The sequence below is a fragment of the Mustela erminea genome, chromosome 16, assembly GCF_009829155.1.
Source record: "Mustela erminea isolate mMusErm1 chromosome 16, mMusErm1.Pri, whole genome shotgun sequence".
NCBI classification, from domain to species: domain Eukaryota; kingdom Metazoa; phylum Chordata; class Mammalia; order Carnivora; family Mustelidae; genus Mustela; species Mustela erminea.
This window is the reverse complement of record NC_045629.1, coordinates 76,802,917-76,872,844: the sequence shown is the minus strand read 5'-3', so window position 1 is coordinate 76,872,844 and position 69,928 is coordinate 76,802,917. Positions and strand designations below refer to the sequence as shown.

The window sequence follows — 69,928 nt, the reverse complement described above, 5'->3', positions numbered from 1 at the left end:
TCCTGATCTAGAACAATGTACGGGGGCACAGCCCCTGGGTGCTGGCTGCGAAGTGGATGACGGGAGAGGGAACCGCAGGGGGCGAGGGTTTCCGGCATCTCTCCGGGACTGGGGCAAGTTGGCACGTGTGAAGCCAGGAGGGGGTCCTCCGCTCTGGAGCTCATCTGGCTGCAGGCTCCCCAGATTCCAGACTGGCCTTCCCACTCAGCGCTGCCTTTGGGAGAAGCTACAAAATCTGTTCGCCTGCGGAATGGTGCTGTCTGCTGGAGGCAGCCACGCTGCCTGGTGGTTAAGGGCTCTCTCCTGTGGGGGAGCCTCCTGAGTCCTGGCTGGGCCTCGTCCAGGCCAGGTGACCTTGGATGAGTTCTTCACTTCTTTGTGTTTCCAAGTCTCATCTGAAAAACTGGGATGATTACGACTTCTTTGGCCCTCGTTAAAGATCAGTATTTTGGGAGCGATCCACAGTCCATGGGGAGAGTGCCTACCATGCTGCCCGCCTTAGGGAGGTCCTGGGGATCCCAGGGGACTGGACTGTGCATATGACACAGAGCAGGAGAGGCGACAGCAGAGCCCATCTCTGCCCCCCGTGGCGTGCCTCTTTTAAGTCTTTGCATGCACCCTTCGGTCCATTAAAATGTGGCTTTTTTAAGTCTTTGCGTGAACGCTCGGGTCCATTAAAATGTGGCTTTGGTTCAGCCTGGCTATGCCTGCTTTACGGGGGACACAGAGAGGGGAAGACCTTTGCCCAGTGGTCCCAGCCAAGATTTGACAGAGCAGAATCAGACTCCGGTGGTTGTGACTGACGTGTGCTGGGACAGAGGTGTCCCCAGGGGATGGGGTCTGTCCCTCCTCTGGCTAGTGTGGGTCTAGACGCCCAGTCTCTGCCTCTGTGGTGTTAGGAAGAACCAGCAAGCCCTCAGCTCCTCCTTCTGGCCCTGTCAGAGGCAGGAGGCCCCTGGAGCAAGGGGAGGGGGGTGGGCAGGGCTGTGGCGGAAGAGTGGGGGGCAGGGCGCAGACCCATCTGTTTGGAATTAGACAGACATTGAGCACAGTTGGCCAGAAACCGGCTCTCTTGGGCCAGAAAGCAGTGTGGAAACATTCTGCCAAATGTCTAAGCAGAGCCAGCTCTCCTCCTGGGAGTCCATGCTGATCTCTTTGCTCTAACGCCCGTTTGCCCGGCACCTTATCTGTGCTGGATGGGGCAGGGGCGTTGGGGGGGACCTCCAGTTCACAGATGAAACCTGATCTCCTAGGGGCTGACCGGAGAGACCCGCAGCGGCCGAGTGACTCTCTGACGTGGATTGGAACCCAGACTTTTGGATGCCAGCACATGGCTCTGGGGCCAGCTGTGCTCTGGGGTAGAGCGCTGCAGATCTGGAGGCCTGAGTCCCACTCCCTGCTACGTCCCTGACCAGCTGTGTGGCCTCGGGCAAGTGGATGACCTCTCTGAGCTGGACCTTCAGCCCTGATGTATATGATACAAGACATTGTGTTACCTTCCCACCGGGAGGGGTAGGAGGAGATAGAACCACAGTGAGCCTGGGCCACAGCTTTCTGAGTCCAGAAAGGACTTGTCTATGTTCCTGAGTGACATTGCCACCATCCCACAGACTTTCCAGGAGGGGAGTGTGGGCCTGGTGAGGCCTGGGGGTCCAGGACAGTCTTTCCAAGCCGTCATTCCTGGGAGCCATTTGTATTTTTTTTCCAATTTACATGTTTTGCTGGGTCTGCACGGTTACACAATCCTTACCTGCGGTCCCTGTTGGTCTTCTTTATTGCTCCCTATCTTCCTCCTTTCCAGAGGCCTAAGCCTCTGGAAGTGACATTCCCAGTCCTGGGAGACTCTCTCGTTACATACAGCCCCGGAGAGATCACTAGGTCAAGGTTCTGGGGAGACGTCAACCCAGCCAGCCCAGCACTGGGCCGCAAGAGAAAATTTTAAAGGTGCCATTACTGGTTTAGGGTTTTTTGTTTGTTTTTTTTTTTAGATTTTATTTATTTATTTGACAGAGAGAAATCACAAGTAGATGGAGAGGCAGGCAGAGAGAGAGAGAGAGAGGGAAGCAGGCTCCCTGCTGAGCAGAGAGCCCGATGCGGGACTCGATCCCAGGACCCTGAGATCATGACCTGAGCCGAAGGCAGCGGCTTAACCCACTGAGCCACCCAGGCGCCCTGTTTTGTTTTTAATTGTCTTATTTGACTACCATGAAAGTGACCATGACCTCTGAAGAAAATCCTGAAAACAGAGAAAAAGTATAATGACCAGGAGGAAACAAAACAGAGCAAAAAAACCCCAAAAAACAAAACAAAACAAAACAAAAATCGTCCCGGAAAGTACTGATTTTAGCATTTTAGAGTATTTCCTTTCTCTGCATTTTTGATTCCTGTATTGTTAAGACTGTAGTTTTGATTCTGGTATTGTTTCTTTGGTTTGTTTTTTTTCCAATTTAACAGTACAGCAGATGTTTCCCCGTGTTATCTTAAATTCTTCAAGGGCTTACTAACGATGGAGACTTCTTCGTCATAGAGCGGCTGCTTGAACACACCTCGCTGTTCTTAATACCTTCTTTAAGGTGGGGCACCCTGCAGCTCTCTTGCATCTTGCTATTCAAAATAACACGGTGATAAACCTCTTCGGCCACAAAACCGTGGGGCAAGCCATTTCCTGGAGTAGGGATTCCTGGAGGGGGCTTGCAGAGTGGAAGCAAAGTTACTGTTTGAGGCCTTTGATGCCCCACACGAATGTCCTTTAGTTCTAGAAGGCTGTAGCCCCGCACAGCCGGCCTCCTCTGCGGGGGGGGGGGGGGGGGGGGGTGTCTCTTGTTGCCCCTGAAGGGGGATCAGAATCCAAGAGCTCCCAGGGAAGGTTCCAGGTGGGCCAGGCTCAACCTCTTTTCTCGAAGCCACACTGGGCGTCTAGGCGCGTCATGGTAGTCTAGGTTAAGGTCCTCCTGAAGCTGCGACAACTGGTAACCGTTGGAACGCAGAAGCGTCAGGACATGGAAGGTTCTGTGATCCTGGCACTGGCTTGCCCTAGGGGCTCCCCGTAGGATATGCCGGGCATGGCATGCACACCTCTGCTGCCGGCTCCTTCAAGGCCCTCCTCTCCACTCTTCATCACGGGCCTCTGCACCTCTCACCGAGAACACGGTTCGTGCTTTGCTGATTCCCTGGAGCACCTCGGACCGCAGCAGCTTCATCCGCGTGACTCCCTGCCTCGGCCTCCCGCGGGGCGGGTTACCGGGCGCGCGGCAGGTGTTCAAGGCAGACATGCTGAATGAATGAATGCTGAGTGGGGGCAAATAGAAAGAGCTTCTCGCAGGTTTCAAAGCAGGATTGCTGGCAGAAACGATTCTTGCCTGCATTCCTTTCCCGAGTTCTTCATCTGTGCTGGTCTCTAATCCCGGACTCCTCCCGGGCCGTCCTGCTAATCAGCCCGTTTCCTGACTCCTCGCACCTTGACATTATAACAGAAACAGTTCCCTCATTTTTTAAAAAAAATTAATATGAGCCGGGATTTTTCTTCCCCTCGCACATATAAGAACATTCTGGAAGGCGCTCCGTACTTTCCTTGATAACTTTGGATGGCTCTGGTGTTCGCCTTGGAGTAGTGTTGGTGGGGCATGGAGCCTGCCTATATGTCTCTTGCCCCAGTACTTCCGGTGGTTCCTCGTATGGCTGACAAGTCTACTTTGCCATTAGCACAGCGTGAGGTTCTGGGACTACACGTACCCCGGACACTTGGCATCATGGTGCCTGCGAATTTGTGCCAGGCTTATCGGGGTCAAGGGATGCCTCCTCCTGTTTGCATGTGCATTTCTTGGATTGTTAAGGAGGCCCCGGACTTCTGTGCCTGTCCTGCCCTCCCCAACCCCAGGCTCACTCCCTCTTCTGCTTATCCTTCAAGAGAAAGGTAGGCATTTGCCCCTTCAGCAGGCTCTGGTCCCAGGCCTCTCCAGGATCAAAGTCTGCCCCAGCATCCTACGGGCTGTGCAACTTCCTCCAAGGGCCTTAACCTCTCTGAGCCTTAGAGTCCTCCCTTGCAAACGGTATGAGAAACAGCACCTCCTGGGAGAGTTCTCTGGAGAATTAGGGAAGATTATTTACACGCTGTTTACTCAGCCCCTCTTACGGCTGAGTGCCAGTAGCTGTGGGGTCCCGGAGCCCTTGCGATCCTGCGTTGTCATTACCTGCTTCCTCTCCTGGCCTCCGCAGCCTGGGAGGACGCCCGGGTGGGGGTGCTTTTGCCACGTCTTGTATTTTCAGTTCCCAGCAGTGCTGGGCCAACAGCAAGACAGTAATGATGGGTTGGTCTAGATGCCATTTTAAAGTCCCTTCCAACCCTGAAATTGTACGATCAGGAAATTGCCTGGGGAAAAAGCCCCCCTTCCTTAGGTTTCTCCATGGGGCTAGATTACACACTGCAGGTCATTATGGAGGGCGGTGCAAGCTCAGTGTGGCCTGGTGGCTGCTCAGTACCCCCCAGGAGCTATCATCTTTCCGCTGACCGGATCGGAACCCTGGCAAAGACAGGGCCTCTCCCTTCACAGAGCCATGAGAGGCAGCCCTCCACTCCCTACCCCAGGGGATGGCAGGGCGGCCTCTAATGGCGTGTGAATATCAGGAAAGTCATGGAAAGCCAGAGCAGAGGGGGCCCTTAGAATATCCAGTCCAGGGGTCACCGTTTCCTGGATCTACAGGGGCCTTGCAGGGAGTGCAGATGTGATAAAGAGGCCAGGGTCAACACTAGGGAATAGTGGGGTCTGCAGCAGACCGGCAGACTGACCAGGTCCTGACCAAAGGATATGGCTATTGCCTAGCCCCGGGGGAATGTGAGCCCTGGGTTCCTGGATTATCTGTTCCTCTAGCAAAGGAAGCCAGAGGTTCAGATTTTCATGTGAAGGTTTTCTGATTTTAAAAGTGTTATCTAATTCAGAGTTTTGGCACAGACAAAACAGGCCCATGAGGCAGGAGTTTCAACCCCCTCTGATTTAACACCAGCTTAGACAGATGGGGAAACCAAGGCTAAGAATTCGGAACTTGTCAAGGGTCCCCCAGGGACTGGTGACCCGAAGTTCTTTGTGGCTTAGTATAGCATGTTGTCCACCATCCTGAGGGCCTCGTTGGTGCCTTTCTTCAAAGTAGGAACTAAAACCCAGAGAGGGTTAGGGCCTTTCTCTAAGTCACACATCTTTGTAATGACAGAGTTGGGAGGTGGGCTGGGGCTTCTGAGCCCTCCTGCATGGGATTGCCCAGCTACTGTGCTGCCAGAAGTGACCCTGGAATGGTTTCAGCAAAAGCCTGGCTGGGTGCTTGGCACAGGGTACATTCTGAGTGGCAGCCAGTCCACAGGAAGTGGCTGGCCCACCCGTGGCCAGTAATGGCAAGGCCCCCTGCTGCCGGGAGGACAGCTTGTGGGCAGTCTGTAGGCTCGCTGACCTAATAAATCTCAGCCCGATGGTGCAGAGAACACCTTTGGCCTCTTGCCAGAGGGTCCCGCCTACTGAGTGCCTGGAGTCTGATTGAAGGACGTGTCCTTACCCTTGAACCAGCGTTCTTAAAAGAGACTGCTTGTGACATCTCAGACAGAGTGGGGGATGTTTATTCTCCCTTGTGGTCAACCTCGTGGCCTAGGAAAATGAACCTGGGCTTGAAATTACGAGAGTCTGAGCTGTTCCAGTTCATGATGTCCTAGCCGTGACACTGGCTGGCCATTTTAGTAATTGTGCTGCTAGCCTTCACAGAGCTATTTATTGTGAGGGTGTATTCCGGCAGATGGATCCAGATTGCCAAAGAAAATGTTAGAGAAACGGGAATTACTTTTGGCCTTAAACTCCACTTGAACTAAAGCAGGAATGATGGGGAGGGGTCAGCATTCAGCAGGTGCAAAGGCCCTGAGGCAGGAACGAGCTTGGAGAATTCAAGACCAGATATGGAGTTAGTAGGATGAGAACAGAGAGAACAAGAGAGAATGTGGGAGGCAAAGCAGAAAGAGGTGGCCCAGGGAGGCAAAGCAGGGTGCGGTCTCTGGAGGGTGGGCCAGCTGGCTGGTGGTGTCTTGTGGGAAGGTTTTGTTCCCCAAGAGGGTGGAGGAAGAACTCACCGCCAGAGGCATATATTTCTACTAAGGCCTGCTGGGCAGGAGAACAGAGAGTTCCAGAAAATGGAGACGACAGTAGGGTGAGGGAGCGGATTACCCTGAAATGCATGGGGTCTGCTCTGTACGCCATGCTGATGACATGATAGACAGCCAGGGTATGTGGCTCTGGGGTACTCTGAGCTTCCTGGTGACCCCGAAACCACAGCAGAGCACACCCATTCCCCTTGGCCTGGGAACATGCTACATCTGGTGGGAGAGAGGCAGAAGGACGAACTATGGGTCGGTCGGTCCTGTGGTTCCTTCTTCAACCCCTGAGATTCCAATAGGGAAGAAATGACATCTCTTTGTCCTGTGTATCACTTCGATTATCAGTGACCTGGAGCCACTCTTTATAGCTAGTTGGTGACTTGCATTTCTTCTCAGTTGATTTGCCTTTTTTGTTGTTAACCATTTTTAGAAATTAAGTGTGTGTGTGTCCTTATTTTATAAGTGCTCTTTATATATTGTGGCTACTAGGTGCCTAGCATGCTGCAAATCTGCTTCTTAGTTCACCTTGATTTTTCACTGTCGCTCAGGATAGTTGATCCCATCCAGCTGGCGTCAGACACCTGTTTCCTTGAGGGTTGGTCGTGGATACTTACGGCTCTGAGAGCCATAGCCTTTGTGTCGCAGCTACTTGCCTGTCATCGTAGCCCAAAAGCCACTGCAGGCAGTATGGAAATAAATGTGCACGACTCTGTTCCAGTAAAACTTTATTTACAAAAATCGGGGGCCGGACTCGAGTTTCCCAGCTCCTGCTTTAGGAAAGTTGGCGCTTCTAATGTGTTCTGTCTTTTCCTTTATGTAAATACAGAATTTTATGCTCAAAAGAGGACTTTCCCACCCCAAGATTAAGTGGGAAAGGGGGGGGGAAGCTAGAATAAGAAAAAAGTACTCAAAAGTAGCGTGAGCAAAATGCCCCCACGAGTGATTAATTCTGCCAGTTGGTTCTAGACGGGGCATCCTGGACGTGCCGCCACCGCCGCCCTGCACCTTGGTAGGTCCCAAGTCCCCTGCAGGAGAAGTGAGAGAGGGCGCTGCTGCAGGGAGAGGCACAGGACTGGGTCAAGGCCAGAGGCATCGGGACGCCGAACATGGTGGCCCAGAGTAGAGGGTGGCATTCCAGAGGGGTTTCCTCTGCACCGTGCCCTCCTCTCTGACCTGTGTTCTCACTGCTGACCTTGAAAGCTGTGTTCTCAGGAAACACTTGAAAGACCTGTGCAGTCAACCAGCTAGTCCCGGGCAGCCCCCATGGGACCCTAAACAAGGACCCCCAACTTCCATGGAACCACCTTTGCCTCCCACTTTGCCCCCTCCCCCTGCCCTCCCACCTCAGCTCTGGACCCTTGCATGGACCGGGCTGTCAGCTTAATGTTAAAGAGTCGCATGTGAATTTTGTACCAAGCCAGAGGAGACTGACTGACCCCTCGGGCCTCTTCTGATCCCTTCTCGCAGGTGTTCTCATACCCATTGCGGCGTGTAGGATGCAGCTTGTCTGTCAAAAAATTTAATTAAAAACTCATAAACCCCACCTGGTGTTGCAAAGGGCAAGCGGGGAGATGGCTTTCCTTCTCTGGGTCTGCGCGCCCACTGGCTTTTCTCCTACTTCCCTTCTGCTTCCCTCCCACCCCCTTGGCTTGCTTAGCCTCAAGGTCCCCTGCAGATGCGAGACTTGGGCTGAGTCTCCAAGGACACACAGACAGACCCTTCCCCTTTCTGAACCTCAGTGGGTGCTCCCTAAGAGTTCATGTGGTCCCGTGGAATGCTCAAGGTCTGGAGACCAAGGGAAGGGAGATGAACGGACGGTGTGTGTCACTCCCAGCCTCAGCCCCAGAACCTGACAATCTGGATTCAGGCACTGACTCTGCTACCTTCTGGCTGTGTGACCTTGGACCGGCGACTTCCCCTCTCTGCGCTTGCCTAGGTGTGGGGTGCCACTAGGCCCCTAATGCGGGGTTGTTTGCGGGATGAGATGGCTTAGTCCACATCAGGGGTTTGTAACAGTGCACGTGTGCCTGGTTAGTGAATAGCAGCTGTTGGATGCGACCTACTGGGCACATAGTAGCTGTTCACTAAAGACAGTCACCCTTCTGTATTATCAGATGTGCCGGGACGTTTCCATCATATTCATCTTTGCTACCTCCCCAAGGATTTCCGATCCCCTGCGCATCCACCTCCGCGTACCCCCAGATAACCTTGCTTCTCTGTCCTTAGCAGGCTTTGGCTCGATGAGAATTTCCAGACTGTGTCTGCTGATCTTTTAAAACCCCCGAGATGAGTATTTACTGCCAGAGTGGGCAAGGATATCACAAGGATTTAATTCGGGCATGGGATAATCATGCTGGAGACCGAAGGAGGGAGAATGACAAGGTTTTCCTTCCTTGCCCTCTATCCGCTCTGGCCACAAGCCCCTCTGTCGATCACTTAAAATCCTGCTCGAAAAGGTCACTGGTTATTATGGAAGAATAGCCCAGCGTAAGGACTTAGGGAGAAAGAGCCAAAGGCCGGCCTCCTCACAGTCCTTCTCCATTCCCTGTGTTCCCTCATAAGGGTTTCACCCTGTGTCCCCAAGCTGCTCCCAGCCACAGTGGCCACCCCGGGGGGAGGAGGACCCTCCATCCCCATGCCCTGGGCCCAGGCAGGTGACGCTGTCAGTGGTGCTGAGACCAGACACCTGTGCCCTGTGTGCCAAGTTCCAGAGCTGCCTTCACTCCCTCTCTCATGGCCGCGGGCGCGCCCATTTTCCAGAGGAGGAGACTGAGGCTCCTGACACTCTCAGCACTGGTTTCAGGTTGCCTGGTGAGCACGTGGCAGGAGGTCCAGCGAGCTGCCTCCTGAGAGCCTTGGCCCCTCCAAAAGCCCACCCTCTGCCTCAGCTCCTCTCTGACGACCTCCCGCCGATCTGCCCAACCCCTCCTGCAGCTGGGTCTCATTTGATGTGGGATGAAATGAAGGACGATGAAATATTTATCGGCCTCGTGTCTGATGGGCGCCTTCCCGGGAAAGCATAGAGAAGCCAGCAGTTTGGAACATGGAGCTGGTGCTCAAAAGGCCACTCTTCGGTTCATTCGTGAAGCTTGATCTCTGGTATTGGTATTGAAAACCCGATGTGAGATGTGGTCTTGACCTGGGAGCTCGGGTGGGAACAGGCGTGTCGCCTGGCTTCCCAAGGATGGAGCCAACCCCGGGGAAGTGACTGGGAAAGGGAATCCAGAAGAGTCACCTTGGCCCATTTGACGACCCACTTGTCTCTGCCCTTTGATCTCGCTCTGCCTCTCCCCTTGGGCTGAACTCTGCTTCCCTCACCCCTGCCTTTGTATGGGTGACTCATTTGGTGGTTTGGCTGAGAGGTCACGCCAGGGTCGCCTCCAAACAGGGCTATCGTCCGCAGTCTCCCTGCCCACTTTTTTCTCTGCAGAAGTGTTCGCCGTGCTCTGCTGTTTGATTTGATGCATGAGCTTCAAGAGGAGGGGACCTTGGCCTGTTAGTGAGTGTTCACCATTGTATCACCAGAATCTAAATAGGGCCTGGCACGTTCTGGGCCCCAAGGAGTTCTTGTTAAATGACTGGTGGTCCCTGGCCGCTCACTCATGTAGAGCCAAGGGTTTGGGCCAGGGGGTTGCTGAAGACATGCCTTGCTCTTGAAGAGTTCTCTGCACTTGAGAGCATTCCTGAGGACTTCTCTAACTGGCAGTCCCTGCGCAGACCAGCCCCACGCAGGGATCTCTGTTCCTGGCTAGCAGAGCCTGAGGCAGGCATTTGGTGTGTGTGGATTACTAAGGAGGTGCTCCAGAAGAATGGGGCGGGAGTGAGGGAGACAGGGTGGGCAGGGGGAGGAGAGAAGCTAAGCAGAGATGTGCCTCCAGCTATAGTCAACCCTCAGCGGACTCCATGGGTCCCCAGAGCACAAAGCGTGCCCGTGACAAGGCTGGCTTCACAGGGAGGCAAAGGATGCCAGCGTCATGTAATCCCAGGCACCTCAGTCATTCCGGGGGGGCTGGGCGCCAGGCTGTGGGCTCCTTCCCGGCAAGGTGGCTCCAGTCTAGCCAGGGCAGTCCTCTGGAGCCAAAAGTCACAGCAGCTAAGGGGGAATGGCCATCCAGGCTGGGTACCCACAGCATCTCTGTTCTACAGGGACCCAGAGCCTTCCAAGTAGCCTGACCCCAGCTAAGAAAATGAAAACCTGAAACCTGCCTCTCCAGGTGAAGGTCCGTAGGTCACTGGGAGTAATCTGCTACCTAAGGAAAGCCCAGCACTTCTTGATTACCAATGCCTGCCCCTCCGAGCCACTCAGGTTTCCTGCTCATCCTCTGGGCCAGCCTTCCTTTCCGGAGAGGAGAAAAAGGAATGGAGCTGCTTCCCTTCGCTTCCCTACCGTGTGCCAGCAACTGTTCTGGGAGCTTTGCACGTGTTACCTCACTTAACCCTCTCAATAACCCTGTGAGGTGGGTCTCATGATGCCGGCGTCTGCAAGGTGTCAGCTCTGGCTCTCCAGGTTCAACGCCTTGCCCAGGGCCTCACGACTCGTAGGCGGCAGGGGGAGAATCTCACCCATGTCTTCTGTCCCAAAGCCTGTGATCTTCCTTCTCTCCACGCTGTCTCTGTGAGCTTGGGTAGCGGGAGACGAGGCATCCCTCTGCCTATGGTCTTCGAAGGCTCCCACTTGCCTTTGGGGTAAGGCCGAACCTCTAGGCCCGGCTTCCTACTGTGCCCCTCTGTGTTTTGCTCCCTTCCTGTTCCGTAGCATCCCTGATGATGCCCGCCACCCTCCCTGCGGTGTGAAGGGGGGAATTAGCATTTGCTCGGGGCCTAAAAATGTTAGCTTTTGTTTGGGGAGCCCTTCCCCCAGGGCCAGACTAGATATACTTTGTATGGGTTATTGTGGAATCCTCATAAGAACCCACAAGGTCAGCCGTTTTCCTGTTCTTAGAGATGAGGAAGAGGAACTTGAAGAGGAAGTAACTTGCTCACATTCTCGGAGCCAGTACGTGTTAGGAGGAAGGATGGAACCCACACCCTGTGCTCATATCTCCTAGGTCAGGTCTTGCCAAGAGAACCTCCCCAGTGAGGGGAATGGTCCCTATCTGTACTGTCCAAACCCGTAGCCACCAACCACCTAAAGCCTTTAAGTGCTAGAAATTTGGTTGATACAACTGAGGAGCTGTATTTTACATTGTATTTAATTTTAATCAAAAGTTGTCACATGTGGCCAGTGGCCCTGCAGCACTGAGGAAATCTTCAGGTGCTACTCTACTTGCTAGCTGGGAGAGTGGTCATGAGGCTAGCTAGCAGTTAGCCTGACGGCAGATGCTGGCAGAAAACATGAGTTTCCTGGGTCAGAGACAAAGGACTTGCCTGCGCTTCATGTTTGCATCATTTCGACTTGTAGCCCATGTCCCGTGGCTTTGCTTCACATCTGAGGGACTGTGGTCTTTTATAATGGACCACAAGCAGACCTCCCCAGCTTTTCCCTGGAGGGAGACATTATGATCTTGGATGGTAAGCAGATCTGAATTCTGTTCCGGGGGACCCACTACCTCTACTTTCCGCTCTCTCTACATCTTGGAGTTGGCCTCAGTTTTCCCCCGTTTTTCAGATGAATAAACCGAAGCTTCCTTCAGTTATGCTCCCTGAAAGTTGAAATTGTGAACTGTTCTACCTGTCACTCAGTGTCAGTTCTGCCCCATACCCTGCAAAATAAAAATGAAAACAAAAACTTGAGACCTTTGTCCTCTTGGATCCTTTTCACAACTTCACCCTCCAAGACTCTGAAATTCTTCTTCTCTTCTGCCTTATCATCTTCTTCCCATATTTCTAGAGCCGGCACAGGGTCACCTTCTCCCTGAAGCCCTCCCTGTTCGGCATGGTTTGTTTCTTCTCTAAAATAGAGCCTCCAGACTCATTTTCCCGACTGGCAGCTCTGGAAGGCAGAGCCTTACCTTTGTGCTGAATTTCCTCACACAGTACCTGTTGGAAGGTTTGGGAAAAAGTGGACCAATAAACAGGGAACCCCCAAATCTTGCAACCACTAACACTGACTTTGTGCCCTGAACTGTATTCACACAGCACATTACCCCACGGCCCACTCCAGGAGCCAGGGGGTGTGACTAGGACTGAGTTTCCCAGAAAGAGAAGGGGGTGTTTTGAAGTGACCCAAAGGAAAGCTTGTTGAATTGTGGAGTTTTGGTAAATCTACCCACAAAGATAGTGAAACTTGACCTTTGCCTTCCTAGGTAGCCTGAAGAATGAGTCTCATTTCATCATCAATGAGCAAGAGGCAGTGGAATGTTGCCTGAGTTGGTCTTGGGAGATCAAGGTTCTAGTCCAAGTTCTGATGATAACCAGCTGTGTGACCTTGGGGAAGACACTCCCCTTTCCAGGCCTCAGTTTCTCATCTGTGAAGTGGGACAGGAATGGGAGAAGGGGAACCAGCCCCTCAAGGTACCTTCTTCCCACCCTTCTTTGTAGACTGTGCTTCCACAGCTCTGGGCCTACGGAAGCCCATCTTCCCCTACACAAGAACCAAGTGCCTCCCGCCTCCTCGCCCATCCTACTTCCTGCTGCCTCCCCGAGCAGGACTAGCCTCTGGGCCTCCTCCTGTAAAATGTGGACCTCCACACTGACTGGCCGAGGGAACACTAGCTATAAGATGGGCTGAAAAAGGAGCACTTGATTTGAACCCTTACAGCTTCAACACATCACATCATCATCCTAGGTGGCAACCATGGGCATAGTAGGCCTTTACTATGTTAGGCACCATGCTGAGAACTTCCTATCACCTCTCGTGGAATCCTTGCAAGAACCCAGAATGCAGTGCTGTTACGATTCCTATTTTCACAGATGAAGAAACCGAGGCCCAGAGAAATGAAAGCCATGGGGAGCTGGTGAAGGACAGAGCCGGTTCTGGAAGTCAGATCTCCTGAGCACCTACTCCATTCTTATAGACAGAATGTGGGCTGGTTGGTTGGTTGTTTGGAGATAGGATCATTACAAAATGAGCCCTACTTGTGTCCACTCTGCTGCATAACAAACAATCCCCAAATCTTGGTGACTTACCACAAATGTGTAATTCTTTTTTGTATGATAAGTAAACTGTGGGCCAAGTGCAGTAAATTGTGGGCCAAGTGCAGGCCAATGATGTGCCTTGAGTCATCTCTAAGGCCCAGGCTAAGGGAATCATTATCTAGGACATCATCACACACTTACTCCAGAGCTGAAAAATCCCCATTAAAAAACCCCCACATAATCAAATTTAAATCTTCTGCTTAGAGATGGTACACATTGTACCTGTTCACATCCTGCTGGGCAAAGAAAGAGACAGGAGGGCCAAAGCCAACATCCATGGAGCAGGGAGGGATAGCTCTCTCACAGTGAAAGGGAGGGGTCAGGGAGGGGGAAACTACATGGTTGCATAATGCAGTCAGCCATCAAGTGTTGGGTTCTGCAGCCAGATGCATGGGTCTGACCCCCTGGGTCTACCACTTAGGAACTGCTTGGCCTTCAGGAAGGTATGTCTCCTCCTGGTGGCTCAGTCTCTTCATCTGTAAAATGAGGATGGTAATTACAGCACTGCGTCAGTCTTCTGGGGCTTCCATCCCAAAGTTCTACAGCTGGGTGACTTAAAAAACAGAAGCTTATTTACTCCCAGTCCTGGAAGGCAGAAGTCCAAGGTCAAGGTGCTCCAAGGTCCAGGTGTCTCCTGAGACTTCTCTTCCTGGCTTGCGGACCGCTACCTTCCCACTGTGTCCTTGCTGGCCTTTCTTGCATGGGTGCGCTCTGAGTGCTCTTCTGTATCTCTTCTCTTTCTTACAAGGCTGCCAGTCTGTGGGCTTAGGACCCCCCCCCTTATGACTTCATATAACCTCAGTTACCTCCCCATGGGCCCTGTCTCCAAATGCAGTGATGTTGGGGAGTAGGGCTTCACAAGGAGATGCTGAACAGAAGCTAGGCTGCTCTTAGTGCTTGGTTGTAGCTTGTCTCACATTAGACTTGAGTATTTCCCTACAGTGGTGATTCCTCAAAACATTTATCTCTAAGTCTTTGGCACCTACCCCTTGGTGCAGACCAGGTGCTCAGAAAGTATGTTTTTGGAATCCCAAAGCAAAGCAGGAGGCAGTTAAGGGGGGCCAACCGGGTTTGGGGAGCCCTGGACATTGCTAACCTGCTGTGACTTTAGTCACATCACCAGGGTCCATCAGTTCAGGACAAGTATTTTGCAATGGCAAGATTTCATTCTCTGTTTGGCTGAAGAGTATTCCCTAGTGTGTATGCACCGCATCTTTCTCCAATCTTCTATTGAGGGACCCTTGGGCTGCTCCCATAATTTGGCTATTGTAAATAACGCTGTACGGAGTAATGTAGAGAATTGTTGATCACTACATTGTACACCTGAAACTGATAAAACACTGGGTGGTAACTACACTGAAATTAAAAAAAGAAGAAAGAAAGAAAGAAAGAAAAAGGAAGGAAGGAAGGAAGGAAGGAAGGAAGGAAGGAAGGAAGGAAGGAGAAAAGAAAAAGGCCAAAAATTGTGCCAGCAAAATCTCAGATTTCACTTCCTCAGGGCCTTACATGCTGATGCCAAGGTAATTGGGCAATATTGAGAACCAAAATCGACTCCAAGAGATCTTTTTACAAAGATGCTATATGGAAGTCCGAAGTGGAAGTGATTCTCCAAACCCCCTCCCACATGTACTGTCTCCACCAGTAAAGCACCGTGATGACCCCACCTGACACGGCTGGGTGTGGGTGGGTATCAGGAGAACTCACTCCTACTGCCTTGTGTCTGGGAAAGGTTCTGGGTCTTGCTCATGAGTCTGGGTGTTCAGCTCAAATGGCCACTCAGAGAGAACAATCAGGCTCAGAGCCAGTGGTGGGATTCGGTGGTGACCCTCCAAACTCCATATTTGTTTCTTTTTCCCAATCACATCTGGCCTTGCTTAGGAAGGGATGTGCCTGAGGGTGTTTGTTTAGCAAAGGGATCCACCAGCTAAGGAGAAAACGATTGGGGACATAGGGACAGCCTGCCTTTCGTAGTCACCGCCTGATGTGGTTCATCTCAGGTCAACAGTGTCCGGAGTGGTGGCACCATGTACACATTCTGGGCCTCCTCCCAGCTCACTGCTAGTTAATTATTGGCACAATGAATAATTCAGTGCATTTGGACTCTCACAGGCTCAAGTTCCTCATCTGGGCAATGGGACCAAAATGACACTTTCCATAAGATGTGTCATATCTGGGCTGGAGTAGATGATGACAATGGTGGTGGTGATGATGGTGACGATATGATGATGTTGGTGATATGATGATAGTGATGGTGTTTGGTGATGATGGTGATGATATGGTATGGTATGGATATGATAATGTTGGTTGAGATGGTGAGGATGATGGTGATGGTAATGACGGTGATGGCAGTGATGATGGTGTTGATGGTGAGGATGATGAGGATGATGATGGTGATGATGATGGTGATGGAGATGATGACGACAATGATGCTGATGGTGGTGGTGATGATGATGGTGGTGATGATATGATGATAGTGATGGTGGTGTGGTGCTTATGGTGACAATACGGTGATGATGTTGATAGAGACAGCGAGGATGATGGTGTTGGTGAGGATGATGATGATGATGATGAAGACAGTGATGATGATGATGGAGATGATGATGATGGTGATGGTGATGAAGATGAAGATGATGACGGAGATGGTGGTGGTGGTAGTGATGGTGACGATAGTTGCTTAGCCCTTAGAGAGCGCTTACTATCTGCCAGGCATTCCTTAAACACTTCACATATGTTGACTTTAATTGCCTCAGCAACCTGGGAACTAGACATTATCATCCTCCCCACCTTACAGATGACGAGACTGAGGCACACAGAAGATGCACAGCCAGGAGTGACATGCTGGTGGTTTCCCAGCCATGGCTGCGATGGCCTTGAGGCTCAGCCCATGTTAGTAACACAGGACTATGTCGCCCTTCATGCTCCCATGCAGGCAGGGGGAGAGAGGGTGCCTGCAACCCATGCTGCTTATTCTGGAAAGTTATTACTTTAATTAATTAAACTACTTTATACTTCTCAAAAATTTCTCCTTTTATGTTGTTCCCATGGAGATTCGGAGGCAGGCCATCCCGTCCTGAGCACTGCGTCCCTCCTGCTGGCTGGGGTGGCCTCTATGTAATATTAGCACCCATGGGCCTCTGGGTCATCCATTATTGACGTGCAGAGGTCAGCAAGCTCAGGTCCTCGGGCGCAGGTACGCTCAGGTGAGAGGGAGGGAAAGAAGCCCAGGTGGTCTTGACTATTCAGAAATTTCTTTTCTTTCTGCCTTGGCAGCACACATGCTAAAATTGGAATGCTACAGAAACTTCTCTGCATCCCCACTCCCAGGGGGAAAGCATTTTGCATGCCTCACAGGTGATAAGAGCCAAGACAGCAAGCGACTGAAGCTCTACAAGCTGGGGGTTGTTATTCATGCCACGGGCAGACGGGGGGCATTTTCATCCATCCTTATTACTGTTTAGAAAGCACCCCCCCAGCATCTAGGGGAAAAAAAGGTAAAACAATAACAACACCTCCCTAATTCTCAGATTCACGTAAACTCTCCCTTCGCAAAATGCCCAGCTGTCTGATTCCTGCCAGTTAGAATGTTCTAGAATCAGACTCTTGCCCCACCTCTGTGTGATATGGGACTCACCACTAGCCCTGTTGCAAGTGCACCTGAAGAGTCCTCTGTCCTCTGCCGTTGGGGCAGAATGGCTTCCAGCCCCGGCGCTCTGCTGCTCGCTGCTCCTGAGGCCCAACCAGGACCCTCTGCGTGAGCCTCAGTTTCCTCCCCGGTCTGACAGGAGGCTGGAACTGCCTTGGGCTGGCCATGAAAGGCTGTGGGGGTAGAGTGGCTAATCCTGCCAGGCACATGAGGGATCCCGGAAAGAGCGCACCCCCACCCCCGTATGGGTCTCGGGCAGGAAGTGGTCTCAGAGATCAGGAGGTCCGAGGCTTTCACTTCAGGGTTTGGAGCACAGAGCCTTGCCACTCGCTCCTCTGACTCTGACCCAGCACTCTGAAGGTGACTATTGTTCTCTCCCCTCAGCAGGGTCAGACAGGGCTCTGCCCTCATAAGAGTATTTCATGTGTACATGGCTGGCACTCTCTAGGGAGATCTTCATGCCTTCCCGCTGTCATAAGTCTGAGTATTCTTTTTTTCCTATTTTTCAGATAAAGAAACGGGGTCTCAGAGAGGTTAAGGAATTCCCCCGAGGTGGCACAGCTGGTAAGTGGCAAAGCTGGGATTCAAACCCTGCTCTCTGTGACTTGACTTCAGAATCTGTGCTCTTAACTGCCTGCTCTTTCTGCCTTGAACTGTGTTGAAATGGTTGTCCCCCCACCACACAAGTGGGGGAGACCTGTGACCTGGGTTTTGTATCTCTCGCTATGCCTCCTGCGGTATCCAGGACACAGTAGGCTCTCCAGACATCCAGGATTTTTCGAAGGCAGTCCTTTCTAATCCCAGGCGGTGGGGCAGTGTTCAGGGGATGGGACATTCCTCTCATCTTCAGAAAGTTCTGCTTAACCAAGTGCCTTCCCTTTTTGCCACATTCAAACACATCAACAGGTCGCCAACACGTACGGCACGAGAAATGCATTCTGTGCCTGATTATAAAGCCTGTCTCCTGTCGTGCAGGCAGACCGTACGGACAGATTATTTTGACAGTGGACGTGTCTTTGTGATTCAGAAAGTAGGACACTTGACTTCTCAGTGGGAAGAGGGGAGGGAAGGTGGCGGAGGTGGAGTCCAACGTGGGCCTGACGCCAGCCCGGGCCCCCAGCACCCTCCTCCCACATGCCCTTGGTGGCCTGCCGGGGGCTAACCCACTCCCGCAGCCTCTTCTGCAACCTCACCGCGGCTCGGACCAGCCCTGTTTTCTCCTGGTCCCCCTGCTTCTCCTGCCCCCTCCCTCCCGTCCTGAGAGTGCCAATCGCCACTTCCTCGTCCTTGAAACCCACTCGGTTGTTTTCACAAGTTTTCCTAGAACCTGTTTGTGAAAACGCTTTGAGAACGAACAAGCCCCATTTAGTAACATGACCGCAGATTAACTGCCTGATTAGGCCTCTGGAGCTCTCAGAGAGCACTCGGGGCGGGGGCGGAGTGGGTGTGACTTGGCTTTGCAAACTAGCTTCCGGGGTGGTGAGACCCAGCGACGGCCTCGGGGATCTCCCCCACCACCTTGCCAGGAAAAGCGGTTGAAGTAGCAAGTTTCTGCTTGGGGAAGACTCGAGTTTCAAGAAAATTTGAAATCCGCTAGCTAAAAAAATGTCCTCATCCTGAAGTCTGGAGAGCTGGTTCTAGGCATGGCTCTACCACGTGACACTGTGTGAATTTAAAAAAGAAAAAAATATATTTTCTATTTTATTTTGTATTATTATTTTATTTTATTGCATGCATGCATATTTTTATTTCTCTAATTTTTTTTTTTTTTTTTTTTTTTTTTGCTAAGTGTGTTCCCATTTCTGGGCCTCAGTTTGTCCATCTGTACAGTGGGGATGCTTGGCTGTGGTTTCCCAGCCAGAGCGGCAGTGAGGTTTTGATGATACTCACACAGATGCTCCTGTTCCTGAGTTGACAAAGAAAAGCCATCAGGACAGGGAACTGAGAAGGGGGTGGTATTTGATAAAACACCCCCATCCTCCGTGGGTACTCTGGTCGGGACAGACCCGGAGCCACACACACACACACCTGTGGGACACTGAGCCCCTCCATCCCCATGGCTGGCATTCCCCCCTTCTCTGGAAGTCACTGCGAGGCTCCAGACTGTCTGGGAACCAGGCCCGTGCGCCCCACCCAGCACAGCCAGGTGTCCCCGTCCCACGCCGTGTGCCCCACATCCTGCCTCGGCCACAGAGGACCTACTCCCCGGGGCAGGACCCATGCCTGCGTGCCGCAGCTCTCGACAGATGCACAGAGGCACAGTGTGGTTTTATGGTATTTTTGGTTTTGTTGTTTTTTCAAAAGCCAACGGAAGTCTGTAGGCTGAGCTCAGCCTTCCCTTCTTAAGGGTGGCTGATCTGCCCAGTTGGAGACAAAGAGGCCCCCAAGACAAGGGTCGGGGTTGAGAGGGCACCTGCCCCGAGCTGCATGCTGCCCTGGGCCATCCGTGGGCAGGGCTGCCTTGAGGTTCTCAGTGGCGCATCCCATTTCTCGTATGAGGACGCCGAGACCCCACAATGATCAAGGACCATCTCCTTCCACCTCTCCCTATGCACAAACCCACAGGAATCTCTGCTTTCTGAGCTCTGAGCACTTTCACCCTACCTCTGGCTCGCACATACTGTAGGAGCCCACTGTTGTCCCCTGCATGGGAGACGCAGCAGGCAGGGTCATAGGTGACATTTCTGCCCTCCTGGTGCAGGGAGACAAAGCCAGAAAGAAGGAATTCTGTATACAATGAAGTGTCATCTTGTGACTAAGTCTGTGATGGGAAGTGTAGTCGAACCTGGGGGCAGTGACAGGTATGCTATTTTAGGGTGATCAGGGAAGGTCCCTCCAAGGAGCGTTTTGGGCAGAACCATAAATATGGCCAGGGAGCAAACGGCGTGGATTCTAGGGTAAGAACATTCTACACAGGAGAGAACAGCATGTGCAAAGGCCCTGGGACCAACAAAGCTACCAGCCTCGATTATCTTCTCCATCTGCCTCCCTCCACGTGTCTGCAGGGGTGAGGCGGGTGGTTGTGGCTGTGTAGTGAGAAAAATCGAATGGAACTGAACGGGGCAGAAGGAAGGTGTGTATCTAATAGGAAACTACTTGTCTTGTTCCTTAATCATTGCACTGTCCACTCTTGGGTGACATTTGAAATAGTTCCATACTTCCAATTGTTCCTTGCTTTGTATTTTTTCTCAAACCACATGTTTGAGCCAGACTCCGTTCCACTACTTCAGGCTTGTTTTTCTAAGCCGGACAGGAGCCTGGATTTCAAAACAACAGACATAGAGCAAGAAATTGTGCTGGGGCTATACCACAGACCTCAATCTGATCTCAGGAGAGGGAAGTCCCATCAGGCAGAGCCTGGGGTGGGGGTGGGGCTAGGGCAAGGGCCAAGGCAGGCATATGGGTGTCCCGGCAGGGCCATTAGTGGGCTGTGATCTCCGGCCGACTCATCCTGCCTAGGGGTTACTTCTGCTGTGATCTGTGAGGATACTGACCCCTGTCTGGCACCTGCTGGAACAGCTCATGGACCAGGTGTGCTGGAAGGAACGTATTTGGAGAGTTAGGGACTCCTGGTTCTAGTCGTAGAGCCAACACAGAACTCATACACAGTTTTGGGCAAGTCACGTCCCCTCCCTGAGCCTTAGTTTCCCCACCTGAAAAAGGAAGCAGAGAAACATGGTCCTCCCTATGTTCCTATGTGATCCTGAAACACCGCAAGCCTTTGCCTCTGAGGCAGGCGGCAGCCAGGCGTTGAGATAGAGCTTTCCAGCAGCTCCCCTTTGATAATGTAGGCCTGGGGCTCTCAGCAGAGGGATGCCCAATGCCAGAGGCATGACCTTGGCGGTCCAGCCTCAGGCATTCAGTTAAGAAATTCAAGCAGCCGTCACCTCTCCCTGATCTGGGCTCTGTGGCTGTGGCACCAGAAATTCATTTCCAGGAGCAGAGGAATGTCTCTCTTTGCTTGGGGCCCAGAAGGACTTATTAAGTGTTCCATTAACTGAATCTCATTCAGCTGGAAAAAGAATAATCAGAAAGCTGTTCTGCCTGGTTACTGGCCTGGGAACCCCTTGAAAGTTTCCCAGAAGGCATGCTCCAAAAAGCTCCCATACATAAGACAGCCCAGGCCTTCCTGCAATCTCCCCGAGGAGCAGGCAGCGTGGGGGTCGACCAGCAAGCCCATCGTGAGTCAGCATCATTGGTGCATCCCTCTGTCCATCTACCCATTAAGCAGGCCCCCATGTGGGTACAGTACCAGAGAACTTGAACTAAATGAGACACAGCCTATGCTCTCAGTAACAAGTCAGGCTCTGCCTGTCCACCTTCCTGGTTTGGTCGAACTCCAGAGAGTTCATGGCTGAGCTGACTATCAAGGTCACAAAAACATAAACATTCAGAAATGTTCTTCTCTCTGTGTTAATCTGTCTTCTGTAGTGTCTGCCCCAAATGCATTGGCTTGGCTTTCTTCAATCACATCAAATTCTCTTTTGCTTCCTTCCTTCCAGTACATTCTCATCTCACAAGGATTAGGTGGGGGAGGAAGGGGAGGAATCCAGGGGAGCGTTCCTGGGCAGGTGGCACTTGAGACACACAGTCCACCTGCTGGGGGACCTGTGGGCCAGAAAAATCGCTCCATCAGCAAGGGCATTATCCTGATGAGAAAATACAGCGTTTTGTAGCAGACAATAAGTGAGCCATCTTTTGGTCCCAGAAAGACATTACCTCATGTTTTACAGTCATTTGCTGCAGGCGCAATGCTGAAGAATGATCCAGATAAAGGACTGGTGGGGCCTTGCATGCTTAGCCTGCCCAGTAAGACACCTGAGAGTGCCAGAGACACGTAGAGTAGCGCTCTTAACAATAGGGTGGTATTGAAAATGCCAGGATTTGAATCCTAGGTCTGTCACCTACTAATCGTGAGATGAGGTAAATTTGCAATTGCTCAATGTCTTTTAGCCTCAGTTTTGTTACCTGTGAAATGGGATAGTGCCTACCTTTCAGATGATTATTCAAGATTATATAAGATCGCTGTTCTAGGAACACGGTGGGGAACAGAGTCTGCGTTCAAGGAACCTAGTTGTATGGAAAATCTTCTCAGCTGTTCCTAAGTATATCATGTTGGAAAACAGCTGGGTGAAATGCAGAGTGTGACAAACATCATGATTCAGGGTGCAGACAGTGCAGGGATAGTCTCTCCGAGGAGTTGACTTGGGACCCAGCATCCTAAGTGATGGCTAGTCTCCAGCCTGCCCACAGGTCCTGTGCTTGTCGTCTTGCGGAGGACACGTGGCTGGTGAGTAGAGTGACCAAAGAAAAGGCGTGGAGAGTGGAGTCAAAGTAGGCAAGGACCAGGTCTAGAAGGATCTTGCAGGGCTGTGTCAAGAGCCTTGGATTTCATTTCCGGCATGAAGGGAACTGCTGGAGACTTTTGGGTAGTGGGAGGCATGCTTGGAGAGGACCATGGAGGGGCTGGAAAGCTACGGTCCTGACTGAGTTTATCCTGTTCCCCTCTTGCTGACTGAGAAGCTAGCCTGTTGGTGTGTCACGGATCCTGGCAGGTGCCGTGAGGCTCTGGGATGCCGGCAAGGGCTGTTGTGAAGAGCAGGTTGTGGCGGAGATCTCATGCCCGGAGCTAGGGCTCTGAGTTACCCCTTCTAAATCTGGGGGAAGATGACAACTCAGTCAACATTCGCAAATTCAGAGCTCTGGAAACAGGAAGGGAGTGAAGGTTTTGGGGGCCGGCCCCAGGTCATGGCTTATCGGGAGGCCCTCATCTCTCTATGTCTACCTGTCACACGGAGAAAATTTGCATCCAGGCAGAGCTGTGAACCTCGTAAATACAAGTTGAGCCTGAAGGAAGTGCACTTATTATCTGCATTAGCCAGAATATTTTACTTGAGGCAAATTATGCTGAGAGACTGAGCTGGTCTTTGGCAATAATTTAACACAGGTTCGCTGCAGGAATGATAATTTATAATAGTAATATTTCACAAGGCAGCAGTCTATAGGATAATGTCTCTTAATAAGCCATTAAATAGATAACATGCTCCAAACCAATGATCGATTACACTGTTGTTCCAGGCAGAGTGAAGTCCAGATTTAGTTGAGGTGTACCGTTCTGTGAGCCGGGGGTCTATGGAGTCAGTCCCTCCAAGCAAAAGCTGCTGGCTTGGGTCCCTCGATGCTAGCGGGCCACAGGACTGGCGTTGACAGGCAAGTGGGGTGCCCCTGAAGGTTAGTTCCCCTGGCGGTGGAAAGGCTCACCAAGGCAGGAACATGGGCCCTTCTCCCAAGACCGCTGAGTGGTTTAACAGCACTGCCAACAGGAAATGGCCTGGCCAAGGCAGGAGCAAGTGTCCCACGGTTTCCGGAGAGCGATTCAGGGCAGCAAAGAGAAGCCTCACCCAGAGCAAACACTCCGTGAGTCCTCCCAATTCTTGGTATTTAAAGTTCAAATGTCCACTGTGTCACAGCTGCCACTCTACGTGTCCTTATCGCCACGTCCCCGGTAACGTGGCCACCAGCCCCCGGGCCCCCGAGTGCTCATGGAAACAGATGTTTGTGGCGATACCCTGACACATCCTGATGTAGCTTCCTCTGGAAGTAGCTCACCCTGAGATCAGAGCAACTTTGCTGAAGTCTTAAAGAAGTGCAGTTGAAATTCTAACAAACCAACACACAGCGAAGAGGAAGCAAGCTCAGCCCGATCGATGGTCATTGTTCTAGGTTTTTGTTTTCTATTTTTTTTTAAAGATTTTATTTATTTGACAGAGAGAAAGATCACAAGTAGACAGAGAGGTAGGCAAAGAGAGAGGGGGAAGCAGGATCCCTGCTGAGCAGACAGCCTGATGCGGGGCTCGATCCCAGGACCCTGAGATCATGACCTGAGCCGAAGGCAGAGGCCTAACCCACTGAGCCACCCAGGCGCCCCTGTTCTAGGTTTTTGATTATTCTTTTTCTTGGCAGAACATAGCAATGTTTGATATGTAGCTCTGGTGCACACACACACATAGACACAGACACACACAGACAGACAGACAGACACTCACACCCTGACCGCCCGCCAGTGTCTTCCTGGTGAAAGATGCTGTTGGTCACTCACTAAGGCAGGGAAGGAGATGGTGTGAAGGGGCAGGACCCCAGAAGTCCAAAGAAAGGAGCAGAAGGAAGCATGTGGGATGCCCTTTCTCGGGATCTGGTTCCTCATCCCAGCCCGTGCTGTATATCTAGAGGGAGCAGTGGCTTATCTCGGTCACCCTCCCACACAAGCCCGTGTGCTCCCTGCATTGGCCCAGGACACACAAAGACAAGGAAGTCTTCGTGGAGTCCCTCAGCAGGCAAAATAGTCTTTCCTTTGCCATGACTTCAGCACCACCCAAATCAGGGGAACCCCCCCCTTTTTTTCTGTGGGCAGAGGTGGGGTCAGTCTGTGCAGATGCGGTCCTGACCCCTGACCACATTACCTGCCTCGCATATTGTGTGGATGTCTTCCGACTCTGAATTTAGCACAGCTCAATCTACACACATAAGAAGATTTGCGGATTTAAATTCCTTTTGTGCGGCTCAAAATATGAAAATATATCCACTGCTTCTCATATGACCCTAATCCTGCTTAATCACGTTTCTCAGACGTGCTTCCCCAAAGTGCCCGCTCTGAACCTCACTCACTCTTTGTGCTGCGGGGAATCTCTGTTTTCCCTTCCAGCGAGCATGAAGTACCCGGCTAAGGAGAGGAGGACTGTCGAGCCCAAGAAAGGGGCTCTCTCCAGCTGTCAGCGCCGCCTGGGTCTGGGGGACCTAGGCAGACAGATGGTCAAGTCAGCACAGGAAGGAGTGGGGAAACTGATCCTGATGGAGATGGGCTTCCCAAGGCACGAGGATGGAGACAGGGCTGGTCTCAGGCTTCAGGGGCTGCATGTGCACCCCGTCCAGTCTGGCTTCTTGATGCTGGTTGCATCACTACTGTGTGCTGCTCACAAACCATCAGCAGTGGCTCCCCGGTGCCCTTAGCCCAAAGCCCACGTTCTTAAAGACTCCGAGAGCTGGCCCCACCCACTCAGGGCACCCTGATTTCCCTAACTGTGCCAGGCGTCCCCATCAGCACAGCCACCACGACCCTGCATTTTACGGAGCTCTCTGCTCTGCTCTACCCTCTCCACCCCACTTAGTCTCCACAAACACCTCCTCCACGGAGCCTTCCATCTTCCTTCCAAGTTGCTGGGGCTCTTAGCCAGTGTTCACGCCTTGGAGGTGCATGTGACTTGGGAGAAGGCAGGTCCGTGTGTGAACTGTCATGTGCTGGATCCTGGAGCTGGCCCAGTCTGGCTTCCTTCGAGGCGAGGAGAGACACATCACTGGGGTGTGCAGGGCAGTACAGGTGTCCTCACAGGTGAGAGGTAAGGGCCAGGTAAGAGATGCCTAGATGAGGGGCCAGCCAGAGCAGCACTGAAGAGCAGACTCGGGAATCAGCCCAGCCCTTCCTAGCCCTGTGACCCTGAGAAAGTATCCTGAGACCGTGGGCCTCAGCTTTCCCATCTATAAAATGGGACTGATCGGTACCACCTTCCTCATAAGACCTGCGACCGCCTCTCTCACGCCCTGGCTAGTGCCTAAGAAGTTGTGTCGTCTCAGAGCCCAAAGACCTCCCCACTGCACAGCAGAGGGACGGGTACCTGTCCCAAAGATCCTCTGGGCCCCTTCCAGGAACCCAGCACAAAAACGTGCCAGATACTGAACTGCCAGATGGGCAGACTGTGTGTGGGGAAGATGGGGAGGCGGTTGAGGCTGCCAAGCCATTATCGAGATAAGGAGGAGACCCCGCCAGTGTTGGAGATGTTCTGTGGGCTTTTGTCTGCTGACAGAACCATGAGGATTCTCTCTGACAGCTCCATACTGAAGCCGAGCAGGAGTCAGAGGGCCGGCGAATGGCAGAGGCGGGTGAGTCAGTGACAGGGAGGGGCTGCACGGTGGCTGGGGGTCAGGCGGCAGCCAGCACTGGGGGCAGCCGTGGGCTGTAGGGGCCTGGCCCTGTGGCTTGCCCACACCAGCTGCTGCTTCCTGTGGGAGGCGGGGCCGGGAAGTGGCTCAGGTTTTTACCAGGGAGCCTGGGGCCCGGCCTGTTAGAGGGCCCCCTAGTGGGGCCTGGAATGTGGGGAGCCGGGAGCCTGGAGCCTGAAGAGAGCCCAGGAGGAGCCCCTGGCTCTGGGGCTGGCACGGGCCATTTCAGTGGGAGACCTCCTGATGGGTGAGTTCCTGGGCAGCGGGGCTGGGAAGTTTCCAGAATGATCAGCTACCCAAGGCGGGAGAGGAGCCAGGGCTCTGGGCGTCCAGCTGGCCCAAACCAGCTCTTCGCCAGAATCCTCTGAGGCTGCCAGGGCCGTTCCTCGAGGTGCGGGGCAGGGCCCTGGGGCCACCGGTGCTGCCCAGCAGGACGCACATGGTGTTGGGGGTGGTGGTGGGCGCTGGTGGCAGCTTGTGAAAGGGCTGTTTATAAGGATGTAGTTGGGCAGAGAAGCCACGGGGACTGGACCATCCCTAGGGATGGAGACTGTGGAATGTTTTGAGCTCTAGGGCTAAGGAGGCAAGAGGATGAGATCAGAGATGTTGCTGAGACCCCGAGACAGAGCCAGTGTAGGCGGGGAGCGGCCAGAGCCCCCAGCGTCTGCCCCCTTTCTCTCCAGCCTCCCACCTGTGTTCCCACGGGCCAGACCCACAGGAAGCCTGGCAGAGTGGGAGCCTGTGCAGGCCCTAAGGCCAGCCCCTGGGCACGGAGCAAGGTGGGACAGGCGGAGGGAATACCAGATGCCCAGCTCCCCGCCTAGCCCCCCGGAAGACTTGGGTGCACCCATTCAGCAGCCCCGACAGGCAGGGGAAGCAGGGATGACACGAGGAGGTGCCATCTCCTCAGGCCTGACTTTGCGTCCTACCAGTGTGGCTTGGGCAAGCCTCGACCTCCCTGAGCCTAATCTGGAAACATCACTGTGTCAAACCCCGCTGGGGCTGCCTGAGGCTCCCAGGATGTGGCCCCAGCTCGCCTGCCAGCTCCATCTTGCATCGCTCCCTCGGGCGTTCTGCTTGGCTTGGTCTCTCTTTCAGTTCCTTCAGACTCACCTGCTGTTTCCTGCAGACCTCTTGCCCCTGAAGCTTCCCCAGCCCAGAGGCTCTTGTCTTCTCTGCCTAGTTACCCGTCTGCCATGCAGGCCTCAGGCCATTACCACTTCCTAGGGATACCTGCTAGCTGCACCTGATGCCCACTTCTCTGTAATGCTGAAGATGGTTGTACCAGTCAGGATTCTCTAGGGAGAAAGTTCCCATAGAGTACAGGTATACACATGTTTCAGGAACTGGCTTATGTTTTGTGGAACGGGCAACTTCAAAATCCATAGGGCAGGACAGCAGGCTGTAGACTCAGGCAGGATTTGATTTCTCTGTTACAGTTTTGAGAGAAAATTCTTTCTCCGGGAAGCCTTGGTTTTTGCCCTTACGCCGTCAACTGATTAGATGGGGCCCACTCACATTTTGGCAGATCATCTCTTCCACTTAAAGTCAGCTGATTATAAGTGGCCACCAGATCTATTAAATGCCTTCACAGCCGCACCTAAACTAGTGTTGGACCAAACAACAGGGCACCATGGCCTTGCTGAGTCGACGCATAGAACTGATCCATCGCGGCCTTTCTCAAGTCTTCGCGTGATTCCTTAATAATCTCAGCCTCGGCCCCACTCTGTAAGGTTAGGTTTCAGGAGGGCCCAGCAGTGGACAGAGCGGCTGCTGCCTGGCTGTGCCCTGCAATGGTTGGGTGAGAGAACCATGGGGAGAGACAGGATCTGCGGGGGGAGTGGCGGGGCACGGATCAGAGTGACGTGTCTGTCTGGGGCACGGTAACCGTGTGTGGTGAGTGCTTCGCTTTGCACAGGCTGCGCCTTCCTGCTGCACCCCCCCACCCCCCCGTGGACACACCTGCATTTTAGTTCCTCAAATGTACGGTGACACCAGGGCAAGGTGAAATTGCCCCAACATCCGTGTTGATGTCAGCTATCTTTGACTGAAGGTCAGGATCACTCTAGACACTTTCCTAGATCCATAAACCCTTAGCATTGATCCCGAAACATGTTATATATTCCATATTCTGGATAACGCTTTTATAATGTGGGGGCTGCCTATTGTAGTCCGTTTGGAAACTGACCGTCAGCGCTAACCACATTGTATGCATTCGGTTTTTTCTCTGAATAGAGTCTGGGGTAAGCAGGGGCTGGCCTCGCTGTCCCATTGTACGGAGGACGAACTGAGGCCCAGAGATGTGGACTGGCCTAACGTCCTGAGGTGGCGCTGTGTCCCTGTAGGACCAGAGGGTTGCTGCTCCAGGGAGGAGGCTGTCCATCCCCTGGGTGGCACAGGGAGGAGAGAGGCCTCAGGGTCAGCACAGCTGCTGGCTGCATTAATTAGAGACCTGGTTTTTACTCTGGAAGGAGAGAAGCAGCCACTCCCCACTCTACAGTGTCGGGGAGCCTGTCATTCCTATTCACCTCTGCATGTCCGGGGCCCCCTCTCAGGCATCCCCTCAGTGTGACCAGGCTCCTCTCAGGTGATGTTTTGTGCCAGCTACAGGGTCCGGTTGCAGCGCGGCTGTTCCTTTCTGGCCCCGGGGAAGAGTAAGACATTGAGGGTGTCCAGGTCTGGGCTGGGCCGTGGGGATCCGGCTGCGAGCTTTGGGGCTAACTTGGAGCGGGTGGAGCTGAGCTGGAGTGAGCGCACTGGGAGAGAACCAGACAAGCAAGGAGGGCTCACGCTCACCCCATTGGGACTGCCCTGTGGGGCCCCTCACCTCGCTTGAGGTTCAGATGCCAGGCTCAGGGCAGGGCAGACCCCTGGATACCCCCCACTGGGCTCGGCCTCACCTGCCACCCCTCTTCATCACTTACCAGTGGAGGGTTTTGGGCAGGGAACTTGACCACTGGGACCTCTGTTCCCGCCTCCAAAAGATGGAGGTGATTCCCGGTTCCAGCACCATGACTGTTGTGGGCTCCGGGCTCTGATCCACTGTCCTGCTTAGAATAGGGTCCACCAGCGAGAACCCCTCCTTGCTGTTAAAAGATCACCTCTTGCCCTATGGCCCCTTCAGAGGCAAGGGCGGTGTTTACCTCCTATTTATAGATGAGGGACTCGAAGCTTAGGCGGCCCAGGTTTCATCCCTGGGGTCACACTGCCAGGGGCTCAGGGACTTCGGACTTTCCTGCAAGGCCTCACCCCTGGCAGAAGCAGCTGGACCAGCTCTCAGACCTCGCCACCTTGGCCTCTGCTGGTTCTTGCTCTGTTTCAGCTTAGTTGGAGGCACCTTCCAAGCTCCTTCCTGGGGAAGTGTAGAAACTGCCCGGCTAGGGGCAGCTGTGTGACCAGAGAGGTTCCATCGCTGAGAACAGGCATGTACTTGGACTCCGGGGCCTGGTTCCCCTCTCAACTCTGGCGCCTTATCTCTGGGTCATCGGAGGAGTCACTTCCCCTCTCTGAGCTCAGCTTCCACATCTGTTAGCAAAAATGGGACAGAAGCGTAGGGGTGGGCGTGTCAGTGCTCCGTGTAGGACACTGAACCCACGGCGCTAATAACACCCAAAATTCAGGGAGCACTCAGGGAGTGCCATGCACCTCTCTGTGCCACTGACCTACCTTGACTCGTGTTTTTTCTCGATCCAACCCTGGGAAGTAGGTATCATACTTATCCCCAGGCTATGGATAAGAAACTGAAATAGAAACTTGTAGCAAAAGGATTAGATTCCGGGGATCCGGTGCTTGCAAATTTATTGGAAAGGTAACAAGAGGGGAGTTCTTGTCCCATGGCTCCAGGCCGAGGTCCAGAGGCCAGGAAACTACGGGAAGCCAGCCCGGGGGTGAGGGAGGCAGGTGCTTCTCGGTCCAGGGCTCAGACCACGAAGCAGTCTCCACCGCTGTGGGGGGGGGGGGGACGGCCCTGCGTCCCTTTTTTTTTTTTCTTTAATATATTTTTTATTTATTTTCGGCATAACAGTATTCATTGTTTTTTGCACCACACCCAGTGCTCCATGCAATCCGTGCCCTCTATAATACCCACCACCTGGTACCCCGACCTCCAACCCTCCACCCCTTCAAAACCCTCAGATTGTTTTTCAGAGTCCATAGTCTCTCATGGCTCACCTCCCCTTCCAATTTCCCCCAACTCCCTTCTCCTCTCTAACTCCCCATGTCCTCCATGCTATTTGTTATGCTCCACAAATAAGTGAAACCATATGATAATTGACTCTGCTTGACTTATTTCACTCCGCATAATCTCTTCCAACCCGTCCATGTTGCTACAAAAGTTGGGTATTCATCCTTTCTGATGGAGGCATAATACTCCATAGTGTATATGGACCACATCTTCCTTATCCATTCGTCCGTTGAAGGGCATCTTGGTTCTTTCCACAGTTTGGCGACCGTGGCCATTGCTGCTATAAACATTAGGGTAGAGATGGCCCTTCTTTTCACTCCATCTGTATCTTTGGGGTAAATACCCAGGAGTGCAATGGCAGGGTCATAGGGAAGTTCTATTTTTAATTTCTTGAGGAATCTCCACACTGTCTTTTGCCTGCCCAGCGATTACTGGCCAAATCGCAGCGGTATCCAGAGCCCTACAGGCAGGGGAAGCTGGGAAATGTGGTTTGCAGACTTTCAGGCCCTGCAGTAGGGGAGAGGACCCAGAGGAGGGAGGGAAGAGTCCTCACACCCCCAGACTGTATCCAGCCTAACGGGCCTTGTAAGCTGCAAGAAACGGGACGTCCCAGTGCGCCCCATGCAGACACGGTAGGCACTCTGAGCTACAACCTTTGCACAGAGAACTTGGGCCACATGGACTGCAACAGTACTCTGCTAGCCTCTAGCCCCTTCATTGCTTTGGGGCCCCTTCCCTGCAGGTTCTGAGAGGTCATGGCCAGTAGAACGGCAGGTGGTCCCTCAACGGATGGAAACCACTCATGCGGCAAGTTGGGATGGTCATTGTCTTAACGCCCCTTGGTGCTGTCGTGCCTGATTTCATTTGTTCTTTTAAATAACCCTGCCAGGAAGGCAAACCAGGGCTTCTGCTGGATTTTTTCTTTTTTTTTTTTTTCTCTCTCTCTCTCCCCCCCCCCCCCCCAAATGAGGGCCTGGGCCTGGGGGAGGGTTGAGAATTTACATTTATAACCAACCCTGTGCTGAAGACTGGCTGGTCGCTTCTGTGCACGTCCTTTCAATCTACCGGGACCCTCAGGGATGGGCGCTTTTCATCCTACTTCTTGAATTCAGAAACTGATATCGGAGCGACGGAGTGCCTTTCCCAAGAGCCCACAGCTGGGAATGGACAGAATCAGGATTTGAACCCTGGTCTGTCTGTGCCATTTTCTCTTCCGTCAGCTGTTGACCATGACCCGATAGCAGGTGCCTCACGGAACCGGACTAGGCAGATGCCACATGTCCAGAGAAGAGGTCGGGGCTGGGTAGCCGTGCAGGAAAGAATGGCTCTTCTTTGACAGAAGGCTTGAGGCCCTTCCAGTCAGTTCTTATCCCATGCCACCCTGGGCCACCATGTGAAGCAGTCAGGGCACCCAAAGCCAGGACAGAGGGGATCCCGTTTTCAAGAACCGGAAGACTCCTAGATGCCGGATCCTGAGCACACGATGAGCAGCGTTGAGCTGGGAACTCATCCTCGCTGCGTGTCCTGAAGCTGGTGTGTGTGGACGCCGTGTGAAAGCAGATGGAGCCGGGGCGGGGGCGGGGAGGTCATGGCAGACGAGCGAGGCTGCAGCTGCCACCCTCTGCCTGTGGATTTGCCGCCCTCTTTCCCTCCAGCTGCTCGCTCGGCCGCTATGAGGCCATTTGTTTGGCACCTGTGGGGCTTCTCTGGGCCTGCCCTCTTTTCCAGATTTTCTGAGCTCCCCCCACACCCAGGACTCCCGGTGCACCGGAAAGACCCTGTGGCCTCCATGTCCAGCGGTGGCAGAGGCCTATAGACCATTCCTCCCTCCAAGAACCAAAAAAATGGAATGAGCTAGAAACCCAGCTCATGAAGAGGACAGCTACAGCAGCCAGGCGCTGAGAGGCGAAGATCCCCGAGAGGAAGGAGATGAGTGGGGGGAGCCTGGTACTCCAGCTCCCTCCCTGCGGGAGGGCTGTGCCGGCTCAGAAAAGGCTCCAGAAGCAAGTGGAAACAGCAGCAGCAGCTCCGTGTTGGGCCATCTCACAAACTGGGAGTAAAACAAATTAAATTCAATTAAAAATAGAACTCAGGACCGCCGGGTCAGCCTAAACCTAAGCGACCAAGAGCCTGGAGCAAAGGGAACCTCAGAGAAAAGAAGAAATACTCTGCATCCCTTCTTCCTTCCAAGCATCTGTCAGTAGTTCAGCTGCCTGGGACCAGAGCCTGAGAGACCAAGCTGCAAAGAGCAGCTGAGCGACTAAAAGGCTAGACCCAGCTTTGGATAACCTCGCGGGGCAGGGGAGATCAGAGGTGAGAGCACGCAAGGAAGACAGGCCTTGGTAGACATCCCAGATAGCCTTTGAGAAGGGCCGTAGTCTGTAAGTGGGGGTAAACCAGAAACAAGTGGGGGTAAACCGGAAATAACCAGTCGCTGTGAAAACTGAAACATGGCCCCAAGGCACCTGCTCACCACCTGGAACAAAGTCCCATGTCCCTGCTCCACCTGCTGACCAGGAGAAAGCACCTTCCTCTCTGAATAAGGACAGCCTGCTCGGGAATCTCTGGACTTTTGGCACACAGTATGCACCATTGCCAGTCATGCCACGGGACGGAACCAAATGACCAAAGGGAGGTAAAGAGAGAAAGCAGACAACAGAAATAGACCCACATGTTCCCCAGATGTCACAAGGTGCAGACAGAGTCTTTGAAATAACTGGAGTGCATAATTGCAGGAAGAGGGACAAGGTGGGGAATTTTACCTGAAAAGAACAGAGCTTATAAAAATTTTCCTCAGATGGAAATTCTAGAAGTGAGCAATACAGTAACCAAAATTAACAACACCCTAATTCAAACAACAGAAGAGGATGTGAACAAGGTAGGGTCCATCTCAAGAAACTGGAAAGATTGCCCAAAGGAATGACAGGGAGACAATGAAGATGAGAGCAGGTATTAATGAATTACAGGGTTGGCTGTGGCTACACAGAAAGATCCGGGAAGAGGTAGAAGGCTGGGTCAAAGTGCTGGCTCCGCCACCGTCTCACTGTGTGACCTGAGACAAGTCACTTGCCTTCTCTGTGCTTCCATTTCCAATGTCAGGGAAGTAAACATGATTATCCATTTTGCCCAGTTGATGTGAAGATCATGTGGAGGACAGTTGAGGCCCCTCCTTGTTGGATGTGCTGATGTTACTAGCAGCCCTCCTGCAGGAGACTGTGCACAGAGCTAGGAGGGCATCCCAGCCTGGGGAGAATTGTGCACCTCAGCAGGTGTGAACATTCAGAAACCCATACTGTTTGTTCACCTCATTCCCCAAGCATTTGAAACAGTTCATCTGTCAGTGGCTGGCCATTGCCAGCATCTCCTTGTGACCAGGTAGGCTTATCTTGTTAGGGACCTTCTTTGAGAAACCTTGACTTTCTGTACTCTTGAAAGGGTGCTGATGTGTATTTAACATTGTTCCAGGGACCCCCGTAGATGGTCACAGATGCATTCTCGGTGCCCACTCCAGGACAGGTGGACCTTGGAGATAATGCTGGGTTCAGTTCCAGACCACTGCAATAAAGTGGATATTGTAACAAAGTGAGTTAGAAGAATTTTCTGATTTCCCAGTGCCTACAGACATTGTGTTTATATGGTAGGAATCTATTAAATGTGCAATAGCATTATATCTTTAAAAATCAAAGATGGGTACCTTACTTTGAAAATACTATATTGCTGAAAAGTGTTTACCATCCCCTGAGCTTAAAGCCTGTCATCATCACCAGTCACAGATCATCTTCACAAATACAGTAATGAAAACCTCAGAAATACTGCGAGAATTACCAGATATTACATGGAGACGCCAAGTGGGCATATTGGGAAAATGCTGCCGGTAGATGTGCACGACACAGGTAGGGTTGCCTCAGATCTGTCTGTAAAAAGCCCCAATCCGCAGAGCAGGACAAACAGGATATGCTTGTCCTCCAGGATGTGGCTGCGAGACTTCAGCCACTCTGCTGGCAGGACAGGGAGCCGTGTCCTTCCCCCGCTTTGTTTTGCGGGGGCGTGTCTGTCCCCCCTCCCCGTGCACTTGGCATCCTGGACTCAGTTCCGTTTCAGGGAACCAGGGCTGGTGTTGCCTCTGGTGCTACAGGCTGCCTCAGTTACTGGAGCGCAGGGAAGTCATGAATTCCTCATTTCTCCCCAGGGGCCGGAAAAGAGGGTGGAAGGGTGGTGTTGCTTTTCCACTGCAGCTTATTTCAAGGCTTTGGAAAGCACTAATGGATTCCAGCTCAGAAGCCTCTGATGGCCAGTGGGATCCGAGGGCATGCTCTGGTCTCGGAGATGCGGCTCCCAGCATGTGCTGAGTGGACAGGAGTGGGGTGTCATGGTTTCCTTGCCTCTGCAGCCCAGGCTTGCCCTCTGTCTCTACTCTCACCCCACCCCAGCACCAGCTTAGACCATGAATACCTCCCTCGAGGAGCCAGGACGTTATCAGGAACCCCTCATTCAGAATTGTATTTGGTCCGTGTGGTTCAAGAACAGTCATTTATTTGAGTGACCTTGTCTCTGCCTTTGGCTTCAGGATTCAGAGTCATCGAAAGCGTCTGGGGCCATGCTCGTTACTGAGACAGATGCAGGAAGACTGTGTTGCTCTTCTGCTCAGACCCTTCCTCGGGTCCCTGGGTCACACAGAGCAAACTTGGTCTTGCGTAATGACTTCCACAGCCCCATGTTCTCTGCCCCACCCCACCCCACACCTATTTTTCTTCTTCCCATTGATCCAAGGGTACCGCCCTCGTTTCTCCCAAAGGCATCCTTCTGAAGATGCCTACTCCTAGGCATCTTCTCCCAACGTAGATGCCCAAGAAGGCATCTTCTTCCATGATTCTACGACAATAAAGGGGATTTATTATCTCATGTCATTAAACTGTTGAGATGTGGGGTGGGCTGCAGGTATGGCTAGATCAGGGAGTCAGCACCACTTATCTTGGCCCTGTTCAGCAGTCACCTCTTCCACATGAACTATTAAAATGGCCATGATGTGTCCTAACCACCTGTCCCAGAGGCTGACCCATCACAGGCCCCTAGAAAATAGGTAGTGAGTGAATCAGATGACTGGACAGAGTTTACCTGGTTGAAAGCCCAGAAAAGTGGACAGAATTGGTATTTCCTCATTTCTCAATTGAAGAAATGGTTCAGAGAGGGCAGGCTTACATCTCTGCTCTGAATCGTTGGCCCTTGCCTTTCCCTTCATTCGGTTCTGGATTCCTTCATGCCCTCTGGATACCAGGTGACAGGGCCCCAACAATGAATGAGAGTGAGCTCCTATCCTCACGGGTCTCCCAGCCCAGGGAGGAGGCAGATAAGTGAACAGTACTGGTGGAATGGAGCCACCACACTGTGGAGGCCAGGAGGGGACCCTTCTCCTGCCAGGAGAGGGCAGGCCTTTCTCCAGAAGTCAGCACCAGCTGATCCCTGAGGAATGAGAAAGAGCAGGCTGGGTGGGTTGGACTTTCCGCACTGTGGGGTCAGCCTGGGTAGGAGCAGCTGTGACCTGTGGGTCAGTCATATTGCTTCAAGTTTTATATAAGTAGTCTGCTTCACACAATAAAGGGGATTTATTATCTCATGTCATTAAACTGTTGAGATGTGGGGTGGGCTGCAGGTATGGCTAGATCAGGGAGTCAGCACCACTTATCTTGGCCCTGTTCATCAGTCACCTCTTCCACATGAACTATTAAAATGACCAGTACATATTATATGTTGGCTAATTGAATTTAAATAAAAACAAATTACACAGTAAAAAAAATAATAATAATAAAAATAGAAAATGGGCAGCATGATCCTGACTTTTATATGCAAAAATCAAACAGCCAGAGCAAAATAAAGTTTCTTCCCTCCCTACAAGTCAGGGGGTTTAGTGTGATTAGTTGACTTAGGACACGTGCCCATCCCAGGACCCAGAGGGCTGGGAATCTTCTGCCAGACACATTCAGTCAGCGGCCAGCCTGGAAGATAACCAGGTCAATCTCACTCTAGTGATGGAGCTGCTTCTTGCTAGAGGAGCAGGGGGTGGCTGGAAGGGATGACTCTGGGCACCCCTGGGTTATAAATATGAGTCAGGTTGTCTTGAACACTGAGTAATGGAGAAGTAGGAGAGTCGAAATGGCCTTGCCAACCGAGCTGAAGAGTTGAGGGAGTTCTAGCACACGTAAGCCTTGGATGTTTCCAGGAAGGCCTTTTGGATTTAACCGGATTTTTGAGCACCCCCCCTCTTTTCTACCAAAAGGTAATCAATAACCCTTCAAATGTCACTTTCTTGGAAAAAAAAGGCATCCTGCTCGTTGACGTTTATACATCGAGGGTGGGGATGAACGGGCCAGACAGAGACTGAGTCGGAGGAGAGGGGACACATTCCAAGCAAAGACCAAAGTCATCACACTCAAGTGAAGAGATGTGACCAGCACAAGGGCAATGCGTTCTGGGGGCTCGTGTTAGGGACATCTGAGGAGTCCCTGTTTGCTGTCTTTGGTGGAAATGGACTCCCCCTTTATGTTTTCCAACTAAAGACCAGTAGAGAGAGAGGATGTTGCTTCCGGAGCAGACGATCCACCCCCCCCCCCGCCCCATTCCTGGTGCCCCGCCCCTCCATGCACATGGAATCAGAGGCCTGTGGAGCTGGATTCAGATCCTGCTTCCTCCTTTCCCTGGGACCTTGGGCAAGTCATTTAATCTCGTTGAATCTCAGTTTATTCTGAGGACAAAATGGGGACCCCCTCTCTGGCTGGCAGTGTACTTTGAGGACTGCTGAAGGAAGGAGACACATGCGTGGCCCATCGTGTCTGGCTTTGAGTGAATCATCCAAGAACCCTCACTCATGTGTGCATTGAAAAAGAAGAAGCTTAGCAAATGGCCAGTACATCCCAGCAGCTCACCCGTAGCATTTTACTTTATCTTTGTAACCCCTTGGTAAGTGGAGGTGTCGTTTTCCCATTTTACAGAAGAGGAGGCTGAGGGCCGGGCTGACTGACGACCTTAGCAACTTGAACCTGAGCCGGCTAAAGACCACTCTGTAGGACTGAGGCTAATAGGCAAAACTTGAATGCCAAGAAGGGCAGAAGCCTACAATTCCCACTGAAATTCAGAATCTGAACGAGAGTGAAGGAAGGAGTAGCACATCCTTGGCGGGTACTCAGCAGTCTCTGTGTCCATTCCACTGGGCGTGCATCACTGACCCGTTGCACGGATTTTGATGGACTGCTTTAAATGGATCTGGTTCTGGTGGCGGGAAAGATGGTGGGGTGGCCCCTGTGTCCCTTAGAAAACCTTGAAGAATGGGAGTTAACATCCCATCATACACATGCACAGACCAAGGCTCAAGAGGGTGAAGAAATGGTCCAGAGCCACCTGCCCCGTTGGCTTGACTCCAGAGGAGATCACGGAGTTCATCCTGGAGGAGGTGGGGAGACAGAAAGGCAATATACCAAGGTAATAGAATTTCATTCTGTTTTCTTCCTCCTTTTCTGTGCAGATGACGGACAAGCCTCAGTGCCTCCCTCCGGCGTGCTGCTGCATGGCCACATCTCTGGTCACAGCAGGGGAAAGACCCGGTTCTGATTAAGCATCATCACCCATCACCCTTTCTGGAGCACAGTGGCAAAGACAGCATCCCTCTGTCCCGCACCGTGACCCTTCCTCCGAGGTCTTCACCCCAAAGAGTCCTTGCACTGTCACCAAGATTAATTACCCCTCAACCCCTGGGGATGTGAAAGGAGGTCATTTTACTAAGTTTGATTAAAGCTTTAAGAGATACTGTCGGATGTTTCAGGACTGCTGACAAAGCCGCCTACTTTTTTTCCAGAAAGGACAAATTATATGCAAGAAGCCGCAACCCCCCAGAGGGGACCACTTAGCCTCTGACTGTCACGGGGTGATGTCCCACACCCTGGGGTGGCCATCGCCCGGCAGGAGTGAAGTCGGCCCTCGCAGGCCTGGAGGCCCCCCTGGGAATCCCTGTCTCGCCTCGTGAGCGGGCCTCCATCTCTGGGACTTTCTTCCGAATTCCCCCTCGACCAGGCGTGATTTCCTCCAGCCCCGCCAGCCCCGGGAGGCGCCAGTCCGGACAGCAGAAATGGTGACCCTGAGAAAGAGGACGCTCAAAGTGCTCACCTTCCTCGTCCTCCTCATCTTCCTCACCTCCTTCTTCCTGAACTACTCCCACACCATGGTGACCGCCACCTGGTTTCCCAAGCAGATGGTCGTAGAGCTCTCGGAGAACTTCAAGAAGTTCATGAAGTACACGCACAGGCCTTGCTCCTGCGCCCACTGCGTGGGTCAGGAGAGGGTGTCGGCCTGGTTCGACGAGAGGTTCAACCGGTCCATGCAGCCGCTGCTGACCGCGCAGAATGCGCTCCTGGAGGAGGACACCTACAGCTGGTGGCTGGTGAGAGCCGGGCTGGGGGGTGTGTCTTGGGGCCCAGTGGGGCGCGGCCATGGGCTGCACGGGGGGTGAGGACGGGGTGCTTAGCAGGGGTTGGGATGGAGGCATCGTTTGTTCGTGCGACAGCTGTTCATGGAAGACCCACTCTGTGTAAATCAGAGCCGAGCGTCCCTATGCGTTCCCCGTGTCTGCTGGAGCAGATGGCCGGCCACCAACTGGGTGACTTAAAACAACAGACAGACCACGCCAGGCTCTGCCTCCCTCTCCACCTGACCCCTCCTCTGGGTCTCTCTCCACCTATGTCGGCAGGACCACCTGTTCCTCCATTCAGGGCCCCCTAAATCCGGGATGATCCATCTCATGATGTTTTAACTTAACGCGGTAAAGACCCATTCCCACCAGGTCCCGTTCACGGGGAGTTGGGGCTTGGACATACCTTTGTGGAGACCACTGGTTCCCTGCACTACAGATTCCGAGATGCAGAAAAGAGACCAACCAGGTCCTCATTCTCAGGGAACTGTTTCCTGGCTGAGGGAGATAGATGAAAAACCTCGAAGACTGACTCAGCTGGAAATGCCCTGATGGAGGTCACATGAGGTTTGTGATAGAGCCTGGGGGCCCCGGGCCTCTGTAAATGGGGTCATCGGGAAGGGCTCTGAGGAAGCAGGACTTGAGCTAAGACCCTGGAGGTAGAAGGCACTGGGCATAGAAGGATCCAGAGAATGTGCTCCGGGTCATGGCAGCAGCCAGCATAGGAGCCCTAGGGAGGCCTCCGCGGGGTTCTGTTGGAGGAGCAGGGCCCCGGCAGTGGGCAACCCCCACAGTAGGGTTTCTGGTTTGTTTTTTGTGCAACAGGAAGCTGCTGTGAATCTGAGGGGAGTCCCAGGATCCGATTGAGGGGTTTGAAAGATTATTTAGGGGATTGAACTCCAAAATAGAGTGAAGGGGGTGAGAAAGAATTAACTCCTTGCGGATTTATTGGGCACTTACTATATGCCAAGTGTCAATATAATGAAATTGAAAAAATAGTCTTCTCTTTCTTGGGTTGCCAGGGTGGCTAGAGAGGAGGAGACAGCCAGCCACAGGCTGGGGTCATAGGTGTTGCTTTGGAAGGGAAGCGGGGATCCAGAGGCGCAGAGCAGGGTCTCTAATCCCTACCTTAGGGCTGGAGTGGGAGCTCTCAGAGAAGGCTTCCCAGAAGGGACAGTGGTGGAGCTCCTCCTAAAGGACTCAGAGAGGTTGTCCCAGTGGGGAGCACAGGAAGGGCTCTCTAGGCCGAGGGACCAGCTGTGCATCAGCCTGGCAATGTGAACAAGGTTATGTTAAGAAGTTAGAATTGTGTGTAGACTGAGAAAATCAGGGGGGGCTTCCTGCAGGAGGCTGGCTTTCCCAGTCAGCAACTCTAAGCAATTCTCGCACTCTGGGGAGCTTCCCGTCTCTTTGAGCAGATTGAAGAGTCTGCAGTGACTCAGAAGATGGGAGTCGGAATGCGCAGGCTCAGTCTTGGTTCGCTGAACTGTGTTGAGCCCCTCGGTGTGCAGGTCCTGGGGTGGGTCCTGGGGAGGTGGGAGAGAGAATAGGCAGGGTCTTCACTCCCTCGAGGATTCCAGTGTCTGCTCTGGGAGGCAGCAGACCAGGCTTGACGGAGATTTGGGCGGGATTTCCACCTCGCACTGGTGACTCTGGGGTGGCTACGTCTCTGTTCCTGGGGCTGCCCCGCCCATCGTGAGATGTCTAGCAGCATCCCCAGTTTCTACCGACGAGATGCTGGCGTCACCCACCCCCTGCTGTGAGCCCCAGAATGTCTCCAGATATTGCCGGCTGACCCTGGCAGGAGACAAGGGGGTGCAGAATTGCCCCATAACCTCGGTGGGTGGGGAAGGAAAGTGAAAACCCGGAAAAGAAAGGTAACTTGCTCCAAACAGCACATGCCATCCAGCCTTCCGTACCTGGAGGTACTGGTGAGAAACTTCTAGAGTGGGTAGCCAGGACGACTTCATCTACTCCCCTCCCAAAGGTCCTCGGGGAGAGCCGCTTCTAACGCTCTCAGGCTGGCTTAGGCTGGGATGGATAAAAAAGTATATATATTTAAAAAAAATCAATTTCCTGCTATAATCTGTGTATCTTTGCAGAAACTGCTCTGTGCCTTCTAGACTTAGGAAGTGGGATGTGCCCTCACCGTTCCTGGCTTTTGCTCCCGACTTTCTTGGTCTCATCAAGAGGGCTCTCGAGGAACCTCCTCGTCTGAGTCCTCAGATGCAGGCTCTAACAGCTGCGTCACGAACATTAGTTTGTAACACTTGTATTTATTCTTGCTGGCGGAATGGGCAAGTGATAATGAATTTGCTTCCCTCTGCCCCAGCGCTTATCAAGGCTGAACATTTTTCCAAGTGACTGTTGGTATTTTATCAACTTGTCTCCCACGTCCCAACCTTAGCCCTCATCGGTAGCCCCTCTCTCCTGGAGCTCAGCGCCGGTGGCTTCTTGGAAGGGGTGTGTGGTGGGGATAGAGAGCTCTTGGGAACAGAAATCGATAGAAAGGAGGAGGGCTTTAAAGCTTCTGGGTGCCTAGATGACACAGAGACCACTCGTCCTGAATAGAGAGAATCAGGATACCACATCGGACAAGATCTCCTGTTCTCCAGGTGGAGACACAGAATATTTGAAATCAAAGCCACCCTGGGAATTCCAAGATGCATCACAGCTCTGCCTGCAGCCACTCCCCCCCCACCCCAGGGAACCGGGACAATCTTGTGGACAGATCCAGACCCAGGACCCCAACCATAGAGCTCCTGCCTTTCACACATTCGGAGCCTGGCGGGAGCCCACCGGGAGCCCCGCTGTAGGGCACTCAGCTGGCAGAGAGCCAGCGGCAGGTGGCTGGTGCCACGGGGCCCAGGAGGCAAGCCCACACTCTCCCTAGGCTCACTCTGCGCTAGGCCCCTGGGAGCCCTGGGGTAGAGCAGATGACCAGAGTCGTGTTCTCCTACTTAGACTGCGAGGGAGCCCCAGCCCAGTGAAGGAGGAGTGCTTTCTTTGGGAAACAGGTGGCTGCGGTGTCAAGGAGACTGGCCAGCCCGCTGAGCCAGGAGGAGTCTGAGGCCAGAACTGCAGGGTCTCGAGCTCCCACCCTGCCTCTGAGCTTCAAGGTTGCCATCAATGGGCATCACAGTCCCGGTAGGCAAAGGAGACAGGGCAGGTGTAAGCTCCAGCGGGAGCGGGGGGACAGGAGCAATCACACGGGGCCACCCCTGGGCTGGCCCCAAACTGCCCATGACCCTCTCCTCCCGCCTGTGTCCCAGTCACGAGGACAAGGGTCCCCTCTGCCGCGGCCACATTTCCACACACTGTTGGGCCCACCCGCTCCGTCTGCCCCTGCCTTCTGCCCCGCCCACATCTTCCTGCCCCAAGCACGGTGCTCAGTGCACAAGACAGTAATACCCGCCCCCTGACGCCGGGTGCCGCTCTGTTCGGGGCCCAGGCCTCGCTTCCAGGCACCGCCCTCCCACCCCCCAGCTTCACCACACCCTGTGAGGACCCCTCACCTCGTTTCCCACTTGTCAGGCTTGCCTCACGGGTGAGGGGCACAGTCGGATCACGTTCCAGGGCAGAGACAAGCTCTGGAGTCAGGCCGGGGTATTCAGGCTATCTTGGGGCCTCTGGGCCATCCACTCCACCTCGCTGATCCTCAGTTTGCTCAGCTGTAAAATGGGTACGTCATACCACCTTGCTCATAGGACAGTTCTGGGGAGTGAATGAGGAAATGCCTGTGAAGTTCTTTGAGTGGGGCCTGGCATGGAAGGACCACGGGGGGCTCCTGGGTGGCTTCTACGCAGGTCATGATCCCAGGGTCCTGGGTTCGAGCCCCACGTCAGACTCCCTGCTCAGCCAGGGTCTGCTTCTCCCTTCCTCTTTGCGCTCTCTTTCTCTCTCACTCTCCCTCCCTCTTGAATAAAAACACAAAATCTTAAAAAAAAAAAAAAAAAAGAAAGAAAGAAAGAAAGAAGAAGAAGAAGAAGAGGAAGAACCACAGAACACAAGCTTCCACCTATGACGAGGGCTCACAGGCGGGCACACGAGCCTGCTCTAACTTGGCCACTGCACGCACGCGGCATCTAGAGCATGGGGGGTCTCTGCTGTGATGGGTCCGGTGGGTGTCAACCCCGGCGGAGCTCAGCACCCTGAGTGGGTGTCTGTCTGTCCGTCTGTGCTTGCTGCTCAGACGCCCAGGGCCGGACAGACAAGCCCACAGCAGCCAGACGTTACACGATGCCCGTGGCGAGGGTCCTGCGTGCCCAGCACATGCGTAAGGCAGAGACCAGTATTTTGGGGGACGGTGGGAGGCCTCGCAGGTGCCGCAGGGCGAGCTGGACTTGGAAGGAGGAACAAGGTTCACTGGCGGAGCAGAAAGGCAGGACAGGGGTGGGGGCAGGATACGTCCTTCCAACACGCTCAGGGGGTTGGGACAGGAGGTGCAGAAGGCCAGACATCATGCCTCGAGGCTCCCCTATAGTCCTTCCCCATCTGTGGCCCGAGTGTGAGTGTGCCAGGACGTGTGCCTCCCTGACCCCTGCCCGCTGAAGTGGACCCTGCCATGGAGATCTTGTCCCCCGCCCTCCCTCGTCCCTCGATGCAGTCGCCGCCCGCCCCATGCAGCTGCAGCCCTGACTCCAGCGTCTGCTTCCCAGCCCTGCCTGAAGTCACAGGGCGGCCTCCAGGAGCCCTGACCCCAGCAGGCAGGCTCCTGTGGGGCGCTGACCAAGAAGGATACTTGGAAGTTCCTGCAGAGGAGTGAGTGAGACAGAGAGGTTGTCTTTGAACTTCTCAGCATTCCCTCCTGCGGGCGAGTAAGCAGCCTAGTGGTCCCTTTGCTGTCCCTGACGAGAGGGAAATTGGAGTATCCCTTCCCAAGGGAAAGGGGCACAGGGACACAGATGAGCACTGAGGGCCCTGCCCCATCCGACCTCGCGGGCAGGTGCACAAGTTAGGATTCTCCTGCAGAAGTTTCCTGCCCCAGCTCTGGCTGGTTCCGCTGCGGACGTGTGGGTGCACGTGCCCGATGGCCTCATCCTTCTCCCCTCTGGGCCTCCGTCTCCGCTCCTGACGGCAAAGCACTACAGCAGATTCGAGGTCGCCGACGGGATGTAGCCGGCCTTGAGATTCCAGGTGATGGCGGGGCCGGGCATTCAAGACCCTCACATCCCAGCACGAGGAAGGGAGTCCACGGAGTCTGCAATGGTTCTCCTGCTGTGCAGTTGCAAGGACTTTAATCCGCCCCCATGCTTGGTGACGCACTTGTCCAGTCCCGTGCCGCCTTCCTTCCAGCGAAGCGTGGGCAGCGGGCCCGGGCCAGTGACAGTCTGAGTGGGAATCAGATAACATTGTTTGGTGTGATTGCTGTTTTTAACTTCTGCCAAGTAATCCTTGCTTTCCACTTGCGGTAGGGATGGGAGATTTCTTTTTAAAATGAACTTTTTTTTTTTTTTTCTTGAAGTGAGCCATTAAAAATGAGTAAGACAGACGTAGCTGGGTTAAGACACCGCAGTGCTGTGCTCCCTAAGTCCCACTCCCAGGGCCTCAAGACTTCAGACCACGGGGACGTGCCTCCAGGACAGTGTGGACGGGGTCCTCCACCTGCACCGGCAGCACCACCCGGGAGCCCGTTGAAAGTGTGGGATCCTGGGTTCAGCCCAGTCCCACTGAGTCAGGCCATTTGAATTAGCAAGATCCTGGGTGGCTGCCCATCCGGGAGCTTGGAGCTGCCCCAGGAGATCTTACCGCAAGCAGGTGTTTAATCTGGGGATTGTTCTGTTTTATTGTGTTGAAATGTACATAACATAATGTTGACCGTTGTGACCATTTGTACGTGTACAGCTCAGTGGCATTGAGGATGTTCCCACTGTTACACAACCAACCCCGCCTTCCGGAGCCAGCGTTTCTTCTGTTGTGCCCGCAAACCCCGTCCCTGTTCAATGCAAACTCCCCCCCACCAAGCTAACTGCCTTTCCACCTTCCATACTATGCATTTGGCTCCCCTAGGGGACCTCATACAGTGGAATCCTACCGTATTTGTCCTCCTGTGTCTGGCGTAGGTCAGTAAGCGTGTTTCCAAGTCCCAGCACTTCCTTTATTATTTTTTTTTCTTTTTTGAGATTTTATGTATTTGTGAGAAAGTGGAGTCACAAGCAGAGGGAGGGGCAGAGGCAGAGCGAGAAGCACAGACTCCCCACGGAGTCAGCTCATGAGCTGAATTCCCTTCTTGTTCATGACTGCGCGACGTGCCACACCTATTTCATCCGGTCCCCTGCCAGTGAACACGTGGGTCGCTTTCCAGCTTTTGGCTCTGGGGAATAACGCCGCCGTGAACGTGGGTGTGCGGGGCTCTGTGCGGGGCTCTGTGCGGGGCCCTGCTTCCAGTCCTTTCGGGTGTAGACGTGGGAGCGGAAACTGTGGCTTCCGTGGTGTTCTGTGTGGGTTCTCCACGTGGCCACACCATTTTCCATGCCTACCAGCAATGCCCGAGTGTGCCCCTTTCTCGAATCCTCTCCAACACTTGTTTCACTGTCTCTCATTTACTGTACCTTCCTGGGGGTGTGGCGAGTGGTCCAGACCCTGTTGCCTGCAGCTCTCCCGTGGCTTATCTGAGGAGACGCTGAAGGTTTTCACTAGAGGAACCATACCCCTGGTGTGCCCCTCCTTTGGAGATCTGCCCCCCATGGGCCCCCCCATGGGCCCCTGGACAATGGCCACAGCGAGCTGTAACCTCTTTTCTCTCCCAGCCACTACCCTGGGGCTGGGGCTGGGGCTGGGGCCGGGAGAGGCTGGTGGGACTCACCCCACAGCCCCTCTCCTGCCCAACACACCCCCACCCCAGCCCCTGCAGCTCCAGGGACTGAACTTTCTGAAGGTCAAGGTTCCAATGGTCTGAGACAGGGGCAGTATTGTGGGAGGGACTTTTTAAGTGGGTTTCTGAAAGCCTGGGTTCAAATCCTGGTTTGGATGTGGGACACATGATTCACCCAGTCTGGGCCCCACAGTGTCCTCCTCGTCTGCTGTTCAGATGGGATGCGGTGTGCCCGAGGTTGGTCACAGGGTCAGAGGTGACACTGCTTAATCAGGAAAGGTCTCCAGGTTTTACCATGAGTGAGGAAGTCGGAAACCTGGAGCTCGGTCTCAGAGGATGCAAACAATGTGCTAGACAGACGTCGAAAGCCTTGATGCATCCAGCAAAGGGCTGGTTTTTTGGTCTTGCTGGAGCCCAGTGGTCCCCCAGCGGTGGGCAGGAGGATGAAGAGAGCCAAGGCCAGGGAGGTGGCCTTGGAGGGTCACCTGACCCTTCTCCTCTCACGCAGTGTCATTGACTAAGTGGCCAGTGGAGTCGCGGGCACGTAGCTGGTGCTCAGAAAGCATTTGCAGAACGAGGGAGTGATCTCTTTCCCGTTCCCTTGAGCGGCTCCTGGGCTTCTGGTGGGTCTCCAGGTGCCCAGCAGAAAGGAAGGTACCAAGGAGGGGTCCATTGAGCGCAAGTTGGGGGCTTGGGGCCCAGCATGGGGGCGGCTGAGTGGCCCCAGTCAGAGGCAGCACAGACGGGCTGACCTTTCTCCTTCTGTTCTCGGCCCGCAGAAGCTCCAGCGGGAGAAGCAGCCCAATAACCTGAATGATACCATCAGGGAGCTGTTCCAGGTGGTGCCCGGGAACGTGGACCCCCTGCTGGAGAAGAGGTCTGTGGGCTGCCGGCGCTGTGCCGTGGTGGGCAACTCCGGCAACCTGAAGGAATCGTGGTATGGGCCTCAGATCGACAGCCACGACTTCGTGCTCAGGTGAGTGCCTGGACCCTCGGAGCCACTAGAGACACCTCGGCTCAGGACCAGGAGGTCAGGACCCCCGTGCTAGCATGCCCAGACTTCCCCATGGACCCAGCAACCCCACTGCGTCCCATAGTCCTGAGTTTCCTCGGTGGTGCATCGTAGGAAGGAGGCGGACCGACCATGCCTCTCTGGACCCAGCTGGGAAATCCTAAAGGGAGGAAGCCAGCAGGCCAGGAGGTCGGCCCATAGGGGCCTGGAGAGTGGGCAAGATTTCTATGAAGACTGGTTTAATCTCTAAAATTCAGCCCCCTTTTGGAGTCTAAGCCATTCCGATCAACGTATTTTGTTAACGTATTTTGTTAAACGTATTTTAACAAATACGTTTCCTTATCTCCAAATAAAATAGATGCTCCAGGAAGGTATGTATCCTGGGTTTCTTATAATCTCCACCCCACTGTTCACTTGGCAGTGGGGCTGCCGTTCCCAAGCCACCTTCTAGAATCATCTCCTGTTCCTGGGCTCTCTGCATTTATGTGCTCAGAGCATGAGCCTGGCTTCTCGGAGCTTCGGTGAGCCTGGCGTGCACCCTTGGGTTCCGGGTCAGACAGACCCGCGATCAAGGCTGCCCCCTGCTAGTTCTGTGTCCTGGGACAAATTCTTGGCATTCCAGTTTCTCCCTTCAAGGAATAGGAGCGCAGGATACCTCCCGGGCATGGTTGTCATTAAGGTGCAACACGGCGCCTTCCTGGGTCGGAAGGGTGCCTTGTGCACAGTATGTCCGCGACAGTGGCAACGCTCAGGCTCGCTGGAGATCCTGGAAGAGAGAGAGATAGCAAAAGCTTTCCAGCTGCTTCTTAATCACCTCTGTTTCACAGCTGAGGGAGCTGGCCCCGAAACAGCGCCCGTGCGATGCGATGCGTGTCCCTCTGTCCCTTCTCCCCCAGGATGAACAAGGCCCCCACGGTGGGCTTTGAGATGGACGTTGGGAGCAAGACCACTCACCATCTGGTGTACCCCGAGAGCTTCAGGGAGCTGGCGGAGAATGTCAGCATGGTCCTGGTCCCCTTCAAGACCACCGACCTGGAGTGGGTGGTCAGTGCCACCACCACGGGCACCATCTCTCAGTGAGTCGCAAGGCTCCCAAGGGGGGTGGGGGCCGGGGAGGGGTTTGGCATGGAAGCCGGTGTCTACCCCCCCGTGGACCCTCAGTTCCCCCCACCATGCTGTTCCTACACCAGAACGCCCCCCTCCCCATCACCAGACTTGCTTCTGGAATGTACCCAGCCTGCAGCAGCTCCTGGTCCCTTCTCTCTCTGAGCTCCAAACACCCATGGGTACCCACGATCCCCCTGGTCACGACTCCGGGACAGGCCTCCAAGCCTTCCTGGAAACTCCTGGGGAGGAGGGGGCCCCCTGGGAAGAACCTGGAAAGAACTCCCCACACATGAGAGTCCTGTTCTGCCCCTTCCTGCCTCTGCCTTGCACCCTGAGGGGGACAGCGCCCCTGCTTTTGAAGCTATCAAAGTAGCCATGGGTGGCGGTGGGGGCAGGCTGGGAGGCAGCGTGCCGGCCCGTCCTGGGGCTCATATCCGAGTGGCTTTTTTGTCCCAGGCAGTGCCCTGCACCCTGGGCTCTGGCTGTCTACTCGAATTCCCACTCTGCTCATTCCTTCGCCAACCTTCCCCCAGGGGGACCCAGAGGCCTGCCCCCAGCACGCAGCCCTACCTGGGAGCCAGGCTGGCATCTGGGCCATATTCCTAGTTCCCTACTCTTCCTGGAAAGAAGGGGCTTTGCCGTCCAAATGGCCAGACGCCTCCCAGTCTGAGGCCCGGCCAGCAAGCCTGACGGACTGGGGTGCGGGAAGCTGGGGGCCGCCCTCTCCGGAAGGCAGTGAGGGAAGTGGGCTTGGGCAGGGGTGAGGGGGCCAGGCCTGCGCTCGGCTGCTCACCCCTCCCACCCCAGGATCAGGAGCGGGAATTGCCCCCATTAGATCGGACTTAAGGCCAGGGGGCTGGGCATTTGCACCTTCGTCTTGGGGCACATGTAACCTCGCAGATGGAAAGGGGGTCTTTGTAGGGCTCATCATTCAGCGCCGCAGCCCTGAGCTGTGCTTCTTCAGGTTTGCTAGGAGCAAGTGCCCCAGTCTCAACTTCATGCGGGGGTGGAGGGGGAAGCAGCAGTTTGAAAATTTTCTCGAGTTAGCCAAGTGCGCCCTCTGGTGTCCACAATGGGCCACTGGTACAGGAGGAGGCGGCGTCCCTATGGCCCTGTCCAGGATCCATCCCCCCAGGGGCATGCGGGCAGCCTGGGCCCCTAGCCACATTAATCACCCCCTCTTTCTCCACCTGCAGCACCTACGTTCCTGTCCCCGCAAAGATCAAAGTGAAAAAGAATAAGGTAAGTCGAGGCTCAGGCCCTTGTCCTCTGAGCTGAGGCTCAGTTCCATGGCGGAGAGCCCCATCTCCCTTCTGCCGGCACCTGGCTGCCAAGAGCCCCCGGGGCCCATGGGCTGGTGGATGCCGGAGCCCCTAGGCAGCTTCCCTGCTCCACAGACAGATCCTGGGACAGTTCTCCATGGGAGACCCCGGCCCAGCAGCCTTGCTAGGATACAGCCCTAGCCTCAGACCCTCGGGCCCAGCCCAGACCTGCTGTGTCAGAAACTGCAGGGAGGGGGTGGCCCAGCCACGCGGGCTTCTGCCAGCCCTCCAGCGATACAGGTGCCCGCGGCCTTACAGTACACACCGGTGCTGTACATACGGTGTGCGCTTCTCAAGGCCAGACCTCACCTCTCGGCCCCCAACTCCATCTTCCCCAGTGGCGCCCCCGGGATGGGACTGGCCAGGACCCAGCAAAAGGCAGAAGGAGGAAAGACAGGTGAAGTGTCTACCACACTGTTCTTGGCACACCCTGTGTGCTTTTCACCTGGTGAGATCAGGGTCAGAGAGGCCAAGTGACTTGCTCGGGAACACACAGCTCTTTCGCGGTGTGTCTGAGTTGGAGCACTCCCCGCGCCTCCAGCCCCTGCCCTTCATGCCCGGCGCACGGCCCTGGGGAGGAGCCACGTGGGAATCCCTGGAGGGCCGAGTGGGAAGAGGGGAGAGCCTCCCAGATGCCCGTGGCTGAAGGCCAGGCTGAGAGGAACAGTTCGGCAGAGCCCTCACGGTCCTCTGCTCCGGTCTCTTCCTAGGGTCGGGCACTGGGCTTCCTGGACACACATGCGCACCATCTACTGCCTGAGGTCTCCTCCTCTGTCCTCCTGGCAGCGGTGGGGGTGGGGGGCGTGGTGTTAAGGGCTGGTCTGATACCAGACCCCTCCCGGCTCAGCCAGCCTGACTGTGTGACGCTGGGCACCTCGCTAGCCTCTCTGAGTTCAGTTTCCTCGCGCGTGGGGCCCTCTTACGGCGTGGAGACCGTTCAGTCCCATTGCTGGCAGAACGGGTGTCCCCGTGCCTGTGTTTCCTGCTGGGTGACAGGCCTGTCTCTGTCCCTACCTCATGCTGTTCCCTGGAACCTTCGTGGCCTGACTGGAATGTTACCTGGACGTCTCCTCCTCAGCGAGGCTTCTCTCTTCGGGGGCTGTACTGTGTCGCTGCTTTATTTCTCTCTGTCTCACAGTTGTGGTTGAGCCTCCCGGGCCCCGTGATGAGGTTACTGCCCGTCCTTCCCACTACATGTCAGGCCCAGAGTTCGGGGGCGCTCATCCTGGGCACGGTTCCGTCCCCCAAGGCCACAGCATTGCGGGGTGGGGGGGACACTCGCAGGCGCGCAGGGGTCCTTCTCAGCAGCTCACGAAGGGCTGTGTCCTCCCGCAGATCCTGATCTACCACCCGGCCTTCATCAAGTACGTCTTCGACAGCTGGCTGCAGGGCCACGGGCGGTACCCGTCCACGGGCATCCTCTCCGTCATCTTCTCGCTGCACATCTGCGATGAGGTACGCTCCCCCCCGCCCCGGCCCCGTGCCCACCCAGCCACCCATGAGGGCTTCTCCTGCCACGTTTCCGAGAGCGTCTGTGAGAGCCTCTGCCATCGGGCTCTCCTCCGTCCCCCCGCCGGGGCCCTGACATAGCTCTTGTTCCAGAAGCTCCGATGCCGATCGCCACGCTGGAGGCTGCCATGACTCTCCAGTGCTGCTCTCAGAGTGGGCTGCACGGAGTAGCAGCGAGGGTCCCGGCTCCCTCCACGCGGGCTTTTGAGGCAGAGGCAGAACCAGTGGGTGGAATCTCAGACGTGGGGGCAGAATCACGGGGCAGATCCTACCCTGGAGGGCCCTCGAATATTCCTTCCTGCACATCTTCATCTCATCTCCCGAGACGCAGTTCAAGTGGCACCTGCTCTCACAGATGCCTGGAGTCCTTGGCCTCCGCCTTCCTGTGTGGGCGGGAGCCCGGAGGTTCGCCCCGCCCCGCCCCTCCCCTCCCTGGTGCTCAAGGTCAGTCAGAGCTCCGAGGTCTGACACCCACACCGGACTCCTGCGTCCCCCAGGTGGCCGCGATGAAGGTCTGCCTGAGCTCTGATGTACTTTGTGCAGTGCTGGGCACGGAGGAAGTGCTCAGTACATGCTTGTCACATCCTGGAAAGCCCCCACCCACCCCCCCACTGGCCAGGGAGGGCCCCTGGACCACGAGGAAATTAGCATCAGGGAAGAAGACGACCTGCACCTACCACCTGCCTCCATGAGGTCGGTCCTCTCGGCCCCATTTTCCAGATGAGGGAAGTGAGGCTCCGAGCAGGGGTTTGGCAGTTTGAGGCTCTACCAGCGAGTAGGACAGAGCTGGGAGCCTTGCTCTCACCACCACCCCGCTTCGGCCCCCCTTCCCGCTCTCCTCCCCCTGCCCCCACCTCCTGGAGTCCTGGGGTGGCGGTCCCCCTGCCCCAGCTCCCTCAGGGCCTCCCGTCGTGCCTTCTGGCATCACACTTGACTTTCACAGAGCTTGCTGTTACTTCAGAAAGCCCCTGCAGGTCCAGGAAGGAACTGGAAGGGTGTACGAGGAGAGGGGTTTATGCGACTCTCCGGACGCTGTGTTTGCAGATTTGGGGGTTACCCGTGGGCACCCCTTCTTAGAGGTGCCACCTGTCTCGCTGCTGTCTGGTTCTGACCTGAGCTTTGCCCCCGCAGGTGGACTTGTACGGCTTCGGGGCGGACAGTAAGGGGAACTGGCATCACTACTGGGAGAACAACCCTTCGGCCGGGGCTTTTCGCAAGACCGGGGTGCACGATGGAGACTTCGAGTCCAATGTGACGGCCACCTTGGCGTCCATCAATAAAATCCGGATATTTAAGGGGAGATGATGCTGCCGAGAAGCCCCGGAACCCGCCTCTCCGTGGCCAGCCCCAGCCTCGCGCTGGAACCGTTCTGCCCAGGGGGCTTTGAGGGCCATTCTCGGAGGTGTGTTCTGGGGCCCCTCCTGGCCTCTCGCACCCAGCATTTGGCAGCATCTGCAGAGCGAGTCTCAGGACTGGTCCTCGATGGGGAGACCCCACCCCAGGGCTGTCCTGGAGCTGGCAGAAGGTGGGGAGACGCGGGGGAGGTCCAGTCTCCGAATGCTCAAGTCATTTTGTTTTCTGGTGGAGGTGGGGGCAGACACCAAAGACTCTAAGCTCCCAAGTGAAGGACAGTTTCCCAGGGAGAATGGACAGAGACTTTGCTCTGCCCAGAGTTCCGGGGCTGAGTCCCAGATTCTGATTCTCTCTGGGATCTCCCCGAGTGAGGAGGACCTCGGGACAGAGCCCCATCGGACCACATGGACCCTGGGGGCGAGACGGCGCCTTTCTTTGCACGCTGCCTGCCCCCTCCCTCACTTGGCACGACCACCCCACCTGTGCCGTATTCCCCAAGCTCGTTTCTGATGGCCTGGAGGGGCTCCCCAGCCTGAAGGTCTTCATGGCCAAGTGCTGCAGACTCCGCAGAGGACTTCTTCCCAAGCTGACATCTCCTGGAGTGATCGATCTTGGTTGCGATCATCATGGCTGACAGCAGATCTGACTACTTCTATGTGCCTTTGTGTTTGGGGGAGAAATGTGCGCATTGGCTGAAATGAGGCAAAAGCCTTGACTCGGGAACTGGGGGACCCCCGGTCTCATAACCCCCTGCTCCAGAGCCAGGGATATCTTTTCTAGTTTCCTGGGGTGGTGCCGGATCTGGAACAAAGTTAGGATGACACTCGACACTGTCCAGAGAGACATCCTCCGCAGGAGGTCATTCTTACGTTCACCAATGGTTGGATTCGGTGCCCATAACCTCCCACGCCCAGAACCTCCACCAGCCAGCACTTTCCCCTGGAGCCCACGCTCTGGGCCAAGTCTCTCCTGGCCACCTGCACAGTGTCCTGGGGGAGGCAGGGCCATCCTGGGAACGTGACCCTCAGAGCGGGAGAAGACATACCTCACCCTCTCACCCCCACGCTGCTCTGGTTCGTCCTCATCAGCCTACCTGATTATTTATTGATTCTTTTTTTTTTTTTTAATTCAGCTGAGATTGTGTGCACTTTGGGGCTCTGTGGCTGGTCCTGATGTTTTAATTAAGCTTGCTCTTGCTTCAGCTGGCAGCCGGGGCACAGGGAGCTTAAATCTATTCTCATGGGAATCCTCAGCTTTGGGGTGGGAGGCATCTAGGGCTTGGGGGTTTGCCCCTGGGCAGATCCCGGGGTTCCGGGTTGGTAGGTTCATGGAGGCTCTGCACCTCCTCCCTTCAGCTCCGCCTTCTTTCTCTGTTTGCGGACTGGGTTCAGTCTCAGGCGAAGAGTCTCCAAAACGCAGTGGAACTCCCTTAGGGCCAGGTGGGGAGTGGGGTTGCACCTGCTGGAGGACGGTGATGGTCGGTCGGCTCCCGCTGCTGATGTTGAATCAGAGAAAGCACTTTTCTTGTCGAGAGCTTTTCCTACGAGGCCGCTGTGACTCTGAGGACGCGTGACGGTGTCCCCGGGGAGAGGGAAGCCACGGGGCCTGTCTCCTGAGCTCCTTGCCGTCCTCTGGCGAGCTCTGTTCTCCTGGCTGCCGTCTGTCCTTCTGTAAACAGGGAGGGAGGCGTCTGGGGAGCTCAGGGGCCACAAAGGGTGTCAGGCAGTTCACAGGTGCCCCCAGAAATAGCATGCCCCATTTGTGTGTTTCCCCCAAGCCTGTGCGTAGGAGCATTTTCCTGGGGAGAGGTTCTGTAGTTTTCACTAGATTCTCAAAGACACAGAACCCAGGCAGTGGTTTACAAAAAGCAAAGTAACAGCGAGCCGACAAGCAAAAACCTGTTCCAGCTTGAAAATCCTCCAAAATGTAAGACTCTGCTGACCGATCAAGGCTCCTACGTCACGATGAGGTCATCGTTCTGATCATAAGTCCCTAAAGACTAAAGCAGGTGTCTGCTGGTTGGCTGATTCATCCCTTGAGAAAAGTGTCCCCTGAGACAGGGAGCAGAAAGGACTCCTGAGCCCCTCCCTGAGTCCCGGGAGCTGAGTCCACTCAGAGACGACACGTTCAGAACGTGCCATCTGTCTCTGGGCTTGGCGGAGTCAGAACGGGTCCCCAGAGCGAGGAGGGGTCCGGCTCAGCTGCCTGATCCTGGCCGTCTCTCCCTCCCTCCCGCTGGGCCCTTCGAGCTGTTGAGAGGCCTTCCCGGCTTCCCATTTCACAGAGGAGAAAAGCGAGGCCCAGAGAAGGAATGTGACTTGCAAAAGTGAACCGGTTGTGACGGAAAGCACAAGTCAAACACTTGGAGCAGAAATAGAATGTCTGTCGTTGCTCTCTGTTTGAGGCATCCCAGGGTGGCCTTTCCCTGCTGGGTTCCGCCCAGCATCTCTGAGAACGGTGACCTGGTGGAGGTTCCTGGTAGCTCAGCCTCTCACCGCTGGGCTCCTCCTGAGGCTGCTGGTGGTGGTGGCCCTGGCCAGCTCCAGGGTCTGCCCATCCCGTCATCCCTCCCGTGGGGGAGACAGCCTTGCTCTCCACCCCACCCCCGCCCCAGCACACACCTCTTTGTGTTCCTTGGCTTAGCCAGGGGGCAGGGTCTTCACCGAAGAGCGCCCATCATCATGGCTGGGACTGAAGGCGTGGGTGGGCTTAAGACCACTGGTGTCCTCCCCAGGGGTCTGAGAATCCAGCCAGAGTATTTCCCACGGAGCACTTGGTGGGAGGTCCCCAGGGAAGGCTCTCAAGGGCCCACTGCAGTGCTGGGCTCCCAGCCCAGGGCTCTCCATCTGCTCCTCAGGTCCAGAGCTCCCTGGAGACCAGTCCTGGGCCGGAGGCAGAGAGCAGAGGTGTCCCTACCTGTGGTCAGTGTGAGCCTGAAGCCAGAAAGACTGGGGCCAAGAAGAAGGAGAGATCACAGCACCCTCCCCAAACCCTGTGGGGCCAGGAGACTGATTTTTCTCGAGCTGCAGTCACCTTTGCAAAATCAGCACCTGGGTCCACATCCCCACTCCCATCCCCATCCCCCACACCATCACCCCCCCCCCCATCTACCCGCCAGGGCAGAGAGCAGGGAGGGTTTGGTTTGTAGCGTCTGCCTTCCAGAGCCATAGGGCAGACAAGAAAGTTCTTAAAGCGATGCTTTTCCGGGCATGCGCTTAGTGGGAGAAGCCAGGTTGAAGAAAATAGGACTGAAAATGGGGAAGCCAGACAAGAAGGTGGGGAGAATGATCCTTGCAAGTTAGAACTTGCCAGAAGGACGGGGCCTCTGGCTCCGGGGTGCAGTGGAATCACAGGGAATATTAGAACCGTGATGTTTGCGTCTAACAATTCTCTTCGAGGCAGCCTGAACACAAAAATGGAAAACAGAAAAGAACTCACCGTCCGTCCACTTTCTCCAGGGAAGTGCAAGCCAAAGATGGCTGGCCACGGGCCATTGGGGACAAGCCGCTGCCCTTGCCCCTCTGGAGAGCTCAAGGTCATTGTCGTGTCCATCATGGACCTCTGGTTGGAAGCAAACGTGCCCATGGGCCACCAGCTGGTGATCCTCTCCCGTGGTCTGGGCTGACTGGTTTCAAGAGAGAGTCCGCTTTCACCGGCCCTGGTGTTGAACTTGACCCCGCTGCTCCCTTCTCTTAAAGGGCAGGACTGCCCTCTGTGCCCTCCTGCGGGCAGCCCTGAGCCAGACACCAGCTTCCCCCTGGGTTCGTATCAGGAGGGGCCGCCCTGGGGGACAGACACGGCTGCCCACCGGCACCTGGCCCGCACCAGATTCACCTCAAAGCCAAAGTTTCTTGAGCACTTTCTGTTCTTTGCAATCATGTTTGGTTCCTTGTTGGTGTTTTTAAGAAATTTACTTTCTTTTCCCTCTTGCCTCGTTCCCGTGTCTGTGTGGTAGCTGAACGCCGATCGGGGTGCATTTTGAAGGAAGGTAGCAAGAGTTGGCCTGCCCCAGCCTCTGCTCTGTTTTATTTATTGTGGAATATTTCCAATGATTCAAATCAGAGTGAATTAAAACAAAGCTATTTTATCGTTTGGGGGTGGTCGTCGTCTTTCTGCGAGGGTCGCGCCTTCCTCCTTCCCCTCACAGCTTCCAGTGCGCTTACTCTCAGTCCTACAAAAAGGCCCCCAATGGCTCACCTGCTAGGGGGCCGCCTCGGTTAGTGTCTGCCCTGACCACGGGCCCAGAGGTTCAGAGCATGAGCCTCTCAGATGGCACAGCGCCTCTTGCGGCTGTGTGACTCCGATGGGTCCCTAAACCTCTCTGGATCTCAGCTGCCCCCTCTGCCAAACGGGACAGGATGGTACCGGCCGCTAGAGGGGGTGTGAGATCAAGAAGAAAAGCAGCTCAGGGGGGGCCTGGGGGCTCGGTCGGTGGGGAATTGTCTGCTTTGGGCTCAGGCCACGGTTCTGGCTTCCTGGGATGGAGTCTCGCATCGGGCTCCCTGCTCAGCAGGAAGCCTGCTTCTCCCTCTCCGTCTGCCTCCCTGCCTCTCCCCAAGCTCATACTTACTGGATCTCAAATAAGTAAGTAAAATCTTAAAAAAAAAAAAAAAAAAAAGGCAACTCAGGAGACCCGCCCTAGGAGATGTGCGCCAGCTGCTCCAAGCTTTTGCTGAGTGAAATAGCCTTGTCTAGGGCCCCATGTGGGCTGAGTCAGGGTTCAGCTTTTCCTCCAATAAATGGGTACATCCGTGGATGAATCCAAGTTTGATCCAAAGTGGGCACAGATCTCTTGTGAGAAGATCCAGAAATCCAGGACTGGGGTTCTGCAATGTGCATTTGGTGGATATAGTACCACCCCCCAGTCTGTGTGGCCCGTCGCACTTTGCACGATGCCTCCCTAGACAACGATCTTGAATTCTCAAAGCAGCCCTACAGGGCCGCCTGGGTTTCCAGGTGTACAAAGGAGTGGAGAATTAAAGCCAGCTGAGGGCAGAGGTGGGGTTCAAAGCAAGCCTCCTCTCGGCAGATCCGGGGCTCCCTGTCCCTCTGCTGCCTCCCAAGAGGACATCTCCCAGGCTCGTCTGGGAAGCCAGTCTGCGGTGACCCTGTGAGGGCAGCCCTCAGAGCGGAGAGGGGCAGAGAGGAACATAGGTGCCCTGGAGTCACGCCGCCTGCGTTCCTTCTTATTAGCTCTGTGAGTTTAAGGAAGTTCCTTAACCTCTCTGTGCCTGAGCTCCTTTTGGACAGTCAGGGGGATGGGGTACGCCCCTTAGAAACATGCTTGAAGGTGGAATGTGTTAACACACACAGCAGGCTAAGAAGACTCTGGTGACCAAGAAGCCCCCAGTGGATTTTAGCTGTTATTAAACCAAATTCATGCATGAAGAAGGAGAAGATAGCAAACCGTGAGGCCCGCTGGGGCACCCAGGCTGATTTCGTTCGCCCCCTCCGTTTCCGGCACCTCTTCCCCGGCTCCTAACCCTTTGCTGAGGGCTTTGATGTTACTTCTGATTGCTTCCCAAGTGGTTTCTTCAACTCTTAGCTTTCCCTTTCCTCTTCGGCGCCATCACTTCATTATCCTCCCGCTCTCGGGGCCTGCTCTCAGACAGTGTTAGCACACTCCTCTCCCGCCATCCCCCTCCATTAGAGACCCAGCTTCCCCCAAATTCCCTCGGGGGGAGCTCTCATTACGGCCGCAAGGTGGGGAAGCGGCCACCAGGTGGCGACACATGCAAGCAGACCCCATTGGGAAGGCTCAGCCGGGTGGGCGCCGGCCGACCCTGCCCCAGGCAGGATGGAGCCTGGGAAGGAAAAGGAACTAGCCAGGGCCCTCCACAGAGAGACCTGAGGACCTAAAGTATTTCTTTAGGACCCTCTGGCACCTGCCAAGAGCCAGCGTTCCCCACTCCCACCCCCACACCTCCCACACACCCCTCCTCCCCATGCATCCCACAAACGCAGGTCCTCCAGGATCTGGTTCTGGGAACCCTAGGAAGGTCCTCCCAGGCGCACCCCTCAGGCTGCTTCAAACACACACCTGACTGTTCAGCAAAGAGCTCATGGAATCAAAAAGAAGTTTCTGGGAAGAAGTGTTCTAAATGCCTCTTGTTTTTAAAACATGAGGGTTTAAAACATGAGGGGCTCCGGTTCTGAAACCACTACTTCACAATATCCATCTGTAGGACGATACTGATGTATTCATGCGCCCGTGTCGCTCTGTTCCCTCTGAAGCCCACCCTGGACCCAGCCACGCCCTGAAGCCCCGCAGAACAATAGAGGCCCTCCTGGCCGTCTCCAGCGGAAACACTGGGTCCTCCCAGGAGGGGTGAATCCCAAGTAACCTGCTTCTCAGAAATGCGGGCCACACCTGACATTCTCCGAGCCATGGAAGGATCCAGAGACTGGCTGTACTCAACTCCAACCCACTGCTACAGACCGAATTGTGTCCCCTAGATTCCTTTGTTGGAGCCCTAGCCCAAATTCATAGGTTAATGCTACTTGGAGGGGAGCCTTTGGGAGGTGATCAGGTTTAGAGCAGGTCGTGAAGGTAGGACCCTGGATGAGATTAGTGCTGTCCTAAGAAGACACAACAGAAACCGCCCCCTCCACCACCACCACCACCACCTCCCGCCTCCACCACCAGGTGAACACAGCCACCAGGAGCTCAGGAAGCCACCGCCATATTGGTTCTGGGAAGTGCAGTGTTCCCCAACGTCTCCCACCTCTGGGTCTCCACGGCGCTCACTCCAGGCTGGCCTGCCACCTGCAGGGGGGAGGCCACAGCCAGGGAGAGAAAAGTCAGTTCAGCTGGATGAGATAAGCATGAACCAACGGGATATTTTGCTGCAATTCTCAGCCTCTTCCTCCAGTTCAGCCGGACCCAAAGTGCAAGTAGCAACAGGCTCCCAAATCAGTCTCTTTGTTAGCTCAGAGCTCATGGCAAGAAGGCAGGATTGTGGCCCAAGGACCCCCACCACTTAGACACAGAGACTTGGACCTTGCCAGGTTATAGACCAAGGAGGCTGTGGGTCTGGATGAGAAACTGCAGGAGGTGAATGGGGACAGTCTCAGGAGGAGGAACAGGACAAGGAGGCTTGAAGGAGTGAGCGAAGAAGCCACAGGTGCATGGGGCTGTGCCCACTCCCCCAAGGCCAAGGCCAAGATGACTTCAGGGAGGAATGAGGCACGAGGTGTCTGAGTGGCCTTCAGGATGGAAGAGCTCCAGGTGAGGGCGAGCCAGAAGGTGGAGGCAGGAAGTGGGCGGAGAGTAGACATCCACGGCCCCGAAGGGCAGGTTCTATACATGAGCTCCACAGGGACAGGGAAGTCACTGGGATACAAACAAAAATTGGGTAGAACCACACTTAACGAATTTGCAAAGTCCACCAGGAATGAGGGAAAGTAGGCACCAAGATGGCAGATGCCAGGGCGCAAAGGGACGTGGTGTAACCAGATGGCAGGTGCGGCAAGAGAAAGGTTTGGGGAGAAAGGGCGGGGGCTGAAGTCCAGAAGCAGGAGTGTGGGCCCCTCGGAATGTGGTCCTCACCCCAGCAGCTGCTGCTGGGAGCCAGAGAGAAGCGGCCAGAGGCTCGGATGGCAGAGGCTCGGATGGCTCCGGACCCCCAGGCAGGCCTCCAAGGTCCGGGCAGCAAGCCTGCCCTTGGCAAGGCCAGGGAGCTCCCTGCGTGTGCCTGGTACACTTCCTGGAGCACAGAAGACTGAAGCCAGGGGCTGGGGGTGCTACCAACTGAGAACCTCTTTTCTCAGCCTTCCAGAAGTTTACAGATTGTATAAACCAGAAAGCTGAGTGCCTGAGGGTTTGCGGAGCCCCAGACGTCCAGCTTCACCTTCCCGTGGTGGCTTGTGACTTCTGAGAACGCCTCCCCTTCCATGTTCTATAGCCTCTGGACTGGCTTTCCAGAGCCTTTATTCAAAACAGGGAGCTCCGGTTAGTGTAGGTCTGTAATTTGCTGGAAGCTTTCTTCCCCCGAGAGGCCGCCCATGAGGAGGGCTTGGTTGGATCATGCGCCCCCACACGCCTTTAGAGGCCAAGACCTAGATCCAGGCATGGGGCTTCTCTGCAAAGTGGGAATGATTCCTGATCTGCCTGCCTCATGGGATACTGGGGAAAACGAATACACTTGATGTTTACATACATTTCATTTGATAAATACTCAGCAAGGGCCCCTGGGCGCTGAGGCGGGGCAAGACAAGGTCTTGCCATCAGAATTCGACAGTCCAAGGGGGTTCAGGCAGGTAGCCAGACAGCAGCAACACCAGGAAGAGTGGGAGATTGGTAATAATGACCTTGGGTTCCTTCTGCTCCAGGGTCCACATGGGCCAAGGGGTTTGGCTACCTTAATCTCATTTAATTATTCAACAATCCTGCCAAAACACTCCCCCACTGGAGGAGAATGTAATGAGGAGCCTGAACCTCTAGGAGGTGGAGTAACGTCCCCACAAAGAAGGGGTGTGCCTAGGACTTAACAGAAAGGTACTGAGTTCCTGCGGAGGATGAGAAACCTCCGTTTCCCACAAAAGTCTGGGGCCAGGACACTGCCAGCTTTGCTCCAGACTAAAGCAATTTGGAGATGAGCCCCCCGCAGGCTGCTTCCAGGTGATAGAACAGGTCCTGCCCTGGGAAAGCCCAAGCCCCCCAAAAGGTTCCTATTCTGACCTCCACTAAGAGCGCAGACCAGCCGCCTAGCAGTGGTGGCCACTAGAGGGCGCAACGGACCCACCTGCCACCAGAGCTCACTCTCTGCAGGGTTTGCTCAGGCCCTGGAAAGTAGATGAAAACTGCAGGAGAAAACACACACGCCCCTGTATAAGGTCAGAACTTCAAAAGGAAAAAAAAAAAATGGCATTCAGTATCAATTCCACCGCCCTCCAGATAAGGAAACGAATATCTCTGTGCTTGGCCAAGAGAAGTGGGTCAGGAGGAAGAGCCTTGGCGCAGCTGGAAAAGGTCAAAACCCCCAAGCCAGCGTGGAGTGGCTGCAAGGGTTCTGCGCGGTCACTGCACAGGACATTGCTGGCCTGGCGCGCCAGACAGACCTCCAGATCTTGGAATTTTCCTGGCTTCCCGCGGCGGTCCTTCTCCGTGACTCATTAGCTTTGAGAGCTGGGTGAAAACCTGATTTCTGGGAACCTTCGTTTCTTAATCTGTAAAATGGGCATGTGTGTAAATGAGCGAAAGCGTGCCTAGAAGGCAAACAGGGCCCCGCTACCGTTTTCTGAGTCCTCTCTGTTTGCCTGGCATTTATCAGGCATTTTCTCCTCGAAGTCTCCCCACAGCCACGTGAAAAAGATAGTAGTACCCTCTGCATGAGGCTCAGAGACGGATAGTTCCTTGGACAGAGGTGTGACTTGAATTCCCTCTTTCTGGAGCCCACACGCGACGTGACCTGGAAAGCCAGGATCAAAGGTCGGCCGGCCATTGAGATTAGCACACATTTAATATACACAACAGAGCAGGCAGGGGAGATGGGCTGCATGCTTCCTTCGGGGCCTGGCCTAGCCAGAGGAGGGGCAGACAGTGTCCAGGGGATCCTGACCCGGCCCCGTGTGACAGACTGAGCAGGCCAGGGCACACGGGCGTGAGCGCAGAGTACAGGCAGGAGGGCTCCAGGGCGGTCAGATGAGAAGAGGGCCAGATTCTGCTCCTGCCAGCTGGCCCCTTTAGCATCATACCTCAGTCTGGCCCCTGCCTGGGGGCACAGATGTTCCAGCAAGCCTGGGGGGCAGGGACCATAGTGATTCATCCATCCATGTTTGTGGAGTATAAAGCACCGTGACAGACAAAGGAGGACATTCCTTTACTTCCCTGATGTAACCGTCTTGTTTTTCTAGTGAACATGGTCAAACCAGCCATTGGAAAACAGTGTGACACGTGGCTACAGAGGCTCAGAGTTCTGTAGCATCCTGGGGCTGAGCTTGTCTAGGGAGATCAAGAGAGACGTCCTGGAGGAAGAGGCCACTCGGCTGAGATGGAGGGGTAAAGATCGTGACTCAAGCAAGGAAGGGGTGGGAGGGGTGTGCCAGACAGAGGGACAAGCAGGTGCAAAGGCCCTGAGGTGAGGAGGGCGTGGCACAATCGCAAAGCGGAAGGTGTTGTGACACTGAGGCAGGGCAGCAGGATCCCATTCTTTTGGGAATCTGGGTGGCATTGGGCTTTCCCCTCAGGAAAATGTAGAGCACTGGAGGGTGTCCACCGGGGTGAGCAGGGAAATCTAAAGTGCCATCTCACCCAAACAATACGGGGTGTGGTGGTCCAGCGTACATTCACACAAAATGCACATTTTGTAAGGGGCTTCACGTCCTCGCTGTCCTTGAGCAGCTCTGAGCCAGGAACAGGTAATCCAAGTCGAGCTGACGAGTGACAAATCTGGCTGAGACAGAGACAGATGGGGAGGGACTCGGGACTGCGGAGCCCAGCCTAATGATGCCCCTCTGTGCTCCACAGCTCCGCGCACAGTCCCACACTATCTCCCCAGTTGCACGGTGAGCCCCCTGTGACTGGGACCACCCAGCAGTCCCATGATGCATGTGTGAGGAACCACCTGGTTTGAATGGAAAGGATCCGTGACAGTAAGGCCCGGCTTTCCACGGCCGGGGCCCGCTCCTGGCCAAGACCCCGTCTAGGGCTTTTCTGCACTCCCAGGCACGGGGTCCTCCGAGTGAGTGGGAGGCAAGGATCACTCCAAGGATGACCAGCTCCATTATTCTACCGAAGAACAGTTTGGGATGCTCCTCTCTGAACCCTCCAGGCATCCCAAAGGAGTTGAAAAGTTCTGAAGGTTATGACTGGAATCTCTTACTGGAGTGTAAAGTCATTTCTCTTTCTCTGTGGAGAGAGGTGGGGGAAGGGAAAGAGAGAGAGAGAGAGAAGGAGGAGGAGGAGGAGGAGGAGGAGGAGGAGGAGGAGGAGGAGGAGGAAGGAGAAACACAAGGAGGGAAAACGGGGGAGGAAAGGAGAAAGGCAGATGAGGCAAGGTTAAAGCTCTAAGTACAGAAAATGTTTCTTCTAAATTATTTCTAACTAGTACTAATGGAAGAAATTATTTCCAAATCATCTACCTGATAATTTCCAGAATATATAAAGAACTCCTACCACTCAACAACAAAAAGGCAAACAACCCGATCATCCATTTACAAACGGTCCATGGATTTGAACAGATTATTTACCCAGAGAAGTTATATGAACGGACATCGTGCTCAGGAAAAGACGCTCAGCATCTTTAGTGACGATTTTGATGAGATTTGACTGGACGCCCACTCGGACCGCTGTAATCAAAAAGACAGAACATGGCAAACGTGGGCAAAGATGTGGAGGAAACAGAACGCTTGTCCCCTACAGGTGGAGGCAGAACTGCCGTGTAGTAAAGCTTCGTGGTTTCTCAGAAAGTTCCACAAAATTACCGTAGGGCCCAGGAATCCTTCTCATATGTATATACCCCAAATAACTGAAAGCATATTCAGACCCGTGGATGTGAATGTTCCCAGCAGCACTAATCACAAGGGCGGAAAGACCCAAGCCGCCCAAGTGTCTCTCAACAGCAGAGTGGATAGACTACGGTACGTCCATACAACAGAATATTCTTCAGCCGTCAGAAGGAATGACACACTGATAAACGTTCTGATATGGATACACCCCATAGTTAAACATCATCTGAAGTGAACACAGCCAGACACAAAAGGCCACATGCTATAGGATTCTACTTATGTGAAATAGCCAGAATTTGTGAATCCACAGAGACAGAAAGCCGAGCAGCGGTGGCCAGGGCTGGCGGGCTCTGTGAGGCCCACGGGTGGGCCATGGGAGTAACAGCTTCATGTGCCCAGGGTTAGATTCTGGGCTGATGCAAAGGTTCTGGAACCATATAGAAGTGGTGGCTGCATGGGTAATACCTCTTAAAATGTTGATTATTTGTTACATGGATTTCACTTAAATGTTTTAAAAGCTAAAAAAATTAAAATACTAAGACATAATTTTTTCCCCTGTATCTTCTCATCTGATCAGAGGAGCTCTAGGAGATGGCAAAATGTGTATTAATAATAATCCCTTTTTATGGATGTGGAAACTAGGGCTCAGGGTGACTAGATGACTTGCTCAGTCTCTAGGGTCTTAGCATCAGGGGAAAGAGCAGATTGTCCTGCTTCGGCAAAAATCTAGGGGCCAGTGTCTGTATACTCTTGGGGTCATGGCCAGAGGTCAGAGAGGCATGAGCACCCTCTGGGACAGGTCTCAGGGCAGTTGTCCAGCCCCGTGTCTGACGGATGGGGATTCCTCTGGAAGCCCCGAACTCAGGGGTGTGGGTTACACATTCCCCACAGTCTGGCCTTTGGGATAAAAGGACCAAGAGCAACAAATGAGAAAAGCTGAACCCTTCCGTTGTCTGCTGGCCTGCGGGGTTTTGCTGGAGTTCTCTAAGGAAATTGGAACCTGTAGAATTGTTCCAGAAATAGGGCTGTGATTGCATTGCACATCCTGGAAATCAGGCTTCCTGTTACATAAACGTGGCTTCCCTTTACCAGCTGAACTTTCTTATTAAAGATGGCAAATGCGTGCATGACCTCCCCGGCTCGGTGCTACAAGGCGGTGGCCGTGTCCTGGTCCACTGCGCGGAGGCCCGGCTGAGCGGAAGTGTCAGAAGCAGCAGGGCTGGGCAGGTGATGCCTCTGGTCACGCTCTTCCCTAAACCCGGCTCCCTGGAAAACCGAGTCCCAGCTCCTGCCCCTACCTCCAACCTCCAGCTTGGGCCACACATGGCTTGCCTTCTCGCTTGCTATTAGGCTCGCTGGCTAGACTGGGACGGAGCAGCCCTCTGGACCACTGGAGAGCCATCTGCTGCCCTCTCAACCTTGGCTGGAGAACGGATCACCCCTCCCCACCTGCCATCCCCTCCCGTGGCTCATCAGGCTTCCAGAGCCCCCAGGAGCTGGCACGACTATTCTATCAGCATTATTCCTCTGCCTTCCTGTCTACCTCATTCCACGGGGAGCTCTTAATCAGACATTGGTGAGTTCTTGTGTTCTCCGTGTCCAGCGTGGTACCTGGCAGCGAGCAGGTGCTCTATCATGCGAGCTGAGTGGAGAAAAAAAAAAAATACTGGATGGTTGGGCAGCAGGGTGAAGGGAAGTGATGTTGCAGAGTGTGAAGGCCAAGGGCAGGGCCCTAGGTCGGGAGATCGGAGAGCCCTCCCTGTGTCATTCCCACCCCCCCGGCGCGAGGACTGCCCTGTCCCTTCACTGGCCCCCATTTTTTCATCTATAAAATAAGAAATCTAGGTGACCTGATGCCCCATGACTTTCCTGTTCAGCTCCTCTGTGGGACTTGGAGCATGTGGTCTTGGGTGGAATGGAGGAGACAGACCCTCCCAAGGTCACTCAGGTCAGCAGAGCTTTGGACCAGGGCCTCACATGGTGGGGGAAGGAGGTCAGCCTAGAACAGTGGGCACTCTGGGCTAGGGTTCGGGCATGCCCAGAAATCACGAGCGCCGGGCCCGATCTGCTTTTCCCCTTCCACATCTGTGCCCACAGTCATATCTGCTGCTTACAGCTCTCGCACAAGTCTCTGCCCAAATACAAGACTGACCCAGTGCAAGGGTCACCATGGTGGGGGTGCTCGGGAAGCGCTTGTTAACTGGCGTGCCAGCCTGGGCCCACAGAAGTGACGGGTGGGTGGGTGGCGGCGGTGGTGGGAGAGGAGTGAGGTTGGTGTCGCTGGGCTAAGACTGGCTTCTCCTGGTGGAGGGCGATTCTCTCCAGCCAGCTCCCTCCCGCGCTCCCCGGGCCCTGTGAGAGGCCCACACATCAGCTCTGTACAACCAGCCCCTGACTTTAAAATCTTCCGTGCCAACCACGACAGCAGAGTTGCTAGTGAGACCCATGGTATTGGCCTCTGGCCAACCTCTCCAGCCTTTTTTGTCTCAAATTACCCCTTCTCCCTTCTTTCCCTCTGCCACACGCCCCTCTGTCCCCAACATCTCACTATGGCCTCCAAGTGTGGATCTGCTCTTCCCCATGCCCTTGTCCTGACTCATCCCACCTTTGATGCCCTTGCTGTGTTCTCTACAAGACCGACTCCTCCTCAAATGATGTGCTTGCCTGTCCCCCTCATCTCCCTATTGTTCAGTATGCAGAGACTGTTAACTCTGCACACTGTCCCATGCTTAGCTGATTCTGGAATGTATAGAATAACAGGGTACCGACTACAGGCCCGGCTTTGTACCAGTGCTCCCCATGGATGAATTCCCTCGACATTCACATCCACAGGCAGGGTTCCTGCTGGCCCAGTACACGCAGAAGCAGCCTAGAGCAATGAGCAGTCTGCATGACGCTCCCGAAGACCTCCTCATCGCCATCAGGGAGATCATCATCTCCATGGTTGCCATCAGCCCCCTTGCGTAAATGAAGACTGACAGGCAGAGAGAGCTTCAAGAACTTGCCCGAAGTTACAGAGCTAGTCAACGCCAGAGCCAGGATTTGAACGCGCCACCTTACAGGGCTCAGGTGTTTAATGATTATATTCTGCTGTTTTCTCCCCTGTGTGGCTGCCAACATGTATGTTTTGGGTGTCGGACGGAAAGAGCAAACAGATCGGATGCCTTTGGGAAGAGCGAGAATGAGAAGGCATTTCGGGCATTAGCAGAAGCATGTGGACACGGGTCAAGATGGCGGCCCTCCCAGACCCAGCAGGCCGGGTGAATGGATGTTGGCCCCCCACCCCGCCTCGTTCGTTCTCTCACTTCTGCCCTTCTCCCTACCAGCCTGGAGGGCTGAAGCCCCTCCTGCTGCTGTAGGAAAGACGAGAGCCTGACACATACTTCCTGGGCAGCATGTGGGCACATTTCTTCATCTCTCTGAGGATCCACATCCTCATTGGTAAAATGGAGAAAAGAATCGCGCCTTCCTTATAGTCTGGTTAAGGATCGAATGACAAAATGCCTTTGAATTGCTCAATATGGTGCCACAAACATTGTGAGGGCTCAAGAAATGGTTGAAAAAGTCTGCTATATTTTTTGTATGTATGACGAAACATGTAGCGCAGACACTTTGTCTACCCTGTCCCCGATGGCTGACCCTTGCAAACTACATTTCCCAGGCTCCCTGGTCAATGTCTCTGGCTGGGTTTGGCTATGGGAGGTCCTGGCAGGGGAAAGAGAGCAGGAGCAAGGAAGGAGCTATCCCTACCCTGGTCCCAGCCCTAGCCTGGAGGTCCCTGACAGGATGCCAGCTCCAGGGGGTAGCCTCAGCTCCTGGATCCCGGTGTCAGCCCCTCCTCCCTTGCCCCAACCGCAGGAGGATATGCTTTCCTTGTTGCTAAGCTCCAAGATGCATCCAAGAGCCCCAGGATTAGTCAATAAAGACGCAGGATGTCCAGTTCAATGTTCATTTCAGATAAACGACGTATCCTTAAGAATCAGTGTTCCCAAATATGCAGGGGACATTCTTACAAGAAAAAAAATCATTATTTATCTGAAATGCAAATTTAACTAGACTTCTTGTCTTTTATCTGGCAGCCCTCCTTGGAAGTCTTCTCAACTCTTCAGACAGCATTGTACCTGTTTCTCTGTATTAATTGTCTCTCTCAAACTTTCTGATAAGGGCTCTTTTGTTGCGGGATCCTGCGTCCTACAATGCCGGGGCCAAATGCACGAGCCAAACGCCTGTATCTGGAATCCAGAAGTTACTCCCTTACCCCAGCCTTTTCTTCACCTTCCAGCTCCCCGGGAATTCAGTAAAGAATACCGAATTTCAAACTAACATTCATTGAGCAAATGTATGCGCCAAGCACTCAGACGCTTGGCAGAGATAAAACGCTTTGCTATCTTAATTGCTGGCATCAGAACACCTCTCAGAGAGAAGTTTTGTTTAGAAAAATACCTTAACAAGCCACTTGGGGTGGAATCTGAGACTCTGAGGCCAGAGACAAGCAACAAAAGAAATGACTAACTTGCCAGACTTAAGAAAATCGGGGAAACTTTTATTTTTTTTTTTTTTTTTTTTTTTTTGCCTGTGAGCAGGAAAGAGCCATTCCAGTTTCTACATTACTGGATGGCAAAACACCCCCAAACCTGGTGGTGGAAACCCCCAATTTTATTATGCTCTGTAATTCTGTGAGTCGGGAATTGGGACGGAGCCCAGCTAGGGTGGCTTGGGCCGGATCCACGATGCCTGGGCCTCCGCTGGGAAGTCTCAGTGGAATGTCACACCATCGGGGAGCTGGAAACATCAAAAGGCATCTGCACAAGCCAGCTTGGTGGCTTCAGCTGGGGCTGAGACCAGAGCCTCGGGCGGGCTTCGTTAGGTGGTCTTGGCTTCTTCTCGGGATGCTGGCCTCGAGAGAGCCGGACTTGTCGCCCACAAGCCAAGGGTCCCTGCAGGAGAGGGAGAAGCCATCTTGCCTTTGATGCCCCTGGCTCAGAAAAGACTACTACTCCTTCCTGGCTCTCCCTGGGGGATGCAGTCACGGGCCTGCCCGGAGTCAGGGAGCAGAGACCCCGTGCTCCTCTGGACGGGACGGTGACAAGGTCACAGAGTAGAAGAGTGTGCACAATGGGAGATATTGTTGCAACCGTGGTAAAAGGACAGCGTGCCGCAGGCAGAGAGAAGAAGAGGAAGAGGAAACAGAAACCAGGAAATCACAGACAGTGGGGACAGGAGGCTGAAATGGCTGTGGAAATGTCTGGATGGAGATGGGCGTGGCGGGAGGGTAGAAACTGAAACCGGGTGTTGACTCCCTCTGGGAGCGGGGCGCCTGGCTGTGGGGTGAATGCCGACCTCTGCCTTCCGCAGACCTCAGTGAAGGCCTCGGGCCGCGTGTGCGTGTGTCACACGGGCTCACAGAAGGGGATAGGCTTCCCCGTGCGACCTGTCCTAATGTTGAGTAAGACAGAATGAAGATGCCTAGACATAAGGAACCCGGCAGAGAAGGCGGCAAAATGCCACAATTCTGAGCCCTGGATCCCAGGGGCCTGGGGATTTGCAAAAACTTGAGGTTGGCTTTGGATTTTTCTAGAGTGTTGAAAGAGGACTCAGGCCAATTTTATTTATTCACTCATCTATTCCTTTGCTCAGCAGGCTTCGGTCGTGCACCACCTTGTGCCAGAGATGGTGCCAGGAGCTGAGGTGTCAAGAGGGACCCAGACAGGCCCAGGCTCTGCCTCACAGAGCGGGCCTTTTAGCGAGATGGACAGTAAACCCATAAATACAAACACGTCAGACTTGGTAGACAACTCCACAATCCCAGCACCTCACACAGTAGAAACGCATTTCTTACTTCCAGAGAAATCCAGCGTGGGTAATTTCTGAGCTCTTCCCAGATCTGCGGGCCCAGGCTTACAGTCACGTGATGGGGCTCCCCATCGGCTAGGATCTACCGGCCTTACAGATAGGGACGGGGGAACACAGAGGGAGCTTCTTCTCAGCCAGCCCTGCAAACAGAGCACATCACCCCTGCCTGCGCCATTATCGAGGGCACAGTCACATGGCTACACCCCAGGGCTGGGAAGTGGGCAGTTGTGGTCAGTTGGGTGTCCAGGAGGAGGAGGAACGTGACAAAGGGGACAAAGGAAAGAAGCGAGGTGTGGTGACGGTGACAGGGAATAAGTGGGAAGCCGATCACACTGTCTGGGCAAGTCGGGCTTGTCTGAAGTGATGGGACCAGAGCTAAGATCTAAAGGGCAAGAAGGTCGACACGGGTGGGTCCACACTGCTGGGTCCACACCGCTGGGTCCACACCACGGGTGACACGTGCTCTGCACAGGAAGGAAAGCAAGCACAGATCCCAGAAAGCGGCCCTGGCTGGTGTGTTCAAGGAACTGGAGCAGCCAGTGTGGACAAGCTGGGGTGAGGGTTGTGAGCTGCCCGGGGTCGGACAGTGCCGTGTCTGCGGGCATCGGGAGGGCGGCTGAGCTCTGCCGGAAGTGCTGCCGAAGCCCCTGGTGGGTATAAGCCGGGAAGTGCCAAGACTCTGGGCTGCTTTCTCTGGGAATCTTATCTTCGTTCCAAAGGGCAAGGAGGGCTCTGTGGGTATTTGAGTTATCTGAGTTATAGTTTACCGTTTCAGCCCATCCTCATGATCGCTTTGGCGAGGAGATGGCATTGACCCTTTGTGCAAGGGGAAACGGGGTCAAAGGCAGCAGTAGATTTTTCCAAGGTCCCTTGTGACCCTGGTATAGCCAAGTCTAGTTCCAAACCTGAGGCTGAGAAGGAGTCATGGTGGACAGTAGAAGCCCAGGATCAGTTAGCACCCAAGGGTGAGGAAGCCCTTCCCCCACCCCAGAAGACTGGCAGGTGCATCTCAGTCACCCTCACGAATGGCC

General features: G+C 54.3%; 1 protein-coding gene across 2 annotated transcripts; it reads left to right on the top strand.

Annotated features, from left to right (window-relative positions):
* Window positions 1–17,347: 17,347 nt before the first annotated feature.
* Window positions 17,348–55,688, top strand: ST3GAL1 (ST3 beta-galactoside alpha-2,3-sialyltransferase 1). 2 transcript variants are annotated; one of them, XM_032315543.1, is made up of 8 exons: window positions 17,348–17,411; window positions 37,541–37,784; window positions 37,871–38,452; window positions 46,073–46,269; window positions 47,202–47,381; window positions 48,609–48,654; window positions 50,070–50,189; window positions 51,375–55,688. In XM_032315543.1, exons 3-8 carry the CDS (start codon window positions 38,141–38,143, stop codon window positions 51,546–51,548), a joined length of 1,029 nt encoding a protein of 342 aa, XP_032171434.1. In that variant the 5' UTR covers window positions 17,348–17,411; window positions 37,541–37,784; window positions 37,871–38,140; the 3' UTR covers window positions 51,549–55,688. The 2 variants fall into 2 exon arrangements, with proteins under 2 accessions (XP_032171434.1, XP_032171432.1); XM_032315541.1 differs by having other exon boundaries at window positions 37,541–38,452.
* Window positions 55,689–69,928: the final 14,240 nt, after the last annotated feature.

Bases quoted from the DNA above. Each gene is read 5' to 3' on its own strand.
- ST3GAL1 (XM_032315543.1), top strand. From the start codon at position 38,141: ATGGTGACCCTGAGAAAGAGGACGCTCAAAGTGCTCACCTTCCTCGTC. The intron at 38,453-46,072 runs GTGAGAGCCGGG...CTCGGCCCGCAG, and splicing joins ACACCTACAGCTGGTGGCTG to AAGCTCCAGCGGGAGAAGCA. The intron at 50,190-51,374 runs GTACGCTCCCCC...TTGCCCCCGCAG, and splicing joins CGCTGCACATCTGCGATGAG to GTGGACTTGTACGGCTTCGG.